The 72,089-nt window shown below is 44.9% G+C and overlaps 1 protein-coding gene across 1 annotated transcript; it reads left to right on the top strand.

Moving 5' to 3' along the window:
- The first annotated feature begins 30,481 nt into the window (after positions 1-30,481).
- Positions 30,482-55,707, top strand: LOC144694126 (claudin-16-like). Its single transcript, XM_078564482.1, has 5 exons — positions 30,482-30,595; positions 40,651-40,753; positions 51,579-51,743; positions 53,587-53,778; positions 55,622-55,707. Exons 1-5 carry the CDS (start codon positions 30,482-30,484, stop codon positions 55,705-55,707), a joined length of 660 nt encoding a protein of 219 aa, XP_078420608.1.
- The last annotated feature ends 16,382 nt before the right edge of the window (positions 55,708-72,089 follow it).

Below are 72,089 nucleotides of genomic sequence, written 5' to 3'. Positions count from 1 at the left end.
CAAATACTGAACACAATCCCCCAGACCCTCACTCAAATACTGAACACAATCCCCCAGACCCTCACTCAAATACTGAACACAATCCCCCAGACCCTCACTCAAATACTGAACACAATCCCCAAACCCCTCACTCAAATACTGAACACAATCCCCCAGCCCCTCACTCAAATACTGAACACAATCCCCCAGCCCCTCACTCAAATACTGAACACAATCCCCCAGCCCCTCACTCAAATACTGAACACAATCCCCCAGCCCCTCACTCAAATACTGAACACAATCCCCAGACCCTCACTCAAATACTGAACACAATCCCCAAACCCCTCACTCAAATACTGAACACACTCCCCCAGACCCTCACTCAAATACTGAACACAATCCCCCAGACCCTCACTCAAATACTGAACACAATCCCCAAACCCCTCACTCAAATACTGAACACAATCCCCCAGCCCCTCACTCAAATACTGAACACAATCCCCCAGCCCCTCACTCAAATACTGAACACAATCCCCAGCCCCTCACTCAAATACTGAACACAATCCCCCAGACCCTCAAATACTGAACACAGTCCCCCAGACCCTCAGACAGACACTGGTGGGATTGTACCTGACTCTGGCGGGATTTGCAATGTTGAATGTTCCGAGCGGGGAGCTGTGCCGCTGGTTTTTGGAGATGTACCTGTCTAGGTGAGGCGCACCTTGGTGTGAAGGAGGCGGATTCCGGCTCAGTTGCGCTTCTTGCGGTTGAAACTGAGCCACTCAGAGAGAAGCTGTGACCCTCTCTCTCTCTCTCTCTCTGCCTTTCAGTTCCACTCCCAGGCTGCGGGCGGCTTCTCAGGAAACTCAACTTCACAGGAACCAAACCCGAGAATAAAGCTACAGTTAACACACGGTGTGTGGCGGGTTTGTAACACCCCGATCAGGTGGGAAAAAAGGTGTGAACTCGAATGGAGCGTTTCTGGTTGTAAATGTGTGTTTCCAAACTACTGGTTATAGTAAGTGCTCATGTTACATAGACATGCCCTGGTGCTATAAGATCATCGACACAGGAATAATTATTCACACACACACACACACACACCTGAGAATTAGGAGCAGGAGTAGGCCATTCGGCCCCTCCAGCCTGTTCTATCACTCAATATAATCACGGCTGATCTGATTGTGGCCTTAACACCACTTTCCTGCCTGCCCCCCCCCATAACCGCTGATCTCCTTGTCAGCCACACACACACACACACACATATATATATATGTATTGCTTATCCCTACAACCACCCCACCCTTAACTTCTCTCTCCCCCCGCCCCCCACCTTAGACCAGCTTATATTTCACCTCTTTCCTAACTATACTTCAGTTCTGCCGAAGGGCCATGAAGGCTCGAAACGTTAACTGTTTTCTTCTCCACCGATGCTGCCAGACCTGCTGAGTTTTTCCAGGTAATTCTGTTTTTGTTTTGGATTTCCAGCATCCGCAGTAGCTTTTAGCTTCTTGTTTTTATATATGTATTCTATTTACTGAAAAAAAGAGGAGATGGTGGCATTGTCACTGCCCGGTAACCCAGAGTAATGCTCTGGGGATCTGGGTTCAAGTACAATACAAGTCTGGAATTAAAAGTCTAACGTTGACTGTGAAGCCATTGTCGATTGTCATAAAAACCCACCTGGCTCACTAATGCCCCTTTAGGGGAAGGAATCTGCTGTTCTTACCTGGTCCACAGTCATGTGGCTGATTCTTAAATGCCCCCTGAGCAATTAAGGATGGGCAATAAATGCCAACCTAGTCAGCAACACCACATCCAATCAATGAGTAAACTTTAAAAAGAATGTAATTGTTGCTAATTAAAGTTGTTTTCAGTCCTCTTTCTTACTCCTCCCCGAACCTGAATGTGCCAATAGTCCAAATGGCCGTTGATGGTTTAGTTTGTGTGCGAGTGGCAACTGGGATAACCAGAATCATTTTGACCCACAAAACGTGCAGTCCTGAATTACATTGGAATAGTTGGAATAAGAGGGGGGTGACTGGCTGCTTCACTCTGCTCTGCCATTCACCCACCTTCCCGTGTCATCCAATAACAACCACCAGCACCTCCCTCCTTCTAGATCCAGAGACACTGAGCCCCATTTCAGTACTCCACCCCCCCAACCTCCCTTTGCTCTATTTGGGATTAGCCAGCTGGGGATCACTGTCTCCTCACTGCACTGAGCAGTAGGTGGAACCAAGGAATTTCTTACTTCACATTCAGACTTAAAATTCTAATGAGGCTCATTTGTTAAAAAAAAACAACAGAAGGTCCTGAATGTATGCAAATGAGAGGAATGCAAACTGGCTCATTTGTAATTCAAAACAAAAACAGAAACAGAAATACCTGGAAAAACTTAGCAGGTCTGGCAGCATCGGCGGAGAAGAGCACAGTTGACGTTTCGAGTCCTCATGACCCTTCAACAGAACTAAGTAAAAATAGGAAAGGAGTGAAATATAAGCTGGTTTAAGGGGGGAGGTTGTTGGGACAAGAAGCCAGTGATAGGTGGAGATAACCTTATATTTCACCCCTTTCCTATTTTTACTTAGTTCTGTTGAAGGGTCATGAGGACTCGAAACGTCAACTGTGTTCTTCTCCGCCAATGCTGCCAAACCTGCTGAGTTTTTCCAGGTATTTCTGTTTCTCTTTTTGTTTTGGATTTCCAGCATCCGCAGTTCTTTGCTTTTATCATTTGTAATTCAGTTGGATTGTCATGTGATTCTCAGGCAATGGTCCCTTGCCAAACTAACATTGCATGGGTAAAGTAAAAACTGAAAATTCTGGAAATGCTCAGCAGGTCTGGCAGCATCTGTAGAGAGAGAAACAGAGTAAACGTTTTGAATGAATTATAACAGTTCTCCAGAACTTCAGAACATCTTCATCAGGTTCTGAAGAAGACCTATACTTGACTCGAAATGTTAACTCTGTTTCTCTCTCCACAGGTGCTGCAAATAATTTTCAGTTTTTATTTTATATTTGCAGCATCTGCAGTATTTTAGTTGGGTAAAGTGTTGACCAATACAGGGTGGAATGCTTAATAGGAGGATCAAGACTTACTTTCAGCTTCTCATCCTATATGTGACTTTCTCAACATGTACTTCTCTGGGGATTGTTTGTATTAGGTTAATTCTTGGGATCTGAGTAATACTGGCAAAGCCGACATTTATTGGTCATCCTCAGTTGCTCAATTTTGATACAATAGGTTAGTTTAGAGAGCAGTTAAAAACCATCCACATTCATATGGGAAAGGAGTGACTTTTTTTATTCTTTCACAGGATGTGGATGTTGCTATTTAGACCAGCATTTATTGCCCATCCCTATTTGCCCTTGAGAAGGTGGTGGTGAGCTGCCTTCTTGAACTGCTGCAGTCTATGTGATGTTAGGCAGAGAGTTCCTGGATTTTGACACATGTGTCTGTTGCCCTGTTCCTTCCAGGTGGTAAAGTCATGGGTTTGGAATATCGGAAAAGCAGGATAAGGGCAGCCAGGTGTTTCCCTTGTAGATCACTCTTCTTTTGTCTTTCCCAACCTAGGATGTCATCGCACCCTGGACTGAGAAACAAACTAAGCATAGACTGAAGGAGTGACCAGGGGTCCACTTCACCCATTTGGCCCAGTATCACATCTGGCAAGGAATTTAGCCATTGAGTGTCTCAGTCAGCCAGATGTTGTTTCTTACTGATGTGTTGGGATACACTTTTACAGCCTTAGCCAGTGGTACCTTCACAGAGACTGAGAGTGGCAGGTTAAAGATCGCAATAACTCCCCAGGAAAATCAGCTGATTTGTTATTGCGAGTTTCAGGTAAGATTTCTGTAAGTACTGATGAACAAAGAGAGTGTGGAAGGAATACAAACAACAGGAGGTCAAGACTGTCAATGCAATCATTAACATCAAAATCCTCCATATAATAAAATATTTTTTTAGTTAGATCCCCATTGTTTGACCCTTCCATTGATGTTTAACATTTATAGACAACTGCTGTCACCTCCTGACCTAATCTTTTGGCAGAGATGATTGTCAATGTTAGATAATGGAATACCACAGCAACAAGGGTTAGATCCAGAGTAAAGCTCCCTCTACACTGTCCCCATCAAACACTCCCAGGACAGGTACAGCACGGGGTTAGATACAGAGTAAAGCTCCCTCTGCACTGTCCCCATCAAACACTCCCAGGACAGGTACAGCACGGGGTTAGATACAGAGTAAAGCTCCCTCTACACTGTCCCCATCAAACACTCCCAGGACAGGTACAGCACGGGGTTAGGTACAGAGTAAAGCTCCCTCTACACTGTCCCCATCAAACACTCCCAGGACAGGTACAGCACAAGGTTAGATACAGAGTAAAGCTCCCTCTACACTATCCTCATCAAACACTCCCTGGACAGGTACAGCATGGGGTTAGATACAGAGTAAAACTCCCTCAACATTGTCCCATCAGAAAAGGTTTTCAAACAATAATATTGTGAGAGGGTAAGTTACGAAAGAATATTTTATGTTTAAATCAAGGGACCTTAACTGAGAAAAGTCTTAAGAGCTTAACAAAACTGTTTTCACACAAAGGAATGCTTTACCGCAAGGGGCCACTGGACCACCTTCTGTTAACCATTTAAAAGATTGTTGAATAAGGGTTAAGAGCAGAAGAATATAAGAACATAAGGAACAGGAGAAAGGGTGTTAGGTTAATTCCAGTTGAACAGCTAACCTGTAACTTGTCTATCTCTTTGTCATATCTATGATTCAGCACGCTCAGGACAGGAGAGGAAAGCGGTACATAATTAATTAATTCCTCTGTGTTTGTGACTTTGGGACTTTTCACCAAAGTCTTTGGGAGAGGTGCCAAGCTGTGGTCAGGGAGTAACTCAGCTCCGAGATGTTTCTGGCTTTCACTGACTGTAAAGAATGAGATCACTAAGCTGCAAACCTCACAGGACATTCTGGTGATCAGAGCATGGGAGTGGAAAACATGATCTGGGAAGGTGATTTGTTTGACAAACTTGGCAAACACGCAGCTGTGGAGAACATGGAGTGCACATGATTCATGGAAGCAGTAGGAAGAGAAATACCCACAGTCCATGCATCCAATGGCACAATTTGGCTACATTAAGTGAGATTGTTTGAGAGTTTTGATCTGTGACTTGTTCAAGTAAACAACAACAACTTAGATTAATATAGCACCTTTAACGTAATAAAAAGACCCAAGGCGATTCACTGAAGCGGCCGAAAGCAAAATTAGGCACTGAGCAACATAAGGGTATATTAGCACAGCTGGTCAAAAGCTTGGCTCAAGCGATAAGTTTTAAGGAGCCTCTTGAAGGAGTCAAGGGACAGAGAGGCTGAGAGATTTATAAGGTCAGGAGAAGTAGGAATAGGTTCAAGCCAACTGGCCCATCAACCCAGCTCTATCATCTGCAGTAAGATCATGGCTAATCTCACTGGGGCCTTAACTCCACTCTCCTGCCTGTTTCCCATAATTCTTGATTCCCTTGTCAGGTAGGTAGTGTTGCAGTGGCAACATCACTGACGTGGTACCCCACAAGCCCACGCTAATGCTCTGGGGATACAGGTTCAAATCTCACCACAACAGCTGGTGGAATCTAAATTCAAGGAATAACTCTGGACTAAAAAGCAAGCCTCAGTTGTGGTGCCCATGAATCAATTGCTGTAAAAATGCATCTGGTTCATTAATGCCTTTTAGGGAAGGAAATCTGTCGTCCTTACCTGGTCTGGCCCACATGTGACTTCGAACCCACAACAATATGTGACCTAGCAAGCCAGTCAGTTGTATCAAACAGCTAGGGAGTCTTAAAGGAATGAAACCAGGCGGACCACCCAACATCAACCTAGGCACAGAACAAACAACAGCAAACCCAGCCCTGTCGACCCTGCAAAGTCCTCCTTGTGTCAAAATTGGGCATCAGCCTGACATAGTCACACTCACGGAATCGTACCTTACAGATAATGTCTCAGACTCCACCACCACCATCCCTGGGTATGTCCTGTTCCACCGGCATGACAGACCCGGCAGAGATGGCGGCACAGTGGTATACACTCGGGAGAGAGTTGTCCTGGGAGTCCTCAACATCAACTCTGGACCCCATGAAGTCTCATGGCATCAGGTCAAACATGAGCAAGGAAACCTCCTGTTGATTACCATGTACCGCCCTCCCTCAGCTGATGAATCAGTGCTCCTCTATGTTGAACACCACTTGAAGGAAGCACTGAGGGTGGCAAGGGCGCAGAATGCACTCTGGGTGGGGGCTTCAATGTCCATCACCAAGAGTGGCTCGGTAGCACCACTACTGACCGAGCTGGCCGAGTCCTAAAGGACATAGCTGCTAGACTGGGTCTACGGCAGGTGGTGAGGGAACAAACAAGAGGGAAAAACATACTTGACCTCATCCTCACTAACCTGCCTGCCACAGATGCATCTGTCCATGACAGTATCGGTAGGAGTGACCACCGCACAGTCATTGTGGAGACGAAGTCCAGTCTTCACATTGAGGATACCCTCCATCATGTTGTGTGGCACTACCACCGTGCTAAATGGGATAGATTTTGAACAGATATATGAACTCAGATCTGGGTATTTGCGAGGTACTGTGGGCCATCAGCAGCAGCAGAATTGTACTCAACCAGAATCTGTAACCTCATGGCCCGGCATATCCCCCACTCTACCATTACCATCAAGCCAGGGGATCAACCCTGGTTCAATGAAGAGTGCAGGAGGGCATGCCAGGAGCAGCACCAGGCACACCTAAAAATGAGGTGTCAACCTGGTGAAGCTACAACATAGGACTACTTGCCTGCCAAACAGTGGGAGTGGCAAGTGATAGACAGAGCTAAGCGATCCCACAACCAATGGATCAGATCTACGCCCTGAAGCCCTGCCGCATCCAGTCATGAATGATGGTGGACAATTAAACAACTAACTGGAGGAGGCAGCTCTGCAAATATTCCCCAAATCAGGGTTACACTGCATGTGTGTGAATGCACAGAGTGTAGTTAATAAAACTGGGGAGTTACAGGCACAGATTGTCTTGTGGGATTATGATGTTGTGGCGATAACAGGGACCTGGCCTAAGGAAGGGCAGATCTGGGTGTTAAATATTCCTGGTTATAAGGTGTTCAGAAAAGATAGGAAAGGGAAAACAGCAGGAGGGGTGGCGTTTTTGGTTAAGGAGAGTATTTCAGTACTGGAGAAAAAGGATGTGTCAGAGGATTCAAGGACAGGATCGATTTGGCTAAAGCTAAGGAATAAAAAGGGTGAAATTACATTGCTCGGAGTAATATACAGACCACCAGCTGGTGGGAAGGATATAGAGGAACAAATCTGCAAGGAAATTACAGAGAGGTGTAAACATCGTAGAGTAGTTATAATGGAGACTTTAATTACCCGTATATAGACTGGGATAGTGGTAGTGTAAGGGGCAGTGAGGGACAAGCATTCCTAGATTGTGTTCAGGAGAATTTCCTACTGCAGTATGTGTCCAGTCCAACAAGAAAGGATGTGCTGCTAGACCTGGTGCTTGGGAATGAGGTGGGCCAAGTAGATCAAGTGACAGTGGGGGAAACATTTAGGGGACACTGATCATTGTATCATAAGGTTTAGAATGATGGTGGAAAAGGATATTGGTCAACCCAGAGTAAGAATAATCAACTGGCGGAGAGCGGCCTTCAATGGGGCAAGAACGGAGCTGGTCCGGACAGACTGGAACCACAGGTTGGCAGGAAAAACAGTAGCTAAACAATGGGCTACCTTCAAAAGAGGAGATGGTTTAGGCACAGTCAAGGTATGTTCCCTCAAAAGGGAAGGGTAGGACAAACAAATCCAGAGCTCCCTGGATGACAAAGGAGATGGAAATTAAGTTAGAGAAGAACAAGTGTGGTTACGACAGGTGTCAGGGAGCAAATACAATTGAGAACCAAACTGAATACAGAAGGTTCAGAAGGGTTGTGAAAAAGCAAATACGAGAAGCAAAGAGGGATTATGAGAAAAGACTGGCAGCTAACAGAAAAGGAAATCCCAAAGTATTCTATAAGCACATCAATAGTAAAAGGGTGGTAAAAGGAGGAGTAGGACCAATTAGGGACCAAAAAGGGGATTTACACATAGAGGCAAGAGGTATGGCTGAGGTGTTAAATGAATACTTTGCATCTGTCTTTACCAATGAGGTAGATGCTGCTCAGGCCATGGTGACAGAGGAGGAAACTCAGTCACTAGCAGGGTTTAAAATTGATAAGGAGGAGGTATTGGATAAGCTGTCGGTACTTAAAGTTGATAAGGCACCGGGACCAGATGAGATGAATATTGAAGGAAGTGACAGTGGAAATTGCAGAGGCACTGGCAATAATCTTTCAATGTTCCCTGGATTCGGGGGAGATGCCGGAGGACTGGAGAATTGCAAATGTTACGCATTTGTTCAAAAAAGGTTGTAAAGATCTGCCCTGCAATTACAGACCAGTTAGTTTAACTTCGGTGGTGGGGAAACTTCTAGAAACAATTATTCAGGATAGAATTAACAGTCACGTGGAAAGATTTGGATTGATTTGGAAGAGTCAACATGGATTTGTTAAAAGAAAATCCTGTCTAACTAATTTGTTGGAGTTTTTTGAAGAGGTAACAGAGATGGGTGATGAGGGTAAGGCCGTTGATGTGGTGTTTATGGACTTCCAAAGGCGTTCGATACAGTGCCACACAACAGACTTGTGAGGAAAGTTATAGGCCATGGAATAAAAGGGAAAGCAGGAATGTGAATTCAAAATTGGCTGAGGGATAGGAAACAGAGAGTAATGGTTAATGGGTATTTTTCAGGCTGGAGGAATGTTTGTAGTGGAGTTCCCCAGGGGTCGGTATTGGGACCCTTGCTTTTCCTGATATATATAAATGATCCAGATCTTGGTGTGCAGGGGATAATTTCAAATTTTGCAAATGACACAAAACTTGGGAGAATTGTAAACTGTGAGGAGAACAGTGTAGAACTTCAAAAGGACATTGACACATTGGTGGGGTGGGCAGATAGGGGGCAGATGACGTTCAATGTGGAGAAGTGTGAGGTGATGCATCTTGGTACAAAGAACATGGAGAGACAGAATAAAATAAAGGATACTATTCTAAAGGGTGTGAAGGAGCTGAAAGACCTTGGTGTATATGTATATAAGTCATCAAAGGTAGCAGGACAGGTAAAGAGAGCTGTTTCCAAATCATACAGTATTCTAGGCTTTATTAATAGGGGCATAGAGTACAAGAACAGGGAGGTTATGCTGAATTTATATAAGACACTGGTTCGACCTCAGCTGGAATATTGTGCACCGTTCTGGGTGTCACACTATAGGAAGGATGTGAACACATTGGAGAGAGTGCAGAAGAGGTTTACGAGAATGGTTCCAGGGATGAGACACTTCAGTTATGAGGAAAGATTGGAGAAGTTGGGACTGTTTTCCTTGGAAAGGAGAAGGCTAAGAGGAGACTTGATAGAAGTTTTCAAAATCATGAGGGGCCTGGACAGAGTAGAGAGGGAGAAACTGTTCCTGCTCATAAATGGATCGAGAACCAGAGGGCACAGATTTAAAGTGTTTTGCAAAAGAAGCAAATGTGAAGTGAGAAAAAAACTTTTTCACACAGCGAGTAGTTAGGGTTTGGAATGCACTGACTGGAAGTGTGGGGGAGGCAGGTTCAACTGAAACATTCAAGAGGACATTGGATGATTATTTAAATAGCAACAATGTGCAGGGTTACAGGGAAAAGACATGGCAATGGCACTAGGTCATAATGCTCATTTGAGAGCCAATGCAGACTAGATGGGCCAAATATCCTCCTTCTACGCCATAACAATTCTGTGCTTTTGTGATCTTCAATGATGGGGGAGCCCAGCACATCAGTGCAAAAGATAAGGCTGAAGCAATTGCTACAATCTTCAGTCAGATGTGCCAAGTGGATGATCCATCTCAGCCTCCTCAACAGGTCCCCAGCATCACAGATGCCAGACTTCAGCCAGTTCGATTCACTCCACGTGATATCAAGAAACGGCTGAATGCATTGGACACTGAAAAGGCTATGAGCCCTGGCAAAATCCCAGCAATAATAATGAGGACTTGTGCTCCAGAACTAGCCGCACCCCTCACCAAGCTGTTCCAATACAGCTCAGCTCCAACACTGGCATCTACCCGGCTATGTGGAAAATTGCCCAGCTATGTCCTGTCCACAAAAAGCAGGACAAATCCAACCCGGCCAATTATCGCCCCATCAGCCTACTCTCCAACATCAGTAAAGTAATGGAAGTGATCATCAACAGTGCTATCAAGCACCACTTGCTCAGCAATAACCTGCTCACTAACGCACAGTTTGGGTTCCGCCAGGGCCACTCAGCTCCTGACCTCATTACAGCCTTGGTTCAAACATGGACAAAAGAGCTGAACTCCCAAGGTGAGGTGAGAGTGACTGCCCTTGACATCAAGGCAGCATTTGACAAAGTGTGGCATCAAGGAGCCCGAACAAAACTGGAGTCAATGGGAATCAGGGGGAAAACTCTCCGCTGGTTGGAGTCATACCTAGCACAAAGGAAGATGGTTGTGGTTGTTGGAGGTCAGTCATCTCAGCTCCAGGACATCACTGCAGGAGTTCCTCAGGATAGTACCCTAAGACCAATCATATTCAGTTGCTTCTTCATTAACCTTCCTTCCATCATAAGGTCAGAAGTGGGGATGTTCGCTGACAATTACACAATGTTCAATGCCATTCACAACTTTTCAGATGCTGAAGCAGTTCATGTCCATATGCAGCAAGATCTGGACAAGTAGCCGGGCTTGGATTGACAAGTGACAAGTAACATTCACGCCAGGAAATTACCCTCTCCAACATGAGAGAATCTAACCCTTGCCCCTTGACATTCACTGGCATTACCTTCGCTGAATCCCCCACTATCAACATCCTGGGGGTTACCATTAACCAGAAACTGAACTGGACTAACCATATAAATACTGTGGTTACAGGAGCAGGTCAGAGGCTAGGACTGCTGCAGCGAGTAACTCACCTCCTAACTCCTCTAGGACTGTCCACCATCTACAAAGCACAAGTCAGGAGTGTGATGGAATACTCTCCAGTTGCCTGGATGAGTGCAGCTCCCACAACACTCAAGATGCTTGACACTGTCCAGGACAAAGCAGCACACTCAACTGGCACCTCATCCACCACCTTCAACATTCACTCCCTCCACCAGTGACGCACAGTAGCAGCAGTGTGTACCATCTACAAGATGCACTGCAGCAACTCACCAAGGCTCCATCAACAGCACCTTCCAAACCCAGGACCTCTACCACCTAGAAGGACAAGGGCAGCAGACAAATGGGAACACCGCTACCTGGAAGTTCTCCTCCAAGCCACTCACCATCCTGACTTGGAAATATATCGCCGTTCCTTCATTGTCGCTGGGCCAAAATCCTGGAACTCCCTCCCTAACAGCACTGTGTGTGTACCTACACCACATGGACTGCAGCAGTTCAAGTAGACAGCTCATCACCACCTTCTCAAGGGATTAGGGATGGGCAATAAATGCTGGCCCAGCCAACGATGCCACATCCCATGAATGAAAAAAAAAAAGGTCACGTGACTATGGTCAGTTTTTGGCTACATGCTAAAAGACACTCCTCCAAACACATAGTGTTACCATCAGGCCCAGGGTTTCACGTTGATAAACTTTCATCACACCTTTGTCAGAATGGATAACAAGATATCTATGAACAGAAAACAGAGCGTAGGGGTTAAGGACAGTCACTCGGACTTACGCCTGATGAGATATGGTTCCATAAATATCAGTGCAGGGGCCACTGTTATTCACTATTTACATTAAAGAATTTGGGCTCGGGAATCAGAGGTTGAATTTCAAAATTTTCCGATGACACCAAATTGTGCACATGGTTAATACAAAGGAAGACTAGATAAAGTACAGACATTAATAAATATTTTTTAATTCATTCTCAGGATGTAGGTTCACTGGAAACTCCAGCATTTATTGCCCATCTCTTATTGCCCTTGAGAATGTGGTGGTGAATTGCCTTATTAAATAGAACTGAGCGACTTACTACAGCAGTTAACAGTTAAAGACATTACCATGGGTCTGGAGTTATATATAGGCCAGACCAGGTAAAGACAGCAGACTTAGATTAGTATTAGATTAAAAGAAGAGTCTTGAATATTGATGAAAAGAGAGACATATTGTTGAAGCTTTTCGTCTTTCACTCATCAGGACAAAGGCAAGAATGCCAAATTTTAAACTCTCACAACAATTTATACTACAGGAGAAAAAGATGCTGATTCATTGGCAAGTCAACTCTGATTGGTTGAGCCCTTGCCATGGAGAAAACAATGGGGAACTATAGGCTCCCCAATTTCCTGGATAATTCAAAAAAGGTGCAAGGCTTGAACGTATTCCTTTTGTTTGCAGTGAACAGGTCACTGTATATGAATGTATGTCACTTCTAGCGAGCATAAATTTGGCCAAATTATGAGTTGAACTGATTATCTTAAATTAGATGTTAGTGTAGTTATTAGCGTACTCGGGATTGTTCAGTAAGTGCTGCTCAATTGTGGAATCACATCTGACAGTGGACGTTTTGTTTTGGGTTTTGCAAATGTGGGCTGGTTGAGTACAAACAAACAACTGAAGAAACACACATTAGGACATTAGGTCTGGGTACCTGGTGTTGCATCGACACTAAAACTCATACATGGCTGAAGTATAGACCTGAAAAGTGCCCAGTCCACCTCAAATTACCCTCAAAAATTTGAGCAACAGGTTAAGCAAGCTGTTTCACACTGCCTACCGCACAATTCAGCAGATTGTGTCTAAGTGACTCTATTACTAGCCGAGTAACATAACCACTATGTCACTATACTGGGAGTGTAATTGGCAAATTAAGTTCAATATAGGCAAGATGAGGTGGTACAATTTGGTAGGAAGAATAAGAAGGCCAGCTACTGCTTAAAGAATAAGTGTCTGAAGGGGGTAGAGGAGCAGAGGGATCTGGACTACAGCTACCCAAATCATTAAAGTATTGGCACAGGTTAAAGACCATAAAAAGCAAACCAAACTCTGGGGCTCATTTCTAGAGGGATAGAATTGAAAAGCAGAGAAGTTACGTTAAACTTTTATAGAACCTTAGTTAGGCCACACTTGGAGTTACTGTGTGAAGTTCTGCTCTTCATCTTGTAGAAACATGTTGATTCAGTGGAGAAGGTGCAAAAAAGATTTGTAGGAACAATACCAGAACTGAACAGGTACTGTTGTAATGTACCTTTAAGGGATAACAGCATGACATCACAAGAAGGGAAGTGCGTCATGTGATCCAGTCTTAGTTTCACTTTCATAGCTCTGCTACTGATGTCTTCAGGCTTTCCACCTTTGTATAAACATTCTCATGTGTCTAGTCTAAATAAATGAGCCCACAAGGTGTTTACCCAATCCCTTATGAGCGATTGGTGACTTTATATCACTATAACAGCACGAGATGGTGCTCAGCGGTGGCCAAGGAGCTTGGCAGCAAGATTAAGTACAGGTATGACATAGTGAACAGGCTTAGATTGGGCTACAAGGTATGAGGCAGCACCTCAGTGTTTTCACCAGCTCACAACGAAACCACAGCATCAGAGATTGTTGCAAATGCAGCGTGCTGACTGCTCAGAAAAGCCTGGGGGACACAGTGAGATCATGCTCAAATAAAGAGCTGGTAAGACGATGGATCACTTGTGGTGAGATTGCAGTGCGTAGCTGGTCAGTTCAGTGAGTGGGACAGGGCATCAAGAGGACCAGCGCTGGGTTAGCTCGGTTGGGAAAGGCGAGGATATGGGCTGGATCGATAGTGAGCCAGGGAGAGTCAAACAAAATCAAAAAAAAAGTCATAAAAGCTGACCAGAGAAGGTTGCAATTATCAGGGTGACTTCGGAAGTTCCTGCACAATAAATTGAATAAAACAAGGAGGAAGGTCAAAGGGATATTTGTTAGAATGTCCAGAAAACTCCCCATTTGAACTGGGATACAGCTGACCAAATTCAAAATGTTTAAACAGCAAACACAGCTGTGGTTTCTTGATTCAGGTGTGGCTGAACCAGACAAAACAAGCTGGAGAAACTCACCCAGCAATTGGGAGTGAAGGTCTACACAGGCTGAACATGGAAGGTCTACACAGGCTGAACATGGAAGGTCTACACAGGCTGAACATGTCAGGATTAAGAGCAGAAGAGCTAAAGGATCCTCAAAAGATCGGGATTACATTGGAAGACTGGTTCAGGATAAGGTTAAACATTCGTATTCATCGACTAGAGTTCATGTCACTTCAACAGCAGGTCTACAGAATCTGTAGAGCACTTTGTCAGCAGGTGCAGAGAAAAGGGTAGGTACTGTGATTCTTCAAATGCAGAGCAAGCAGACAGGATTGTTGAGTTGGTGATCGCACCAATTCCCATGGAAGCATTCCAGAAAGATCAAAAGGGAATCCCAAGATCCTCTATAAGCGTATAAATAATAAAAGGGAGGATAAAGAAAGAGTAGGGCCGATTAAGGATAAAAAGTGGGACTTGCATGTGGAGGCAGCAGAAATAGCGGAGGTACTAAATGAATTCTCTGCATCTAAGTTTACAAAGGAAGCAGATGCTACCCAGCCCCAGGTGAGAGAGGAGGTAACTGCTACACTGGAAGAATTTACAATTGAGAAGGAGAAGGTGTTAGAAAGGCTATCTTTACTTAAAATAGATAAGGCACCAGGACCAGATGAGATGTATCCAAGGGTACTGAGGGAAGTGAGAGTGGGAATTGCAGAGGCACGAGTGATAATCTTCCAGTCTTCCTTAGACTCAGGGGAGGTGCCAAAGGACTGGAGAATTGTGAATGTTACACCCTTGTTCAAAAAGGGGTGTAAGGATAAAGCCTATAACTACAGACCAGTCAGTTTGACCTCAGTGGTAGGGAAACTTGTGGAAACTATAGTATGGGATAAAATCGATAATCACTTAGACAAGTGCAGGATAAGTAAGGAAAGCCAGCATGGAATCATCTAGGGAAAATCATGTTTAACGAACTTGCTGGAGCTTTGTGAGGAGATAACAGAAAAGGTTGATATGGGAAATGCTGTTAATGTGGTGCATATGGATTTTCAAAAGGCCTCTGATACAGTACCACACAACAAACATGTGAGCAAAATTCTAGGTAATGGAATAAAAGAGAAAGTAGGCACTTGGATAAGAAATTGGTTGAGTGACAGGAAACAGAGAGTAACTCTTTCGAGTACATTCACAGTTCTTGACTTTTTTTTTCCGGGAGTAGGACATGAACCCACAACCTTCTGACTCAAAGGTGAGGGTGCTATGAACTGAGCCACAGCTAACACCTCTGGAAACAGAGAGTAGTTGTAGTAATTATGGTTTTATTTAGTGTGTAATGTACCTTTAAGAATAATACTTGTTAAGGAAGATCACATGATCTATAGTAACCAATAGGAGAGTCGCACAGGCTACCTCAGCAATCAGTGTAGTGATACAGTTGGAGTTGAAATCACACGCTTAGTTGCTGCTGAATATATTGTAAATAAAATGAATGTTTCTACCCAAGGAGTGTCTGCAGATCAACTCTATTATTAATAGCACAACTTGGCCACCCTACAACACTTTCTGACTAAGGGCATCGGCGTTTGCAATTTGATTGTCAGGCCTATGTACTAAAGTGTATTCGTTTGCTGCCAGAATTAAAGCTCATCGTTGTATTCTTGCTGAGGCTATGGATGGTTTGGCTTTGTCCTCACTAAACAATCCCACAAATGGTTTGTGGTCTGAAACGATTGTAAAATGGTGGCCGTGTATGTAGTGGTGAAATTTCTTGTCACCAAAGATGGTGGACAGGCCTTTTTCTATCTGCGAATATCCCTTTTCCGCTGTGGTGAGTGTTCTTGATACGTAATCTATTGGCCGTTCTGTGCCATCGTCCATCCGATGAGAGAGCACTGCTCCCACTCCATAGGGAGATGTGTCACATGTCAGCACCAATTCCTTTGTCTGGTTATAATGCGCTAATCGATTGGACGAGTGCAACAATTATTCCATCTTTATGAAAGCCTCTTTCTGGGGTGTCTCCCAAGACCAATGTTGGTTTTTTTTGAGTAGAGAATGCAGGGAGGGGGGTCAGCACTGTAGACAAATTGGGTAAGAACCGCCTGTAATAGTTGATCATTCCTAGGAATGATTTGAGCTCTGAGGAGTTCTTTAGCGCAGGTGCTTCTCTTATGGCTCTCACTTTCTCCTTAACCGGATGGAGGCCCTGTTAATCTCTCCGGTGACACAAATAGATTACCTCCCTCGCTTGGAACATGCACTTTTCTTTTTTTAAATGCACTCCAGCTGGGCAAACAGGTCTGCAATTTTTGGAATGGGTGCCTGTCTAGCTTGGCTACTTTATTAACTGTCAGTTTGTACTCTCCACAAATTCAGACGCTTTGGTCGGGTTTAAGGACGGGGACTATAGGTGCTGCCCATTCTGAGAACTGAGCAGGTTGTATAACGCCCAGTTTCTCTAGTCTGTTCATTTCAATGTCGGCTGTTTTTCACAGGGTGTATGGCACCGGTGGTCTCACCTTCATGAAGCGAGGGGTTGCTTCAGGATCCATATGAATCTTGGCCTGCAGGCCCTGGACTTTCCCCAGTTCCTTAAAGACAGTGGGGTACTTTCTAAGTAGCTCTGGGAGCCCACGTGCTCTCAACTGGAAAATTTCAGCCCATTCTAACTTAATCTCCTTTAACCAATTTTGCCCCAGGAGGCTTGACCCTTCACCTGCTACCACCATCAAGGGTAGATTTGCTGATTGGCTTCCACAATAGATAGTTACTCTGATTATGTCTTTCACTTGAATGTCTTCACCCATATATATGCTTTTAGCTTGGCATCTGTTTCTTCTAACTTCAACAATGGGTCCCTCGAGTGACTGCTGGATGCTGCGGGTCCTGCCAGGATGTGCTCTACCCCTGCTCTGGCTGTAGGATGGGCAGCAAGGTCACCAACCCGGCTCGGGAGGTGGGGGCAGCAGTGGTCAGTGTGAACGCCCTGCAGAGGAGGACAGCCACCCAGTGCCGCAAGACGATGAATGATCTCCTCCGTTCCCCAGGGTAAGTCACTCTACTCATCACCTCCAACTCACACAATCACAAACCCATCACACACCCACAGGGCCCTCACTCACTGCCAGTGCAAGGATATCACCATTCACTCTCTCACACTCACCGTCATTGTCCTCATCCCGTCCATGGGACCACTCACCACCCACACAGGCCAGGTATACTTATCATCTGGCCCGGCAGGAGTCCTGATACACTCTCTCCATCTCTATCCATGCAGGACAAACTGGCTCACAACAGGAGGGAAAGGTCACAGACAGGTGGAGGGATGCTGGAGATTAAAGTTCAGACAGAATTCAAAAACAGAGCCATCCAGCTGGCCGTCGATGACTGGGACCGGTCCTGTGCTGAAGGTGAGGTTGGCCCTGCTCTACCAAGGGAGGATCCAGCAGTGCAACATCCATCAGACAACCAGGCTGTGAGTGATGTGTCCTGTTTCACAGGCCACTGCCACGCATTCATTATCTCTCCTTGCATTCACAGGCACATCTGGGAAACAGCCGACAGAGTCCGTGACCCAGGGAATCAAGCCCTGAAGAAACCTCTGAAGAGGAATCTGAAGGCTCCCTCCCTGAAGTCCCGTCACAGCCTCACCCACACCCTCCACCAGCGCAGAGACACACCTCGGTGGGACCTAGCTTTAGAGTAGCCTCAGGATCACAATCCAGTGAGCACATCACACTGTCTGATCCACAGCAGGCGGCGGCAGGGACTTCCCAGGTCCCCGGCACTCGGAGGAGCTGCTGGAGGCCAGAACGTTGCTGAGTCCGAGTCAGATGATGACCCTCTGGACTCGGTCATGTCACAGTTGCTGGAGCTGCAAAGACAAGCTCGGGAACATCAGGAAGGGATGTCCGCTGCACTCCTCAGATTGCAAGGCACAATGGAGGAGTCCGTCCGCCTTCAGGCTGAGGTGATAGTGCCAGCATTGCCAACGCACCGAGGTCAACACTGGCAGGATGGTGGCCGCTATGGAGACCTTGTTCCAGAACGTCGCTCCTGCACTGCTGCGCGGGCTCAACTCCAGCACTGATGCCATAGTTGGCCTCTAACAGTGTGTACATGAGAGGGGTTCTGGGCAGCCTGATCTCACTCCAGCTACCCCTTCTGCTCACGGAGTCAGCCAGGGGCCCTCGGGCACCCATAGGGAGGAGGATCACCAGGTGCTCACTCCGGGCCCATCCACCCAGGTAACTCAGAGTGACCGGCCCATCTGACTTCCCTCTTCCTGTGATCTCAGCAGCTCCAGCTCCACAAGCCGAGGAGGGTGTCACTGCCACACAGCAGGACCCCGAAAGCAGGCCAGGGCCCTCCAGGTCTCAGCCCTCCAGAGGACGCCTGCCAAAGTCATCACAGAGCGTCGCATTCAGCAGGCTGCCTCCACTCTGCTGTGGATATCAGGGGAGCACCAAGACATAGCGGCAGGGTTAGGACAGTTAGGTAAAAGTAGTTGCATAGCCTGGGCACGGGTGTTAATCACTTGTACATAGTGTTCACTACTGTCAATAAACTCCCAAGAATGTCTCCCTGCCTGAGGCTCCTTGTTCTGATGAGCAGTGTTCTTGTCACTCAGATGTGGAACCTTTCTGCACAAGATAAAGGCAGGTGTCTCAGTCCAGAGCCTCTTCCCTGTGTCTGTGCAGCCTTCAGACCAAAGTGATGGTCCAGCCTCACACTCCCTGGACACATTACTGATGCCTGCACCTTGGCGGTGCTGGTCATTGCTGCCAGAATGTCGTGGGCAGGTGTCACAGAGTTCTCTCATTCTCTCTGTGTGCTCTCTGCACCTTTAAGGTGGGGCTGGTCCCCATCACACCAGCATCTGTGACCTGTGATGCTGTGCACCAGCTCCGATGGGCTGAGGTGCTGAAGGCAGACAAAGCATCAGATGCGTCTAAAGTTTCATGGCTGCGTCTCTGAAATGGCCCTGATCATGGAGCGCAAGCGAGATGCCCTCAGCCAGACAGGACTCAGACATTCTCAGAGGCTATGTGAAGATCTATGGAGTGTCCTCACTGCATGTTGTCATCATCCTCCCGTGACTGAATGACTATTAGGGCCTCCACAGCATCTCCATCACAGGAACATTCTCACAGTCAAACATTCACAACTGCGATGTGAGGATCTATGGGGTCTCCTCACTGCATATTATCATCATCCTCCACAAATCTGGCAGCTACGAGGGCCTCCCGAGTGTGCCTGCCTCATCTGGCCAGTGGGAGAGACTCATCCCTGGCGTCATCACCACCGAGGACCCCCTCACCCTCATCCCGGTCAGGGTCTTCCTCATCGGAGGACACATGCAGCTCCTCCATCTCCTCCTCAGCTGGCTCCTCTCCCCATTGCAGCGCCAGGTTGTAAAGGGTACAGCAGACGACGATGATGTGTGACACCCTCTGCGGACTGTATTGCAGGGCTCCACCAGACCGGTCCAGGCACCGGAACCACATCTTCAACATCCCGATGGTCTGCTCCACCAAGTTGTGAGTCTCATTATAGCGTCGCTCTGCTGCAGTCTGAGGCCGCCACAAGGGTGTCATCAGCCACGGCCTCTGCGGGTAGCCCTTGTCCCCAAGGAGCCAACCCTGCAGCCACTGTGGACCCTGGAAGGCTGCAGGGATCTGCGAGCGGCTCAGGATGTAGGCGTTGTGCACACTCCCTGGAAACCATGTGCATACCTGCAGGATGTGTTTCTGGTGGTCGCACACCAGCTGCATGTTCAGTGAGTGGAAGCCCTTGTGGTTTATGAAGTCCAATGAGTGTAGCGATGGAGACCTGAGCGCCACATGGGTGCAGTCAATCTCACCCTGTACCTGTGGGAATCCCGAGATCAGGGTGAATCCAATGGCCCTGGCATCCTGGCTGTCCCGGTCCCGGGCGAAATGCACAAAGTTGTTGCCATGGAGAAGATGGAATCTGTGACCTCATGGGTACATTTGTGGGTGGAGGCTTGTGAAATCCCGCAGAGGTCGCCTGTGGAGCCCTGAAAGGAGCAACTAGCATAGAAATTGAGCATCGCAGTCACTTTCACAGCCACTGGTAGTGGATGCCCTCCATGTGCCCTTGGCACCAAGTCCTGCAGTAAGTGGCAGATGTGAGCCATCAGGCCCCTGGACATGTGGAGTCATCGGCAACACTGGTTCTCAGTCATCTGCAGGAATGGCAGGCGGCATCTATAGACCCTGAGTGTCGCTAGACGCCGACCAGCCACAGCTCACTGTCGCTCCTGGGCAGAGTGTGAGGGAGCTCCTGCTGCTCCTTCTTCATGAGGTTGCTGCTCCTGCCTTTGTGCAGCCAGGAGCCTCAGTCACTCTCCCCTCCGACTTCTACGCTCTCTGTGGGCCATCAGGCACACAGCTAGGTCACCAGGACCCATGATCCTGACGTGGTCCTCCTGCAGCATGAAAGAGAGAGAGATGTGGTTTTCATGGCTGTACTCAGCACCATTCCTGACCCTGTGTGACTGCCCCTTAATGCTTCCCGGAGAGTGCTGGCCACCCCTAGAGATGAGTGCGCTGTATGGCTGCCCTGTCAGCCTGCGATGTCGGGGAGCAAGGTCCTAACCGGGATGCTGAGATTGGAAGGGGCTGTTCGCACCTCCAGCAGTGACTGCTACATGGCCAGCGTTGGTCAGGAGATTGTACAACGTGTGCAGCCCAACTGCTCCACGCTCCAGTAAAGTGGTGACAGACTCAAAGTCTGTGCCCGGGGGGTGGGGATGTGCAGTGGTGGGCAGTAAGGTACAGGGCGCTTGGTGGCCCTTTGGTGCCTCCATGTTGCTTACATGGCGGGTAGGCTAGGAGCCCGACCCCAGTCACGTCCCTGTGGCTGCGCCTCATCTGTCTCAGTTGCAGAGGCAGGGTCAGTTTATACAGTGTCCCTAAAGCACGGCCACCTACCTCCCTTACCCTGCCCCCCACCTCGACTGGCTGCATGTGGGATTCAGCGCCAGGGCAGCACTTGACCCCCCACCCCCTCAGCAGTCGCCTCTGGGGCCAGGCATCAGTTGCCCCCCTGCCCGGTGCCCCTGAGGCCTGTAAACAATGGGCGAGCTGTGGAGAAGCTGCTACTCACTCACCTCAGTTCCCCCAAAGTGAAGCCGCCAAGTGCACGTCTCCTGCTGTTGTGAAACATGTCGGCGTGCTTTCCCACCGGCGTGGACAGACCATGCGGTGGGGTTCCAAGAGCCTGGCGGGGGGATGGCCTTTTAATTATATGCTAATGTATTACAATTAGCTCCCCGCTGACCGATGGCGGGAATCCCGGCCCGCTGTCAGCCGGCTAAGTGGAAGATCACGACCTGCCTTCACGCTGTCGTGAACCGGGTCCCGCCATATTTTCCACGTATCGCCAGTGGTCTTGGAAAATTCTGCCCCTTATCTTTCTGAAATTAGCCCCCCTGAGTGAGAAGAAAATGGATATGTGGCCCCCCAACCCCCAAGTGAAAATGTTGGCCAAGCCTGCTTTAAGGGATAGGAACGTGACATCACTAGAAGGGAAGTATGTCATGCGATCCAGTTCTAGTTTTATTTTTTCCTTTGAGAAAAGCACAGCACACTCAGCTCTGCTGCTGATATCTTCAAGCTTTCTACCCAGGTATAAACGCTCTCAAGTGTCTTGTCTAAATAAAGGATTCCACAACATGTTTGCACAATCCCTTACGAGCAGCTGCTGCCTTTATATCATTGTAAAAACACGACAAGGTACAACTATCAGGGAAGATTGCACAAACTGGAAATCTTTCCTTTAGCACAGAGAAAGCTGAGGGGTGACCTGAGAGAGGTCTTTAAGAATCGATAGGATAAGTGTAGAGAAAAAGCTTCCATTTGTTGGTGGAGACCAGAATTAGGGGCCATCAATATAGGATAGTCCCTAATCAGTACAAAGGGAATTTAGGAGAAACCTCTTAATCCAGAGAGTTACAGAATCACACAATTGTTGCAGTGCAGAAGGAGGCCATTCAGCCCATTGTCTCTGCACCAGCTCTCCGAATGAATCATTCCCCTAATGCCATTCTCCTGCCTTCTCCCCACTATTTAAAAAGGGAGGTAGAGAGAAAACAGGGAATTATAGATCAGTCAGCCTGACGTTGGCAGGGGGGAGAATTCTAGAGTCCATTATAAAAGATTTAATAGCTGAGCACGTGGTAAACAGTGACAGAATCGGACAGAGTCAGCATGGATTTACAAAAGGGAAATCATGCTTGACAAATCTACTGGAATTTTTCGAGGATGTAACTAGTAAAGTTGATGAGGGGGAGCCAGTGGATGTGGTTTATTTGGACTTTCAGAAGGCTTTCGACAAAGTCCTACATAAGAGATTGGCGTGTAAAATTAAAGCGCATGGGATTGGGGGTAGTGTATTGGGATGGATAGAAAACTGGTTGGCAGACAGGAGACAAAGAGTAGGAATAAACGGGTCTTTTTCTGAATGGCAGGCAGTGACTAGTGGGGTACCGCAGGGATCGGTGCTGGGACCCCAGCTATTCACAATATATATTAATGATTTAGATGAGGGAACTAAATGTAATATTTTCAAATTTGCAGATGACACAAAGCTGGGTGGGAGGGTGAGCTGTGAGGAGGATGCAGAGATGCTTCAGTATGATTTGGACAAGCTGAGTGAGTGGGCAAATGCATGGCAGATGCAGTATAATGTGGATAAATGTGAGGTTATCCACTTTGGTAGCAAAAACAGGAAGGCAGATTGTTATCTGAATGGCTATAAAGTGAGAGAGGGGAATGTGCAACGAGACCTGGGTGTCCTTGTACACCAGTCGCTGAAGGTAAGCATGCAGGTGCAGCAGGCGGTAAAGAAGGCAAATGGTATGTTAGCCTTCATAGCGAGAGGATTCGAGTACAGGAACAGGGATATCTTGTTGCAATTATACAGGGCCTTGGTGAGACCACACCTGAAATATTGTGTGCAGTTTTGGTCTCCTTATCTGAGGAAGGATGTTCTTGCTATAGAGGGAGTGCAGCGAAGGTTTACCAGACTGATTCCTGGGATGGTGGGACTGACATATGAGGAGAGATTGAGCCGGTTAGGATTATATTCACTAGAGTTCAGAAGAATGAGGGGGGAATCTTACAGAAACCTATAAAATTCTATCAGGACTAGACAGGGTAGATGCAGGAAGGATGTTCCCGATGATGGGGGAGTCCAGAACCAGTCTGAGGATATGGGGTAGACCATTTAGGACTGAGATGAGGAGAAATTTCTTCACCCAGAGAGTGGTGAGCCTGTGGAATTCGCTACCACAGAAAGTAGTTGAGGCCAAAACATTGTATGTTTTCAAGAAGGAGTTAGATATAGCTCTTGGGACGAAAGGGATCAAAGGATATGGGGAGAAAGCGGGAGCAGGCTATTGAGTTGGATGATCAGCCATGATCATAATGAATGGCGGAGCAGGCTCGAAGGGCCGAATGTCCTACTCCTGCTCCTAGTTTCTATGTTTCTATGTTTCTATGTAGCCCTGCACATTCTTCCTTTGCAGATCAAAGTCTAATTCCCCCTTTTCTCATTGTTTTTGCTTCATTTGCCAATTATTTTAAATCTGTGCCCTCATTCGCAATCATTTCACATTTGGGAACAGTTCCTCCCTATCTGCTCTTCCAGACCCCTCATGATTTTGAATACCTCTCTTAAATCTCCTCTCAACCTTCTCTCCTTCAAGGAAAACAGTCCAAACTTCTCCAATCTATCTTCATAACTGAAGTTCCTCACCCATGAAACCATTCGTGTTAATCTTTGCTGCAATCTTTACCTCAACCTCATTTTTCCTCACTATCCCCATGTCCCCTGATGTTTTTACTATCTAGAAACCTCCCCATGTTCTTCCAACCAAAATGAATCACTTCACACTTCTCTGCATTGAACTTCATTTGCCATCTGTCCACCAACCTGTCTATGTCCGTTTGAAGTTCTACACTATCCTCCTCGCAGTTCACAATGCTTCCGAGTTTCGTATCATCCACAAATTTTGAAATTGTGCACTGTACAGCAATGTCTATGTCATTAATATATATCAGCAAGTGCAGCATTCCCAACACTGACCCCTGGAAAGCTCCCCTACAAACGTTCCTTCAGCACGAAAACCATCCATCAACCATTACTCTCTGTTTCCTGTCACGCAATCAATTTTGTTCATGTTGCTACTGTCCCTTCTATTCCATGAGCTATAACTTTGCTCACAAGTCTATTGTGCGGCACTATATCAAACGCCTTTTGGAAGTCCATGTACAGCACGTCAACAGGATTGCCCTCATCAACTCTCTCTATTACCTCTTCAAAAAACTCCAGCTAGTCAGTTAAACACAATTTACCCTTTAAAAACCTGTGCTCCGTGCTCAATCTGTGCTTAACAAATGATCTGTTTCTGTGCAGTTGATACCATGTCATTGGTTCACTGTGTTGGACTATTATACCGAAACTTGCTAAGTAACAGCACCTTCAACAACAGCAACTGGTATTTATATAGCACCTTTAACGTTATGAAATGTCCCACAGTACTTCACTGAAACGTTGAAAGTATGATATCAAGCCACATAAGGAGATATTAGGTCAGGTGACCAAAAGTTTGATCAAAGAGGCAGGTTTTAAAAGCCATCTTAAAGAAGGAAAGGGGGATCGAGAGGTGCAGGGATGTAATAAGGTTTTCCAAGAACTTAGGGTCAGACAAGTGAAGATATGGACACCAATGGTGGAGCCATTAAAATTGGGGAAGTTCGAGAGACCAGAATTGGAGGAATGCAGATATCTTGAAGGTTTGTGGGGCTGGAGGAGGTTACAGAGATAGGGAGGGCCAAGGCCATGGAGGGATTTGAAAACACCACCACACAGACTGCAATGGTTCTAGAAGAAGGTCCACTGGCATCTTTTCAAGGACAACTAGGAATGGGAGGGTAAAGTTCCAGCCTTGCAAGTGAGGCCTGTGACCTGAGAATGAATTGAAAAGAAGCACCATCTTCTGGACAATTGCCGTTTTGTCTATTGATGGGGAGGCTGTGGAATCCACTCAAATTATGGAATGTAAACAGACAGCAGAAACTATGGCAATGTGAGCAGTGCTGTGTGTTGTGGAACAATATTACTGCCCCTCAGGCTCTGCTCTGTACATTCGGGGAATGTGTGTGAAAGGTAAAGAGTTTCGAGAAGGAGACGGGTGCTGGCAGACAATAGGAATGCAAAATTAACAATTAGAAAACTTACAGCAACAAATGGAGGCATAAGAATTAAGGGCCCAGCAGGGGTGCTTAATCAGAGGAAGAATCAAAACCAAGTGAGGTCAACCTTCCCCACAAGTGGGGGAATCAATACTGAATACATACACTCCAATGCTCGCTGGTCATTAGCTCCCCATCCAGAAATGCCTTGACTTTAAAATTCTCATCCTTGCTTTCAAATCTCTCCATCGTCTCACCCCCTCCCTAAATCTGTAACCTCCTCCAGGCCGACAGCTCTCTGAGATCTCTGTGCTCCTCCAATTCTAGCCTCTTCAGGATCTCAAATTTTCATCACTCCATCCTCGGCAGCCGCTCCTTCAGCTCCTTGCACCTTAACACCTGGAATTCCCTCCTTAAACCTCCCTGCCTCTCTACCTCTCTCTCCTCCTTTCAGATGCAAAGCCGAACTCTTGGTCCAAGTGTTTGGTTATCCATTTTAATATCTCCTTATGTAACTTGGTGCCACATTTTGTTTGAAAATGTTCCTGTGAAGCACCTTGGGATGTTTTACTACGTTAAAGGCTCTATATGAAAGCAATTTGTTATTAGATTTTCAGTCATGAGTCTATGCAATTGAAAAACAGACTTGCCTCAAAACCTCAAATTTTACATCAACATGTTAATTTTTGTGCTGAGTGTGTTTGGAGAAATGCCTTTGTACAATGTTGCATGTTGTGTACAGTGGATCACCATAGTCATGAGGCATCTGATATCCCATTCCTTTAAGTAAATGATTCCAGCAGAAGCCATTTTTACCCATCACATGGAACATGGTGTCAGGAGAGTGCGGCTGAATGTAAGTGGATTTTGATAGCTGTAAGAGAGCAAGCCACTGTAGGAAACAGCAGAGGATAGTTAAAATGTCAGCTTGTAACATTGTATAGGACATTGACTGTTGGGTTAGTCAGTATGGCTTTGAATATTCCAGCACTGGCTCCTATGGCGGTGAAGCTAGGTTTGAGAATGAATTGGAAATTCTTCCAGTCTCAATGGCAGAGCTATGAAATTGCCGTGGAGTTAAACAGGAAATCTGAATGAATGCGAATAGCATCTCAGTTATCAGTGCCGGGGAAAGAGTGCTAAAAGCTGGACTGCACCCTAGACCTCACTGTGGAGCAGAAAAGCCAGCCTTGTGAAATTTTGAGGGTCTTGAAGACCCACTTTGAAATTGGCAGTCTGTGGATATTGTAACATTTAAGGTACAGGATGTTCCAATGTTTGTTACATTGATTCTTGCCTATTAACAAGGTGGGACCCTCTGAGAGTGTTTTTATAGGTCCCCACATCAGTTCAAGGGTCGGTGAACATCTCTTCTTGAGGCAGACAGTTTTGAGTGAATCAGGAGCAGACGGAAGGAGCTCCCATGCAGCTAGAGTGCTGCCGTTAGCTCTGAGGAGCTGAGAAGAGGGCTCAGGGGAAGCCCCAGTAATCGAAGAGGGCTCAGGGGAAGCCCCAGTAATCGAAGAGGGCTCAGGGGAAGCCATGGGTGTCATATCTAGCTGGATACAGCGGGAGTGAGAGGTTGGGAGAAACTCAGGGGTAGTCAGGGTCAGTGAAGCTAGCTGTCTGGTAAAGAGCTGCAATTACGCCAGTAAGTAGAGGCGGAAGGTCAGGCTCAGGAATCCAGGGAGCAGGAATCTCGGAAGGTGAGATTGAAATGCTGTGAGGTGGGCTATTGTTAAAGCCATCCGAATGGGAGCGACATTAGGAGAGGATTCTGAGGAGAGATCTTCAAAGGTGAAGCTGGGAATCCCTCGTGAGACAGAGTTTCGATGAGATTGTCTGACAATGTTTACTGATGTCTGGGTGGGTTCTTGAGAAATCCATGGGCATCTGGCAATTTGACCACAGTTCATCTGGTATTTCACATGTACCTCATGTTACCCTGAATATTATAGTATAAGATACATATTGTAAATTGTTTCATCTTTCTGAACATATGAAGTAAAGTTTGTTTTTGCTTGTTCAAAATTCATCAAAACTTGTGTCTCATTCCATAAACAGGTGTCTTAAATCTCAACCTTTATTCACTTTAAACAAGATGTTATTGGTCCCAAACCAGATCTCCCCATGTGTCCCAGGGTCTGTAAAGGACCTTAACACTGTCCTGTCCCAAAGGTGCTGATTCTCACTGGGGGGCAGTTCCTGAAGGTGCTGACTCTCACTGGGGGAGAGTACCTGAAGGTGCTGACTCTCACTGGGGGACAGTTCCTGAAGGTGCTGACTCTCACTGGGGGAGAGTACCTGAAGGTGCTGACTCTCACTGGGGGGCAGTTCCTGAAGGTGCTGACTCTCACTGGGGGAGAGTACCTGAAGGTGCTGACTCTCACTGGGGGACAGTTCCTGAAGGTGCTGACTCTCACTGGGGGACAGTTCCTGAAGGTGCTGACTCTCACTGGGGGACAGTTCCTGAAGGTGCTGACTCTCACTGGGAGACAGTTCCTGAAGGTGCTGACCCTCACTGGGGGGCAGTTCCTGAAGGTGCTGACTCTCACGGGGGGACAGTTCCTGAAGGTGCCGACTCTCACTGGGGGACAGTTGCCTTTGCTGTACCTATTCCAGTGGTGGGAATGTACGCTCTGATCTCTGGCAGGGGTTCTGACCTTGAAGGAGTCACTGTGGGCTCCACTGTTGTCCACACTCTGCTCCCACACACTCACAGTTCCTGTCAGGAGTTACATGGCAAAACCTCAGGACCGGGAATAAAAACAGGAAATGCTTCAAGTACTCAAACCTCTGATGAATGGACCTGAATCATTTACTGTTTCTCTCTCCACAGACACAGCCAGACCTGCTGGATATTTCAGCATTTTCTGTTTTTATTTCAGAATTCTAGCACCTGCAATGGTGTTCGGGACCTGTTAGCTGCTTGTTCATTCCCCCTCACTAATCCAGGCTCTGGGGGGGACTCCCTTTCCCAGTTTCCCTACCGTCACTGCCATTGCACTAACCTGCTTCAGAATTGAGCCAAACTTTCTGGTCTGTGTGGATCTGCCACCCTCTGGAACCTGGATACCCTGTTCAGGAACTTGAAGAGTATTTTTGGAAGGAGATGGTCCGAGATACCAACTGGACTTTCTGTCTCGTCTTGTTCTTTTTCTGAACGTCCTTCCAGTGCTGGGATAGAATTGTTGTATTTCCCACAAATACTCCCGTATCCTGAATGGATCCAACATGATTCGGATGTGCTGTGATCTTGGAAGCCACTGTATTGGAGGGGAGGGGGTTAAATCTTGAATCTGCTCGGAAAGACCACATCAGTGCAGGGAACAGCAGCTTCAGCTCTGAGTGTTTAACAACTTCCCCTGTGGAGGGAAAATTCAGCAATTTCACACTCCCCTCAGGCCCAATGGGAGGGCGGTCTGGGGTTTCGAAGAATCCTGGGAAATCCCTCCACTGGTTTCTCTAGCTAATTAATAACAATTAATTTTTAAACTATAACTGACTGTGCACTTTTTAACATTCATTGCTACACTGAATCTTACACTGAACTATATTTTTAATCCTGTTTGTAACACATTCTGGATAAAAGAGGCCGAACTGAAGGGGAATTTACCTTTGAAGTGATTGGTATGTGTCAGGCCTTAATACTCGGTGATAGGTAACCATTGTCATCAGTGAGGATTATCACTTCTGGTCATCTTGGAATTTGAGGATGAGGGATTAAAGGGTTAATTGACTTTGATACCCCCCCAATTCCAACAAGTTGGGGGAATTGGGACTGTCTTGTTGTAACTCCATCGAACAGGAATGATGTGTCAGGTGTCTGAGAATTCCCTAAAATACGTCTAAATTCCCAGTACAATAGCTGAACTGCAATGATGGAGTCCAAAATATCCATTTCACCGCCCGTCCAGGACTAGCCTGGCTGCTTCCGCTGTCTGTGTCCATTTCTGCGACAAGTCACTCTTGAGCTTGTCTCTCCAGCCCTTCCTTGATCTTCCTTGGCCTCTTAGCTCCATCTCCCTCTGTACACACAGGCATGAATTATAGAATCAGCATATAGTACAGTGTAGAAGCAGCCAATTGGCCCATCGAGTCTGTGCTGACTCTTTTGAAGAGCGATCCACTTATTCCCAGCTCCCTGCTCTTTCCCCAGTATCCCTGCAATTTCATCCTTCAAACATTTAACCAATAGCCTTTTGAAGGATTCTATTGGATCTGTGATCGCCACCTTATCAGGCCTCTCACTGTATTAAAAATACTTCTCCTCATGTCCCCTCTGCTTCTTTTGGCAATCACTTTAAATCTCTGCCCTCTGGTTAACAAGCTTTCAGCTACTGGAAACCGTTTCTCTTTATTTATACTTTCTAAATCCATAGGATTAAACAGCTGTATCAAATGAGAGGTAATCTCGCCCATTCCACTATTATAGTTTGATCAAACCATCCCAGTTGCTTTTTTTGGACATTCTGTACAGATGTTGCTTCTTGATTGTAATATGTTCATATTGTAACATGCACGGCCTGGGAGGGTGGTGGAGATGGGTTGCCTCACATCCTTTAAAAAGTACCTGGTTGAGCACTTGGCACGTCATAACATTCAAGGCTATGGGCCGGGTGCTGGTAAATGGGATTAGGTGGGTAGGTCAGGTGTTTCTCACGTGTCCGTGCAGACTCGATGGGCTGAAGGGCCTCTTCTGCTCTGTGTGATTCTGTGACTCCTGATTCTTTTTTCTGACAAGTATTCCTGTCAACAGACTCATCTCTGCAGTTCATATATTTTGTTCGTCAACTTTTCTCATGTTACAACATTCAGGTTTGTAAATTAATTCACTAATTATAACCTTTGACTTCCTCCCAGCTTCTCTCCAGTTGTCCTGTACAATGTCCTTGAGCTTACAGACGACTTCCTGAGTTCTTAAAAAAAAAGTATGATTTGTGCCATTCGGGCAACCTGATTGGCCAGAGTCTCCGTTCAGGTGATGCAGTCACCTGATATCCAGCTGACATTTTGGTCATAGTCAGTTGGTACAGGAATGTGCAGTGAGCAGAGACCTGGGAGCTGAGACAGTGAAGCCAACCCTCAGAGGATCAGGTTGACCGGCAAAGTCTTGACTGCACCTTAAGAGCCCAGGCTGCGATGAGGGAGGTGCTCCAGTTCGTAGCTTTCTTCATCTCCCTCGTTTCTGTTGGCTTCCTTATTGTGGCCACGTGGACAGACTGCTGGATGGTGAATGCAGATGATAGTTTAGAGGTGAGTACGGAATGTGGGGGGTGGGATTGGGGGTGGGATTGGGGGAAGAGAGGAAATCTGAGATGAGACTTTTAAGACCCAAAATGTAGATCTTCTTTGTAGATCATTCTCTGACAAGATCTCACCCTGATCAGAGTTCTGTCCAATCGGATCATTGATTAATCAGGGTGGTCATTGATTGGATGATTCTCTGAAAACGCGTTGCCTTTTGGTGACCCAGAGTCTGTGTTTGAAGAAGTTTAAAGAAGGATATGAACAAGGGACAGTGTTAATCATACAGAAAGGCTGGGGTCAGTGTGTAAAGGGCAGGTTTGGAACAGACACCTGGAGGTATTTCTTTACACAGAGAGTGATCAGCAGCCCATTGTCAAAGAGGGTGTCTGAGGCTGTGACATTGGTTTCATTTAAGGAATAACAAGATTCTGTCATGGGGTGACAGTTTAGATTCTGGAAGAATGAGATTGTATTGGCTAATGACCCTTCTTCACCTAAACGTACCTTTAGACCTCACCTGTGCCTCTGTAGATAGCAACCTCACTTCTGAGCCAGAAGGTCAAGGGTTTAAACCCCACTTGGAGACTTGAACACATAATCTAGGCTGGCACACCCAGTGCAAAGAGCGCTGCACTGCTGGAGGAGCCAGTGCAAGGAGTGCTGCACTGCTGGAGGAGCCAGTGCAAGGAGTGCTGCACTGCTGGAGGAGCCAGTGCAAGGAGTGCTGCACTGCTAGAGGAGCCAGTGCAAGGAGTGCTGCACTGCTGGAGGAGCCAGTGCAAGGAGTGCTGCACTGCTGGAGGAGCCAGTGCAAGGAGTGCTGCACTGCTAGAGGAGCCAGTGCAAGGAGTGCTGCACTGCTAGAGGAGCCAGTGCAAGGAGTGCTGCACTGCTGGAGGAGCTGTCTTTTGGATAGACATTAAACAGAGGCCTTACCTCAGGAATGGATGTAAAAGATCCCATTATTTCAAAGAAGAGCAGGGCATTTCCAATATTTATCCTTCAACCAATGCCACTCAAAGCCGATCTGGGTTGTGTTTGTGGGGTCTTTCACTGCATTTCCTACCTCACAACATCAACTACACTTTGTCTGTAAAAACCTTCACAATATTCTGATATTGTGAAAAGGGCTTTAGAAACATAGGCCTGTTTTTCTTTGTGGTTTTGTTAGTAAAGATCTATCAGCGATAACAGCTACTTAAAATCTTTGGGGTATAGAATCATAACGAGCTCTTGAACCTCCTTCTGGACCAACATTTGTGAAAAGGACAAAATATCTGGAAATTTTCCATAAACAGAAGGAGTTACAGAAACCACCAGAACCCTCGATTCTGAACCTTGTGGTTTCAGGTTAAGCTCTGGGTTTTAGAGTTACTGTCACTGTGACCAATGCCAGTTCAGGCCAGTGGGCTGAATGGCCTGTCTCTATGCTGCAACTTCTACATAAGATATAATTCTACACACACATGAAGTAGTTAATTGTGTGTGTAATACAGATGAATGTTGAATCTCAGAGTTTGGTAATATTCAGACTGCGGTAATCTGGTAGAGCTATGTGTTATACCAACTGTGTTACAATAAGCTGCTCACCCATTCTGAAAGATGCAGTGAATTCAAGGCAATGATTAACTTCATTTAACACACATTAACTTTAGTAATTTCAGCCTGATTGGGGCTATTACCTCCCTCAGTGAATCAGACGTGCTTGAGAATCCCCTTCTACTTTTGAACTCGGTCATCCCCAGTTCACTGCATCTCCAGTGTTTGGCGGTGACCTTTTCACTGGGCTGACGCTGGTATCGGGACAGAACTTTACATCAAAGTCACTGCTCAGAAACAGGCCATTTGGCCCAGCCAGTCTGTGCTGCTTCTTACCCTCCACATAAGCAAATCCTTATAATTACCTTTACCCACCCCCGTCCCCATATCTCTTCAGCTCCTTTCCCATCATTCCCGTACACCTCCCCACCCTCCACACCTCCAATCCAATCGGCAATGCTGACATAGTTTTTTTGCCTCCAACGCTAACTCTGGAAGTGAAACCCACAGCCTCAAAACTCTGTGTGTGGAGAGGTGTCCCCTGCTCTCAGTTCCAAATCTCTTCAATGTAATCTTCCAAATCATGGCTCTACCTTCAGGACCCCTCGACTGGAAACTGTCTCCTTCTATCGACCTGTTTCATTGTGTGGTCGGGGGTTTTGGGAATTGTCTGTTCTCCCAAAGTGTGTTGCTCGAGTCTGCAGTTTCCCAAATCATTACTGTTGAATTACAGCCAAAATTGGGAGAGCTGTCACACAGAAGAGGTGGTGGCACAGTGGTATACAATCGGGAGAATTGCCCTGGAGTCTTCAACATCAACTTTAGACCCCATGAAGTCTCATGGCATCAGGTCAAACATGGGTAAGGAAACCTCCTGCTGATTACCATGTACCGCCCTCCCTCAGCTGATGAATCAGTGCTCCTCCATGTTGAACACCACATTGAGGAAGCACTGAGGGTGGCAAGGGGGCAGAATGTTCTCTGGGTGGGAGACTTCAATGTCTATCACCAAGAGTGGCTCGGTAGCACCACTACTGACCGAGCTGGCCGAGTCCTAAATGACATAGCTGCTAGACTGGGTCTGCAGCAGGTGGTGAGGGAACCAACAAGAGGGAAAAACATACTTGACCTCATCCTCACCAACCTGCCTGCCGCAGATGCATCTGTCCATGACAGTATCGGTAGGAGTGACCTCCGCACGGTCATTGTGGAGATGAATTCCTGCCTTCACATTGAGGATACCCTCCATCGTGTTGTGTGGCGCTACCACCGTGCTAAATGGGATAGATTTCTAACAGATGTAGCAACTCAAGACTGGGCATCCATGAGGTGCTGTGGGCCATCAGCAGCAGCAGAATTGTACTCAAACACAAACTGTAACCTCATGGCCCGGCATATCCCCCACTCTACCATTACCACCAAGCCAGGGGATCAACCCTGGTTCAATGAAGAGTGCAGGAGGGCATGCCAGGAGCAGCACCAGGCACATCGAAAAATGAGGTGTCAGCCTGGTGAAGCTATAACACAGGAATACTTACATGCCAAACAGCATAAGCAGCAAATGATGGACAGAGCTAAGTGATCCCACAACCAATGGATCAAGTCTAAGCTTTGCAGTCCTGCCACAACCAGTCATGAATGGTGGACAATTAAACAACTCACTGGAGGGGGAGGCTTCACAAATATCCCCATCCTCAATGATGGAGGAGCCCAGCACATCAGTGCAAAAGATAAGGCTGAATCATTTGCTACAATCTTCAGCCAAAGTGGATGATCCATCTCAGCCTCCTCCGGAGGTCCCCAGCATCACAGATGCCAGTCTTCAGCCAATTCGATTCACTCCACGTGATACCAAGAAACAGCTGAAGGCACTGGATATTGCAAAGGCTATGGGACTTGACAATATTCCGGCAATAATCCTGAAGACTTGTGCTCCAGAACTTGCCACACCCCTAGCCAAGCTGTTTCAGTACAGCTACAACACTGGCATCTACCCGGCTATGTGGAAAATTGCCCATGTATGTCCTGTACACAAAAAGCAGGACAAATCAGTCTACTCTCGATCATCAGTAAAGTAATGGAAGGGGTCATCAACAGTGCTATCAAGTGGCACTTGCTCAGCAAAAACCTGCTCATTGATGCCCAGTTTGGGTTCCGCCAGGGCCACTCAGCTCCTGACCTCATTACAGCCTTGGTTCAAACATGGACAAAAGAGCTGAACTCCCCAGGTGAGAGTGACTGCCCTTGACATCAAGGCCATACCTGACCGAGTGTGGCATCAAGGAGCCCTACCAAAACTGGAGTCAATGGGAATCAGGGGAAAACTCTCCGCTGGCTGGAGTCATACCTAGCACAAAGGAAGATGGTTGTGGTTGTTGGAGGTCAGTCATCTCAGCTCCAGGACATCACTGCAGGAGTTCCTCAGGGCCTAGGCCCAGCCATCTTCAGCTGCTTCATCAATGATCTTCCTTCCATCATAAGGTCAGAAGTGGGGATGTTTGCTGGTGATTGCACAATGTTCAGCACCACTCACGACTCCTCAGATACTAAAGCAGTCCATGTCCAAATGCAGCAAGACCTGGACAATATCCAGGCTTGGGCTGACAAGTGGCAAGTAACATTCACACCACACAAGTGTCAGGCAATGATCATCTCTAACAAGAGAGAATCCAACCATCGCCCCTTGATGTTCCATGGCATTACCATCACTGAATCCCCCACTATCAACATCCTGGGGAATACCATTGACCAGAAACTGAACTGTTCTAGCCATATAAATACTGTGGCTACAAGAGCAGGTCAGAGGCTAGGAATTGTGTGATGATTCCCCAAAACCTGTCCACCATCAACAAGGCACAAGTCAGGAGTATGATGGAATACTCCCCACTTGCCTGGATGAGTGCAGCTCCCACAACACTGAAGAAGCTCGACACCATCCAGGACAAACAGCCCACTTGATTGGCACCCAATCCACAAACATTCACTTCCTCCACCACTGACGCATAGTAGCAGCAGTGTGTACCATCTACGAGATGTACTGCAGGAATTCATCAAGGCTCCTGAGACAGCATCTTCCAAATCCACAACCACGACCATCTTGAAGGACAAGGGCAGCAGGTAGATGGGAACACCACCACCTGGAAGTTCCCCTCCAAGTCACTTACCAGACTTGGAAACATATCGCCGTTCCAACCTTTTACTCTATATCTCCCCCCCAAGTCTTTATCCCCATTATATTTACATGCTCCTATATCTTCCCCCAAAGTCTCAGACTTCACCGGGTTGGTCACTGAGGTGCCTTGATAATCTCCCTGGTCTCGTTCTGATCTCCTGTTGAAGTCGAGGATATTCATACTCTCCCTTCTGTTGGTGTGAGTGATCTTCCCCTGGGTGTCTGTTGAGCTTGTAGTAAATCTTTTTCTCCATCAAGATGTGAGTAGTAAACCCAAGTTTCATTTGCTCTCTTCCCAAGGATATTAAGGCGCTGGTGGTCGAGGCAGAAGCTATGTCAGCTCTGGTACCTTATGATCCCTTAGTCTGCCTCAATCCTGTACGGTCTTGATTGTTGAGTTCTTTCGATGATTCTGCCTTCTCCCAGTTGGTCTCAGACCCATACTCTCTCCCAGGCTTCAGCACTGGTAACTCACCTGCTCTGTGCCTATGATTAAATTCCCAGCCTGGCTGTTTCTCTGTTCTTCCTCCCACTCTTTTACTCTCTCGTGGTCGTTTATGGGGATATTTGGTTTGAGTTTTTGTTTTAGAGGTGAAAGCTGTGTTCTCAACCTCCTTCCCATTTGCAACTCTGATGGTAAGAAAGCATTTTGTAGCAGTGAGGTTCGATAACTCAGAGCTGGATTAAGGTCTTCATTTTTCCTGAATAAATCTTTGACAGTTCATACCCATCTTTCAGCTCCTCCATTCCCTTGAGGATAGCAAGGGGAACTGGTTACATGAATGAAGTCATATTCATTTGTGAAATTGTGGAATAGCTCATTAGCAAATAGCAGCCCAATGTCGGGCACTATGATGTCTGGGATGCTATATATTGCATAAATTCTCTTGAGGGATTGGATGACTGTTTCTGCTGTGATACTACTCAACCTGTTTACTTCAATCCAACATAAGTACTGATCAATGACAATAAGGAAGGTTTTCCCCAGAATTCAAATCAGTCCATTCCCAGGTACTCCCATGGCCTTGCCGGAAAAGTTGAAGGGAATAGTGGCTCTTTTCGTTCTTGGCTGTTTACAGCACAAGTAAGACAGTTAGAAATCATTTCTTCTATAGAGTGAGTAACTCCTGGCCACCAGACTGATTGCTGTGCTCTCGCATGACATTTTGCTGTTCCTGGATGACCTTGGTGAAGTCTTTGAGGAATATCAAACCAATGTGTTCTCGGTATGACTATTCTTTTATTGAAGACTAGTAAGTAGTCAATGACTGTAAGGTGCTTGCATTGTTCAAAGTACTGCCATAGTATCAGATTAGTGGGGACATAGTCTCGCCATCCTTCCGGACAACATCCTCAGATTTCATCTCGTTGATGGGCTCATTTTATTTCCTGCAACTTTTTTGCAGTAGCTGGGAAGTGCTGAGTGATTACGGATATATGTGGTTCAACCTCCTCGATGATGTGTAAATCCCCTTGTTTGGTCCCTTCTGATAGTATTTGTGGCAGTGTATCTGCCTTGTTTGATACTCCCCTTGCACATACTCTGTGATAGAGTCATAGCTCATCAATCTTAATTTGAACCGCTGGATTCTGAGCAGCATCTTCACAATTTCTTTCATGTTCAGAAGGGTGAATAAAGGTTTGTGGTCTGTTTCAATTTTGAAATACAATCCAATAATAGTCTGAAAATTTTTCACATGCCCATGTTGCTGCCAAAGCTTTTTTTCCTATCGTGGCATATGGTTGTTTTGTTTCTGTTAGTGAAATAGAGACATAATACTCTGGTCTCCTTTTGCCATCTCTCTGCACTTGAAATAAAGCAGCCCCCAGACCTGTAGACGATGCATGTGGTGCTCCTATGGTGGGTCGTTCTCGGTCATAATGTGCCAAAATTTCAGAAGAGATTATAAGTTGTTTAATCTTTTCAAAAGCGTTTTGCTGGGGGAAACATGAGGGGGTTCCATGTTCCAGTTTCACTATTGACCCTGTCTCAACAGCTGTCTCTGCTAAATTTAGTCGGAACTTGTCTACTTGGATGATGATTCTGAGGAATCGCTGAAGTTCAGTTATGTTTCTGGGTTGTGGAAATTCTCCGATTACTTTCGTTTTGTTGTGGATTAACCATGATTCCAGCGGCTTGTACCATGTGACCCAGAAACTTGATCATAGGTTTGGTGAACTACACATTTTTCATTCAATGTTAGGTCTGCATCCTGTAAGATTCTCAGGACTGCTCTACCTCTGTGATCATGCTCTTCTCTCATGGAGCCATGTGTAAGTATGTCATCCATATGGCATTTACTCCTTCCCTGCCTCCTAGGGTGGGAGACATTGCTCTCCAGAAAATTTCTGAAGTGGTCACTATTCTAATAATGACCCGAATGGTGTTATAAATGTCGTTAGAAATCTGGATTCTTTGTCCAGAGGCAACTGTCAAAATCCACTGTTCACATCCAATTTGGTGAATAAAGGATTCTTGGCTAGTTTGGGAAGACTCTCATCCACTGAGGCCATTGGGTGGATCTCACATCCCACTGATTTGTTTTGTTGAGTTAAATCCACGCAGATTCTTATAGAACCGTTTGACTTTGGGACTGTAACCATTCCTGAACAGCATTTTGTTGGCATGGTGACCGCTGAGATAACCCTTTGTCAAAGCATCTTTTCAATTTGATCTTTGTCTTCATCCAAGAGTGGGTGAGGGACTTTCCCTCGGTGTGAAGAGGCGAATTGGTCTAGCATCGATTTGTGGGGTGATATGGTACTCGGTCTTTAACCCCCCCTAGTACTGTAAACAACTTTGGGAATTCATTTTGAAATGTACCATTGTAGTCCTCATCAGTAACTTCATCCACTTTGTAGATTAGTTTCAGTTTTAGGTATGTCTTTCTGCTCAGTAGAAGGCACTCTTGATTTTGCGTGACAGAGAGAGGTTCAGGGATTTCTCAGTCTTTGTATTTCAGGTTTGCCATGAACTGGCCTTTAACTGTTAAAGTTGTCCCTGCTGGACCCTGTGATTTGATAGATGATGGTTGCAATGTAATCTGTTTGAGCCATTTGACTTCATCTGATAAAACAGAAACCCCTGCTCCTGTATCTAGTTTAAGATCTATGAGGTCCACTTTGAGTTTAATACTCCAATACTTGTTACTTCCCCAGGAAGGTTAATTCCTTTGCTTGTGGTTCTTCCACTTCCTGTACTTGGCTCTGTTTTAAAATGTTCTCCCTCTGAGCGACAGAGAGTTTTGAAATGGCCGATTTTTCCACAGCTGTGGAACCCTGGCCCCGTTGGACATTCTTCTCGCTTGTGCAGTTTGTTCCCACCACACCGAAAATATTTCAACATGGCGGTTGGCGCACTTTCTCTGTTTTGGTGGGCTTAGGCTTTGACACACTTTCTTTTTGTGGCCTGTAAACTTGCCTCACTCGATATTCTACACGGAACCAACACCTGAAAAATGTTATCATTTAAAAAAATATTTATTATTTCACAAGGCATCGCTGGCTAGGCCAGCATTTGTTGCCCATCCCTAATTGCCCTTGAGAAGGTGGTACTGAGCTGCCTTCTTGAGCTGCTGCAGTCCATGTGATGTAGGTACACCCACAGTGCTGTTAGGGAGGGAGTTCCAGGTTTTTGACCCAGCAACAGTGAAGGAACGGCGATATATTTCCAAGTCAGGATGGTGAGTGACTTGGAGTGGAACTTCCAGGTGGTGGTGTTCCCATCTATCTGCCGCCCTTGTCCTTCTAGATGGTAGCAATTGCGGGTTTGGAAGGTGCTGTTGAAGGAGCCTTGGTGAAGTCCTGCAGTGCATCTTGTAGATGGTACACACTGCTGCTACTGTGCGTTGGTGGTGGAGTGGGTGAATGGTTAAGGTGATAGATGTGGTGCCAATCAAGCGAGCTGCTTTGTCCTGGATGGTGTTGAACTTCTTGAGTGCTGTTGAAGCAGCACTCATCCAGGCAAGTGGGGAGTATTTCATTGCACTCCTGACTTGTGTCTTGTAGATGGTGGACAGGCTTTGGGGTGTCAGGAGGTGAGTTACTCGTTACAGAAATTCCTAGCCTCTGACCTGCTCTTGTAGCCACAGTATTTATATGGCTCGTCCAGTTCAGTTTCTGGTCAATGGTAACCCCCAGGATGTCAATAGGAGGGATTCAGCAATGGTAATACCATTGAACGTCAAGGGGAGATGGTTGGATTCTCAATATGTAGGAATGTTCATTGCCTGACACTTGTGAGGTGTGAATGTTACTTGCCACTTGTCAGCCCAAGCCCAGATATTGTCCAGGTCTTGCTGCATTTGAACATGCTTCAGTATCCGAGGAATCGTTGTGCAATCATCAGCGAACATCCCCACTTCTGACCTTATGATGGAAGGAATGTCATTGACGAAGCAGTGGAAGATGGTTGGGCCTAAGACACTACCCTGAGGAACTCTTGCAGTGATGTCCTGGAGCTGAGATGACTGACCTCCAACAACCACAACCATCGTCCGTTGTACTAGGTATGCATAGTCATTGTCATATTGCTGCTAATTTGGAGTTAGTTATACACAAACTGGCTGTTGTACTTTCCTGTCTCACTCACCTGCTATTACTATTATTGCAACATTTTAGTTTTTAAGTATTTATAAATTCTCTTTTTAAAGTCATTATTGAATCTGCTTCCACTGCTCTTTCAGGCAGCACGTTCCAGACCACAACTCACTGAATAAAAGCATTTCATCTCTCTCCTGGTTGCTTTTCCAGTTATCATCAATCTACGTCCCTCTGGTTACTGATCTTCCTTCTTCACTCTATCCAAATTCTTTATGATTTTGAACATCTATTAAATCTCACAACTTCTTCTGCTCTAAGGAGAACAGCCCCAGCTTCTCCTGCCTCTCCACATTAGTCCCTCAGCCCTTGTACAGTTCTGCACCCTAAGACCTTGACATCCTTCCTAAAGTGCACTGCCAAGAATTGTTCACATTACTCCAGATGTTTTATAAACAGTGTTTTATAAAAAATGCAGTTGGGAGACATCTCTAGTCCAATAAGATCACTGCATCCAGCAGACCACGTGCAGACTCCATGCAAAATATTTCGGAACCTGGCCTCGGGATCAAAAATGATGATCATGAAAAATCCGTCTGCCCACTCACCCATCCCTCAAAAACAAATGATCAAACTCTGGCCAACATTTGAATCCCTATTCCTGAACCTTCAAATCCTGTGGCCTTGTAAAGATAGGAGGCCCAATATTTCCCAGGTTGATGACCATCCTCATCCCACTTCAGATGATTTGGTTTCTCTTTGATTCATATAGTTCTCAGCTCTTCCTCTTTGTTTCTGCACTTTTCCCCAGGTAAGTCAGAAGTGCCGTGGTCTCTGGTGGGAATGTGTAACAAGTACAGTTGACGGGATTCGAACATGCGATGACTATGATTCAATCCTGTCTGACCTTCCCTGTGAGTATTGGCTGTTCGGTTTTGTGCCTTAACTTTGTGATGTGATAAAATAAATTCAATTTCTATCTATTTCAATCCAATAACACTTTCCAGTCACCTCTCTAAAGGGAATTCCACAGCCCGAGAATGGTTCTACACTCAAAAGGAGCACTGGTGGCAATCGTACGAATCCTCCAAACTAGGCACCGCTCAAACCTGACAGCCATATGGAATGTGGAGTTTCCCCTTCAACTCATGTAGGCATGAGCACCATATTCCCATCAAGTCAAGATTGTTCCCTTCTTAATTTTTCAGTGTCGGTGCTGTGAAACCGCTTGTCATTCCAAAGGAAAGTAATATGAAAACCACTCAACAGATTGTGACAATATCATAAACATTACCAAGACAAGTTTCTTTTTATTCTTTATTAATTGATGGGATGTGGGCATCACTGGCAAGGTTAGCATTTATTGCCCACCCCTAATTGCCCTTGGTGTAGAGAAGGGGGTGGTGAGCTGCCTTCTTGAACCACTGCAGTCCATGTGGTGTAGGTACACCCACAGTGCTGTTAGGGAGGGAGTTCCAGGTTTTTGACCCAGTGACAGAGAAGGAATGGGGAAAGTATTCCAAGTCAGGATGGTGAGTGACTTGGAGGGGAGCTTCCCATGTGTCTGCTGCCCTTGAACTTGTAGGTGATAGAGTTTGCATGTTTGGAAGGTGCTGTTGAAAGAACCTTGGCAAGTTGCTGCACTGCATCTTGTAGATGATACACACTGTGCGTCAATGGTGGAGGGGGTGAATGCTTAATGTGGTGGATGGGGTGTCAGTAAAGCGGGTGGCTCTGACCTAGATGGTGTTGAGATTCTTGAGTGCTGTTGGCGTCACACTCATCCAGGCAAGGGGACAATATTCCACCACACTCCTGGCTTGTGCCTTGTAGAGGGGGAAAGAATTTGGGAAGACAGGCAGTAAGTTACACACTGCAGAATTCCCAGCCTTTGAGCTACAATATTTATTTGTCTAGTTCAGTTCCATTTCTAGTCAATGGTAATGTCCTCCTGGCTGTTGATAGTGTGGGATTTGGCAATGGTAATGCCATTGAATGTCAAGAGGAGATGGTTAGATTTCTCTCTTGTTAGAGATGGTCATTGCCTGGCACTTGTGTGGTGTGAATGTTACTTGCCACTTATCAGCCCAAGCCTGATTGTTGTCCAGGTCTTGGTATATATGGACATGGACAGCATCAGTATTTGAGGAGCTGTGAATGGTGCTGAACATTGTGCAATCATTCGCAAACATCCCAATTTCTGACCTTATAATGGAAGGAAGGTCATTGATGAAGCAGCTGAAGATGGTTGGGCCTAGGACACTACCCTGAGGAACTCCTGCAGTGATGTCCTGTGATTGAAATGATTGACCTCCAACAACCACAACCATCTTCCTTTGTTAGGTATGACTCCAACCAGTGTAGTGTTGCCCTCTGATTCCCTTGAATCCATTTTTGCTAGGGCTCCTTAATGTCACATTAGGTCAAATGCTATCTTGATGCCAAGGGCAGTCACTCTCATCTCATTTCATGATCATGAAAGGCCATTTGGCCCATCTAGCTCACCCTTCCATTATGGTCCTTCCAGTCTTCTATCACAGCACCAGAAAGATGCAGGGAGTAAAAGGGCATAAAGATGGGGCTTCTATTCTATTGAGTTTAGAAAATTCTGGAGTAATTTAATTGAAGTGTTTTGGTGATTAAAGGATTTGAAAGGGTATATAGATGGTGACAAAGTCCAGAACAAGGTGAGATATTGGAGCCAGGCCGATCAGGGTGATGTCAGGAAGCACTTCTTCACACAAAGAGAATTGTAAATCTGGAACTCCCTCTCTCCAAAAAGCTGTTGAGGCTGGGGGTCAATTGAAAATGTCAAAACTGAGATAGAGATTTTTGTTGGGTAAGGGGTTAAAGGTTATGGAATAAAGATAGGTAAGTGGAGTTAAGATAGCTGAATTATCTAATTGATAATAGAACAGACTTGATGGGCTGAATAGTGTCCTCATGTTCTTGTTGAAGTGATTGGGAAAGGATTGTACTGGGGCAGTCGCTCTGCAGAAAACCATTACCCCCACCGTGACAAAAATTAAAACCAACCCTTGAGAGGGTTCTCTGTGTGAGCTGAACATTGCAGAGAATATAAACAGAATCACAGAATCTTTACAGTGCAGAAGGAGGCCATTCAGCCCATCGAGTCTGCGCTGGCTCACTGAATGAGCATAATCCACTCCCCTGCCTTATCCCCGTAACCTTACACATTCTTTCTTTTCAAGTAACAACCCAATTCCCTTTTGAGCACCTCGATCGATCCCGCCTCCACCACCCTCTCAGGAAGTTCGTTCCAGATTCCAATCACCCTCTGGGTGAAAGAATTTTTCCTCACATCACTTCTACACCTTTTTCCCATTAATCTGAATCTGTGCCTTCTGCTTCTTGATGTACTCTTGAGTGGGAACAGTTTCTCACTATTTACCCTGTCCATACCCCTCAGGATCTTGTCCTTTTGAAGTTCGATGGCCATCCTCATCACAGTTGACAATGCTTCCAATCTTCGTTTCATCCGCAAATCTTGATATCATGCCCTGCACTTCACAGCTTAGATCATTAATATATATCAAGAAGAGCAAGGTTCCCAACACTGACCCCTGGGGAACTCCACTACAGACCTTCCTCCAATCTGAAAAATAACCATTTATCACTACTCTCTCTTTCTTGTCACTCAGCCAATTTCTTATTCAAGTGCCTACTTTGCCTTTTATTCCATGAGCTAGAAATTTGCTCACAAGTCTACTGTATGGCACTGTATCAAATGCCTTTTGAAAATCTATATACACCACATCAACAGCATTGCCCTTATCAACCTCTTCTGTTACTGTCAGGAAGATATAATACTGTTATTGGAATTTATTGTAAAATACTGATATTTGTGTATATATGTGTGTGTGTGTGTTAATTGAATTAAAGACAGCTGGTTTGAAGGCTTTGATGTATTAGAAGAGAAGCTAGGTTTGAAATGTTAAGTAGATAAACATGGGGGAAGTTTAGAATGGAAGGTGTAGAAGAACATTTGCATTTCTAAATAAACCAGACTAGTTTCAAAGGAGGGGTGAAATGTGTCACCTAGCCAGGTGAAGTTCAGAAACAATGTGTTTACTTTTCCCAAAGATTAATGGTAAAATTGGTACTACGATAAATGTTTATGATCAGGGAGTTAAAGTCCAAATACATAGCAAAACAATGGGAATTTGCATTCAAAGGGGAAAATATGTATAAAGGAGAGCAGGCTGTGTGTAAAGACAAGCATTTTTAAGATCTAACAAGTGTGAAAAGCCTTCAGCATCTATGTCTCAAGGTGCTGCCGACAACAAACTGAAGTTAAGAAAACTCACTTTGAATTGGATTGTTCAGGATATCATGTTTCTTTACCTGAGTCTTTTAAAATCTATGTATCTTAGTGTTGCCTTAACGGGGGTGTAACTGGGAGTCAGATTAATTGGGGGATTTAGAAGTTAAAATAATAGTAATTTGTAGACATATATATGTGCTTAAAACCATTTCTCTTATTAATAAATGTTTAATCTAGTTTTGTAAAAAAAAAACACCTATAAGGCTCAGTGGTCTTATTACTACTGAATTGAAAGCCTGCATCTCCAAACATGCAAATTGAAAAATAGTTGTCTCAAGTTTCCCTCTAGGATTTGAACAACTCAGCATTTACCATCGGCTTTGCCATAACTGTTACCTCCTCAAAAAACTCCAGCAAGTTAGTTAAACATAATTTTTCTCTAATAGATCCATGCTAGCTTTCCTTAATTATCCTGCACTTGTCCAAGTGATTATTGATTTTATCCTGAACTATAGTTTCCAGAAGTTTCCCTGCCACTGAGGTCAAACTGACTGGTCTGTAGTTGCCGGCTTTATCATTGCACCCCTTTTTGAACAAGGGTGTAACGTTCGCAATTCTCCAGTCCTCTGGCACTTTCCCTGTGTCTAAGGAAGACTGGAAGATTATCATCAGTGCCATTGAATTTCCACTCCCCACCTCCCTCAGTATCCTTAGATGCATTTCATTCAGTCCAGATATCTTATCAATTTTAAGTAAAGATAGTCTTACTAATACCTCCTCCTTCTCAATTGTAAATTCCTCGAGTGTGCCAATTACTTCCTCTCTCATCTCAGCCTGGGTAGCGTCCTATTCCTTTGTAAAGATAGATGCAAAGTATTCATTTTATACCTCTGCTACTTTTCCAGCCTCCACAGGCAAGTCTCCTTTTTTTATCCCTAATTGGCCCTATCCTTTCATTTATCACCCTTTTATTATTTACATACCTATAGAAGACCTTGGGATTCCCTTTTATTTTAACTGCCAGTCTCTTTTCATGCTCCCTTCTTGCTTTTCTGATTAGTTTTTTCACTTTCTCTTTGGTCCTTCTATATTCAGCCTGATTCTCCATTGTATTTTCTACATAAGATCTGTTATACATGTACTTCTTCCTTTTCATCTGCACTTCTATCTCTTTTGTCATCCAGGGTGTTCTAGAATTACTTGTCCTACCTTTCCCTTTCAATGGAATATACCTTGACATTGCCTGCAATACTATCTCTTTGAAGATAGCCCATTGTTCAGCCAACATTCTTTTCCGCCAACATTTGATTCCAACTCAAAACAGAATTACCTGGAAAAACTCAGCAGGTCTGGCAGCATCGGCGGAGAAGAAAAGAGTTCGGAACAGTTCTGCTGAAGGGTCATGGGGACTCAAAACGTCAACTCTTTTCTTCTCCGCCGATGCTGCCAGACCTGCTGAGTTTTTCCAGGTAATTCTGTTTTTGTTTTGGATTTCCAGCATCCGCAGTAGTTTTTTGTTTTGATTCCAACTCATTCAGATGCATTCCCATCTCATCAAAGTTGGCTTTCCCCCTGTTCTGGATTGTTCCCTGTCCTTCTCCACGGCCAACCTAAACCTTATAATACAACGGTCACTGCCGCCTAAATGCTGTCCCACTGTTACCTGATCCGCTTGGACAAACTCATTCCCCAGAACCAGGTCCAACAATGCCTGCCCTCTCGTTGGACCGGAATCATACTGCTGCAGAAAATTATCTTGAATGTGTTCCAGGAACTCTCGCCCCTCTTGTCCCTTTATAATATTCCTATCCCAGTCTATATTTGGATAATTGAAGTTCCCCATTATAATTGTTCTGTAATTCTTGCACCTCTCTGTAACTTCTTTGAAAATTTGTTCCTCTACATCCCTTCCAGGTGGTCTTTATACTACACCAGTCAATGTTATTGCACCGTTCCCATTTCCTTCTCTCTAGTCAGCGAGATTCCGTCTTTGACCCCTCTGGAACATCCTCTCTGTCCAGTGCTGTAATACCATCCTTAATCAATACTGCCAATCCCCCCAACTTTACTTCCTTTCCTGACTCTGCTAAATACTTTGTACCCAGGAATATTTAACGCCCAGTCCTGCCCTTCTGTGAGCCAGGTCTCTGTTATTGCAATAATTCTATTTGTCAACCTGTGCCTGCAGTTCCCTGATCTTATTAACCACACTCCGTGCATTCACATACATGCAGATTAATCCTGATTTAAGCTTTTTAACTTCCCCCTTACTCTGACCCCATCTAATGACTTACTCTAACCTACTCTAGTTCTATCAGACTCTCCAGGTATTCTATTTACCTTGATACTACTCTCCGATATATCCTCCTTATCAGTTAATACTTCTCAGAACTTCTCATACTGCCTCAGAAATCTAAAGCCCTCCCTCCTGCTCCATTTCTCCAGCCACATATTGAACTGCTCAATCTTCCTATTCTTATATTCACTAGCACGTGGCACTGGGAGTAATCCTGAGATTACTGCTCTTGAGGTTCTGCTTTTAAATTTCCTTCCTAACTCTCTCAAATCTGCTTTCAGGACTTTGTCCATTTTCCTGCCCATGTCATTGGGCCCAATGTGGACCATGACCTCTGTCTGTTCACCCTCCCCCAAAAGAATGTCCTGTAGCCGCTCTGTGACATCCTTGACCCTGGCATCAGGGAGGCAACATACCATCCTGGAGTCACACCTATGGCCTCAGATGTTATTGTAGCAGAGATTAGGAAGTTGTACGTGAAAGGGCATTTCTTTCCATGTCAAAATGATGGATGTCAGTGCTTGTTCATGGAACATCCATCGTTCCAGAGCTTAGAGTGTGAACATCAAACACTCCCAGGACAGGTACAGCATGGGGTTAGATACAGAGTAAAGCTCCCTCTACACTGTCCCCATCAAACACTCCCAGGACAGGTACAGCACGGGGTTAGATACAGAGTAAAGCTCCCTCTACACTGTCCCCATCAAACACTCCTAGGACAGGTACAGCATGGGGCTAGATAAAGAGTAAAGCTCCCTCTGCATTGTCCCAAGAGATTACATTCCCATCTGCTAGCTTTACCTCTTTCTCAGGCCTTGTAATTCACTGATTTTCAAACTGTGAGAATTTGAAACTCTCTGATTGAATTAACAGATGAGACAAAGGGAAAGGATCTGAGGCATCACTCAGGAGACCAGGAGTCAGATTGGGAATTGAGAAATATCAGAACCTCTTCTCATTAATTTGATTAGAAAGGTAATTGGAAAAAAATAAAGCTTCCTTAAGGGATATAAAAATGTAGTTTTTATGATCAGATCAGTTTTGTGCCAAACAGATGAAAAGGGACAAATGTCTAAGATGTAGAGATTGGAAAGGTGACTAACCCTGCTGTGACCTGCATCAACTGTCCTAGCTGAAGATTCAAGTTTGAGTTTTCTTCAGTTGCCGCCTGGTTTAACATTACTCCTGCAGCACATAGACTTCCCAGGGTAATTATCCAATAAAATTTGACACCCATGCACCTTGTAGTGATTGTTGGTATAACCTTTCCTACTGCCTTCAGGGGTCATGTGATTGTTCTGACAAATGAGCCGTAAGCGTGGGTAATCCAGGGGGCGGAGCTTTCTAGTCGTGGACCTGGTTCAAGCATGGAGCTTCTAAAGAGCTCTGTAATAAAGTTATCTGTTTCAATAAGAAGCCTGTCCGGTACCTCAAGTCATTGATTTGGCGACGAGGATAAGCAGCTGTGACTCTGCACCTCGCCTTGTGAATGTAAGTACGTCAGTTCTTAAGGAAAGAAAGAAAAGTACACTGACCAGTCATGCCACTGCTCGGCAGAATTGACCCTTATGATGCGTCTATGGAAGGCTGGAGCCAGGATGTTCAGCGCTTAGGCTTTTATTTCATGGTGAATGAAATTACCGCGGAGGAGAAGCAGAAAGCAATTCTTTTAAGTGTCTGCTGCAGCAAGACAAACAATCTCATCTGTAGTCTGACAGCCCTGAACATGCCCAATTCGAAATCTTTTAATGAAATGGTAGACCTCGTGAAGACACATTTTCAGCCGAAGCTATCGGCAATAGTGTGGGGGTTTAGCTCCAGAGTAAGAGCCCCGGGAGAGTCCATCGCAGCTTATACAGCGAAGCTGAAACAGTTGACTGAGCGCAGCGACTTCGGAGACACACTCAATGACATGTCGCGGGACCAGTTAGTTTGTGGCGTTTACGATGGCGTCATTCAGCACCGTTTACTCGCAGGAGTTAACGTTGATTTGAAGAGTGCCATAGAAATAGTGCTGGCCATGGAGAGTGCTGCGAGGGACTCACAGGCTTTACAGAATGTGCAGCATGGCACCATTCTTCAGTTGGGGCAGGAACCTACCATTGGGCATGGCACGAAAATCAGGGAGGCAGCGGTGAAGCGAGAGACAGTCCCTGCTGCTCGAGAAACAAAAAGGCTGAGTGGAAGCATTTTATCAGTGACTCTGAAGTTAATCTGTTACAGGTGTGGGCGGGACCATGTACCCGCACCTGCAGATTTAAAGAGGCAAAATGCCATCACTGCCACGATAAAGGACATGTAATAAAGCAATGCAGGACAAAATCGAGACAGCCAATCAGGCAGCAGACCAAGGTGATTGAAATGCACAATATAACAGAACCGGAAGCTGCTGATACTGATATCTATTCCCAATACAATGTCAAAGCAGTAAAAACTGAACCAATAACTGTCACCTTTCAGGTGATTGGGAAGCCTCCAGTCATGGAGGTAGACACGGGACCCTCGACCACAGTGGTGGGAGAGCACACATTTAAATACCTAAGCAAAGGTACCCAGCCACTGAATCTGGAGCAAACCACGGCTCAGCTGAAGATATACACTGGAGAGTCAATACTGGTAAAAGGCATCGCCACACTACCTGTGACCTACAGGCAACAGACAGCCCAGCTTCCGGTGATCATAGCAACAGGTGAAAGACCTGGACTTCTGAACCGCGGCTAGTTGCAAAAAATTAAGCTCAACTGGGCAGAAATATTTCAAGTGAGAACAGGAGGAATTCCTGAGCAGTTAAAGGAATCCAACAGTGTATCTTGTGATGAATTAGGTTCAAGTATGTCGTTTCTAAAAGAGCTGTGTAATAAAGTTATCTGTTTCCAGTAAGAAACCTGTCCAGTATATAAAGTTCATTACAACATGAGTAAATATTAGGACAGGTGCCCAAAAGCTTAGTCAAAGAGTTAGGTTTTAAGGAGCTTCTTAAATCGGGAAAGAGAGGAGATTAGAATAGTCCAGGGAGGGAATTCCAAAGCTTAATCACAAGAAAGCTGAAATCACAGCTGGCAATGATGTAGCGACTGAAATCGGAGATGTTCAAAAGGACAGAATTGGAGGAGTGCAGAGATCTTGGGGAGTTGTAGGGCTGGAGGAGGTTACGGAGATGGGGAGGGGGTGAGACTAGGGTCATACTACACGGTTCATGTTTCCTTTTGGTCTCTTTCTGTTTTGTTGCAGTTCCCCTTCAATGAGCCTCTTTCAAAGGGAATATTGTGCAGTGCCCAACATAGTGGAGCCGAATTGCCAGTTCACTGTGGGTGGCCCTTCAAAGCCCCATCAAACTGGTCCAAAACACTGGAAACTTCATCAAGTGAAAGATCCTTTTGACTATATTTCTGCCTCACAAACGTGTTTTTTTTTATTCATTCATGGGACATGGGCATCGCTGGTTAGTCAGCATTTATTGCCCATCCCTAATTGCAGATGTGTCTGATGGTTTTACAGAATAACAGATATATCTCAAGTGAGAAACCATGTTTCCCAGGATTTGAGTTTTCTCTCTAAACAGTTAGGAATCTCCAAGATGTTATATCAAAAGAAATAGGAGCAGGAGTAGGCCATTCGGCCCCTTGAGCCTGCTTTGCCATTCAGTACGATCATGGCTGAACTGATTGTGGCCTTAACTCTGCTTTCCTGTCTGCTGCCCATAACCTTTGCCTCCCTTGTCAATCAAAAATCTGTCTAATTCAACCTTGAATATATTCAGTGACCCAGCATCCACTGCTCTCTGGGAAAACGACACTCTGAGAGAAGAAATTCTTCCTCACCTCTGTCTTGAATGAAAGACCCCTTATTTTTAAACTACGTCCTCTAGTTCTAGATTCCCTCACAAGGAGAAACATCCTCTCAGCGTCTACCCTTGTCAAGTCCCCTCAGGATCTTACATGTTTCAATAAGATCACCTCTCATTCTTCTAAACTCCAATGGGTATAGGCCCAGCCTGCTCAATGTTTCCTCAGTGAGTTGTTGTGATCTGGAACACGCAGCCTGAAAGGGCAGTGGATGCAGATTCAATAGGAACTAGAGTACTGTGTACAGTATTGGTCTCTTTATGTAAGGAAGGATGTAAATGCATTGGAAGCAGCTCAGAGAAGGTTTACTAGACTAATACCAGGAATGGGTGGGTTGTCTTATGAGGAAAGGCTAGACAGGTTAGGCTTGTATCCACTGGAATTTAGAAGAGTAAGAGGCGACTTGATTGAAACATATAAGATCCTGAGGGGTCTTGACAGGGTGGATGTGGAGAGGATGTTTCCTCTTTTAAGACAGAGATGAGGAGAATTTTTTTCAGAGGGTCGTGAGCCTTTGGAACTCTCTCCCTCAAAAAGCAGTGGAAACACTGCTTCTGCTATCCAAGTCTTTGGATATTTTTAAGGCAGAGGTAGATTCTTGATTAGCAAGGGGTGAAAGGTTATCAGGGGTAGGCGGGAATGTGGAGTTGAGGTTACAATCAGATCAGCCATGATTGTATTAAATGGCGGAGCAGGCTCGAGGGGCCGAGTGGCCTACTCCTGCCCCTAGTTCACATGTTTGTATACAGAGAGGCAGGGAAATGGCATCAGCCTTGGGTGGACTGAATTTGACAGACCATCATGTTCACTAGGAAGGCAGACCCTGAGTCATACGGACTCAAAAGGTTAACTGTGTTCCTCTCCACAGATGCTGTCAGACCTGCTGAGTTTTTCCAGGTATTTTTGTTTTTGTCCCTGTAAAGAGTTGGTTCCCTTTATCTTCATCACAGGTGTAAAATACAATGACTCTGACATCACAGAGGCAAAGTTACAGAGAGAAGCGATGATAGCTGGTGGAACTTTCCATTGACTGTAACGGAGAGGAGAATCAGGCAGGGTGTAAATCAGACAATTGATTGAAGCTACCGATTTACAGCCCTGAGTACTGTTTAAATGTCTGCCCTATATCCCCAAACTCCAGGCAAAATGCTCAGAGCTTTCTGGGCACCCCAATCAAATCGATACTTACTGGAACTTGGATTGATTATCCAGGGTACTTGTGGATGCTGGTGAGACAAGGGCATGGAGTAAGGATTGAGCCTATGCCAGAGCATCCCTTTGCTCCACTAACTCCTCTGCTTTACTTCTGACAGTGAAGTTGGTGATGACACGAGCTCTGATGATCACTGCGGATATTCTGGCTGGATTTGCCTTCATCATCCTCATCCTCGGCCTGGACTGCATCAAGTTCCTCAAGGACAACCCGGCCATCAAACTGCGCATTTGTTTAGTGGCGGGTGTGACCCTGCTGATCGGAGGTGATTGGCTGGCCGGCTGCCTAGAGACCTGAAGCCCAATTGACTTCCAGCTCCAGAAAGAAAAGAAAATGTTGCATTTCTATTGTCCAATCAGAATGTCCAAAGAGCTTTCCAGCCAATAACATATTCTTGAGGTGTAGGCACTGATATAATGTAAAAAGTCAAGTTGCGCACAGCAAGCTCCCACAAGCAGCAATATGACAAAGGCCAGGTCATCTGTTTCAGTGATGTTGACTGAGGGGCAAATATTGACCCCAGGATACCAGGGAGAACTACTCTCCAAAGTAATATCATGGGATCTCTTACATCCACCTGAGAGGACAGATGAGGCCTCGGTTTAATGTCTTTAATGACAGCACTCTGATAGTGCAGCACTCCCCCAGTACTGCTCTGCAGTGACAGAACAGAAGAACATTAGAGATAGAAGCAGAAGTAGACCAATCGGACTGTTGAGCTTGCTCTATCATTCAGTGTGACCATGGTTGGTGACAGCCTTGATGATGTGCTCAAGTATCTGGACTGACTTAAACCCACAACCTTCTGACTCAAGAGGCAAAATGGTGACCCACTAAACCACAGCTGACACACGGAAGGCTTCCCGAGCAAGTTTCACCTGCTCTGCATTGCCCATTTAAACTCCAAAGAAACCAGCCTCACAAATATCTTCCCCCGTACACTTTGCTCTCCTAAAGAGTGCGAGTCATTTGTCAATTCATCCTTGGGGTGTAGGTATTGCTGGCTGGGCCAGCATTTACTGACCATCCCTAATTGCCCTTGAGGAGGTGGGGGTGAGCCACCTCTTAAACTGCTACAGTCCATTTCACTTTTCTGTGGTGGTTTGACACAACTGAATGGTTTGCCAGGCCATTTCAGAGAGCAGTTAAACATCAGAACCATTGCCGTGGGCCTGGGGTCACATGTAGGCCAGTCCAGGTAAGGACGGCAGATTTCCTCCCCTCACATTAGTGAACCAGATAGGTTTTTTCCAACAATCGGTGATAGTTTCATGGTCACCATTACTGAGATTAGCTTTGTATTCCAGATTTTATTAATTGAATTTAAATTCCACCAGTTACCATGGTGTCTCTGGACTGTGAGTCTTGATCTCTGGATTACCCGCCCAGTAATATTATCACTATGTTACCACCCCACAAGTGCCAAGCCAGGGGCTCTTGTGCATCAATCAGTCTTGTAGCTCACCCCAAGAGATGATGTGGTTGAAAAGCACTCACAACGCTGAGAATGGGAGTTCAAACCCACCATGGTTGTTGCATGAAACGGTCAGATTGTCAGCTGGTTCACTGATGCCCTTTAGGGAAGGAAACCTGCTGTCTTTACCCAGTATGGGTGATATGTGGCTCCACACCCACACAATGTGACTAATTCTGAATTGCCCTCTGACATGGATGCTCAGTTGTATCAAACCCACTGCCAGTGGTTCAACAAGGCTGCCCATCACCACATCCACAGGGCAACTAGGGATACAACAACAACTTGCATTTATACAACATCTTTCACATAGTAAAATATCCCAAGGAGCTCCACAGGAATGATTATCAAATAAAATTTGACACCGAGGCATAGACGAGATATTAGGCCAAGTGACCAAAAGCTTGGTCACAGAGGTCAATTTAAAGACGTGAAAGAGGGTTTAGGGGAAGAATTGGGACCAAAGCATCTGAAGCACGGACACCAGTTGTAAAGCAATTGAAATAACAGTAAATAAATGGCAGCCTTATCAGTGAGGCCCACATCAGAGAAAAATTAAGGTTGGATATGGTGTCGGTCTGCGTGGTGCTGATGTGAGCAGATAATAATATTAATGTTGTATTAAACCCAACAGGGATTCCAGGGATGATTGGTTCGGTTTGGTATGCTGTTGATGTGTATGTGGAAAGGTCCACCTTGGTCATTCAGAATGTCTTCCTCGGTATCCAGTATCAGTGGGGCTGGTCTTGCTGGCTGGGTATGGCTGGATCAATGGGCTGTTTCCTCTCGGGTGCTGTCCTCGCCTGCTGCCTCTATCCTTTTGAAGGTAGGACAATTTCCATTGTATTTGTCACTACAGTGTTGCTCTGTCCTCTGGTGAAGTTGCTGAGACTTGTGGCGCCTCTTTTCTGCCCATTCTCTAGGAGCTATTTAGCCATTGGGGAAATCCAAGCTGAGCCCAGTGTTGGAGAGTGATCATTCTAATAGTCACATGGTCACATTCCAATAAGAGCCACTTGATAATGATCATGAGAAGCTGTCTCTTTGTTGAAGCTGAGGAGAGTTCCCAGATTAGAGACTTGACAATGTTTTGTCTCTGGTTCTGGCCTCTAAGCCAGAGGACGTCTCTCCAAGAAGGCAGCTCTCCACCACCTTCTCAAGGGCAATTAGGGATGGGGCAATAAATGCTGGGCCCAGCCAGCGAAGCCCACATCCCATGAACCAATTTTTAAAAAAATCTCATTTGGGCAAGTTGTGGAACTGAATCTATTACACCCAGTGCAGGAGGAAACCTGAGCCATGAACAAAACCAGCTGCACTGCTGTAAAAACACCAAGTGGCTCCTGTCAGGGAAGGAATTCTGCCCTCAGTCCGGGCAACACCTCCCTCGCTGCACGATTGGCTCTTGTTGCTTCTCAGGGCAAATGGAGATGGGCAATAAATGTCAGCTTGGCCTGTGGTGCCCACAGCCTGAGAATGAATTTTAAAATGCAGGCAAAAAGGAGTCAGAGAACTGCAGGCACAGGGTGAAAAAAGGATGCGACTGGCATTAAGAGATAGAGAATAAAAAAGATTGAAATACATTAAAACATTATTATGCAGCATGTGCGGGGGATGGGTGGTGCCGGTTAATCAGGAATGCCGGTTAACAGAGAGTTCCATTTACCAATGCGATACCTGCAGCATAAACTAATGTACGAGTATTCCAGAAGCAAAGAACAGTTTTCTTTTTACTAATCTTCAAAAGTACATCATCACTTTACCAACCGCAAGCAATTAAGAATGAATCTGGGACTTGTAGCTGTATATGTTATTATTTTATACTATCATTTATGTTTTAAAGTAATGATTCGTATTAGGGGACATCAGAGATTCTGCTTAGTAAAGGATTTCAGGTTGTAGCACACTGGATAATACAAAGTTTGCGGTATGGAGGCTGATAGAGAGAGATTGGGAAAGAAGTAGGAAATTGTTTGCATGCCAAACTGTCTTGAAAAACTTCACACAATCAGTTATTGTTGAAGTGCAGTCACTGGGATTCAACTAATTAATTTCCAGGAAACTCCCAAAACAGTGAGATAACGACCGATATAACATTTTTCGGTGATGCTTGCTTGGTGGCCATGACAGCAGGAGAACTCCCTGCTCTTTCTCAAATAGCACCAAGGGACAGTCAACAGTCAGTTGAACCATTGGAGCAGGAAAAGGACGCCCTCAGTTTAACTGTTTAACCAGAGGACGGTGCAGCAGACCAGGTGATCCTCCCTAAGTACTGCACTAGAAGCTAGCTCAAGGAAGACCGGTGGGAGGGACAGAGGGAGAGACTGGGAATTAGAGAGAGAGAAAAAGGGAGTGAAGGAGACAGACAGAAAGTGAGACAAACTCAAGAGAGAGAGAGATAGAGAGAGAGATGGAGCACAGGGAGAGGCGGGGAGACAGACACAGAGAGAGAGACAGACAGACAGGGAGAGAGTGATTTCTAGGTTAACTGCTTGTGAAACTGTTGAATAAAAATGAGTTTGCAATGATTTCTGAGCAGCTGTTAATGAAATGGCTGATGTGGTCACCCAGATTGCTCTGAAAAATGCTGACCTCACCCTTAACCATAACGTTTCTGATAGTCATTACAACAAAGTATTTCGACAGAATTATACTCTTTATCTCTACAGACACAGGTGCCAGGAGGAATCACGCCCTGTATCAGACTGGCAGGAGTGCTATAGGAAAGATGTACGCCATCGACTCCCGGGTGTAGAGAAGACAGGCAGCAGGATCCGCTATCAGGATCTACAGGATTCCACACCACACTCCTGACCGAGGCCTGGGAGAGTGAAAAGCCCAGTGGGGCATTACGGAACATTTAAGACAATATTACAAACTAGAGCAAAGGAAGGGGCCATTGAGCCTGTGAACCTTGTACCGATGTATATCCTTCACACCAGCCTCCTCCCATCAAATTCCATTTTGGAATAAAGGAAAAATTCTCTGCAAGTTGTTCCACCGCAGCATTTTGAATGAAATATTGTGCTCAGCAAAAAGGATGTGCTTTAGCAATAAACACTCCCAGGACAGGTACAGCACGGGGTTAGATACAGAGTAAAGCTCCATCTACACTGTCCCCATCAAACACTCCCAGGGCAGGTACAGCATGGGGTTAGATACAGAATAAAGCTCCCTCTATACTGTCCCCATCAAACACTCCCAGGGCAGGTACAGCACGGGGTTAGATACAGAGTAAAGCTCCCTCTACCCTGTCCCCATTAAACACTCCCAGGAAAAGTACAACATGGGGTTAGATATAGAGTAAAGCTCCCTCCACACCACACCGTCCCCATCAAACACTCCCAGGACAGGTAAAGCAGGGTGTTAGATACAGAGTAAAGCTCCCTCTACACCGTCCCCATCAAACACTCCCAGGACAGGTAAAGCAGGGTGTTAGATATAGAGTAAAGCTCCCTCTACACTGTCCCCATCAAACACTCCCAGGGCAGGTACAGTTCTGGGTTAGATACAAAGTAAAGCTCCCTCTACACTGTCCCCATCAAACACTCCCAGGGCAGGTACAGCACAGGGTTAGATACAGAGTAAAGCTCCCTCGACACTGTCCCCATCAAACACTCCCAGGGCAGGTTACAGCACGGGGTTAGATACAGAGTAAAGCTCCCTCTACACTATCCCCATCAAACACTCCCAGGGCAGGTACAGCACGGGGTTAGATACAGAGTAAAGCTCCCTCTACACTATCCCCATCAAACAGTCCCAGGGCAGGTACAGCATGGGGTTAGATACAGAGTAAAGCTCCCTCTACACTGTCCCCATCAAACACTCCCAGGACAGGTACAGCACGGGGTTAGATACAGAGTAAAGCTCCCTCTACACTGTCCCCATCAAACACTCCCAGGACAGGTACAGCACGGGGTTAGATACAGGGTAAGCCTATTCCTTTAATTTGTAAATTGGGTTACCTTTTGTGAGGTTGTCCCAGATAAAACAGGGTACTTGCTAAATGGTGGAAACATACAAACAGTGAACGTGTAAAGAGGCTGATGAGTCCAGGAAGTCAGGAGATTAAAATGTCACAAACAGGTACAAAAATAATCAAAATGCTTAGGGAATGCTGGCCTTTATATTGAAGGGGCAGAATAGGATGAGGTGGAAGTCATGCCTTAATTATACGAAGCCCAGGTTAGAGCACAGCTGTAGTCACACTTTAGGCGGATTTACTAGAATTAAACCTGGTCTCCAAAAGTTATATTATGAAGATTGACTATACAAACTCTGGTTAAAGCCCTTGGAAATTAGAGAGGTGATTTGCTTGAATGATAGGGTCCATAGAGAGAAACTGTTTCTGTTGGCAGCAGAGTCTAGGACAAGGGGTCAGAATCTAAAAATTAGAGCCAGATCTTCAGGATTAAAGTTAGGAAACACTTTTCTGCACAAAAGATGCCGGGAGTTTGGAACTCTCTTCCACTAATGTCAATGGATGCAAGATTAATTGTTAATTTGAAAATTGAGATTTTTGGATTTGTGTTAACCAAAGGTATTAAAGGATATGGGGCAAAGGTGAGTCTGCAATGGCTCAAGAAGACAGTAGACTACCACCTTCTCAAGGGCAATTAGGCATGGGCAACAAATGCTGGGCTAGGCAGTGGCACCCACACCCCATGAATGAATAAAAACAGCCTGGAGGAATGTCACTGAATGGCAAAGGAGGCTCGAAAGGCTTAATGGAATCCTCTGGTTCCTAATTTCACTGTCCCCTTGGTGTAGTCTAACCAGGGCTTTGTGTAGCTGAAGTATAACTTCAACACCCTTGTATTCTAGTTCTCTAGGTATTAAAGCCAGCATTTTGTTTGCATTTTTGGTTATTTTCTGTAACTATTCATGACATTTTCAGGATAAGTGAATCTGGTCCCGCAAGTCTCTTTAGACCTCCAACTGTTTCTAATTATTCATCAGTTAGAATGTACTCTGAGAAGCAGAGAGGTGGACCTGCAGGAGGTACACATGGAATGGGGAGAGGATAACTATAGCCTGGGGAGTGGGGCCTACATCACTCATCTTCAGATAGAACAGGTCCCTGTATATTAATCCATGCAGCTTCCAAATGTGTCACACTGTGAGCCCAAATGACAATCTTAAATTGGTTGTCAGTGTAACAATTTACCTTTGAAATGGAGTAGTCAACATTGTGCCTGTTTCAGCTAATCTAAATAAGTGAGAACCATTTGCTAGTTTATTCCTCAGGGCAATGCCTTGACCAATCAGAGTCAAGCTGCCTGGTTTAAATTTCAACCAATGCTTGGCAGTTAACTGTCAGTCACCATCAACTGGTGCATTCTGCATGACAATGCCTGTACCAATCAGAGTCCACTTGCCTCTCCTCATACATTATAAACTGTTGTTCCCTTTATATTTAGCATTCTTGCGAATTGTCCTGATGAGTCCCAGACAAAAATCTTCGACAAAAAAAGTCCCTTTCTTTCAGGGATACTCAAGTTCTGTACAACCAAACAATTATTTCTTGAATGGTGAGAAGTTGGGAAGTGTGGGTGTCCAAAAGGACCTGGGTGTCCTTGTTCATGAGTCACTAAAAGCTGATATGTAGGTACAGCAAGCAATTAGGAAGGCAAATGGTATGTTGGCTTTCATCGCGAGGGGATATGAGTACAGGAGTTATATACAGTCCTTGAAATGACGACCGGGTTATATGGTTAGTCCCTCAGTGCTGGTCTGGGAAACAATCGATGACTCTTGCACTGCTTTTCAGGCGGACTCAGGGAACACCCGAGGGTACTCAATCCCAGCACGTAGAGCAACTTATATTCACTTCTGGCTGTGGGCTGCTCTGGACTGCAAAAAGGCTGCTGTCTTCCTTCACAAGCAGTTGGTCCTTCTTCTTCTCAAAGCAAAACCAAAACCAACTTTTTAACACAGTTTTTCCAGATCTGGCTTTTTCCTTCCCAAAGTCATAAACGATCATGTGACCCCTCTTTGTACGCAGTCCACCAGGGTCAGGGGGTTTCCAGCTATTATACAACGGCTTAATTACCTTTTCCTGTGAATGGATCTCTCTACCAAGAAAAGCATTAACCCTTTAAGAGGGACAGTGTATTTTAAAACACAAATTCTTCCAGAATGTTCTTAGTCCTTGAAGATGAATCATTTTCTGTGATTAAAGTGATCCCAACATAGTGACAGAGACATCTCCACTATTAGACCTGGGATTGTAGAGTAACCCAGTCAAAGGGGTGCAGGGCAGTGGGCACAGGTCAGGCTGAACAGAATATTTCGGACAGTTCTGTCTATCACTTGAGCACGGGAAGGCTATTCACAAATGTATTGTTGGGGTTACAATCTATCTCCATAAACTAATTTGAAACTGGTGGGCTGGAAGTAGAGAGGGGGAACACAAAATAAGCAATAAGTTCCCCGAGAGATTGGGAGATGGGCCACATAGTGATAGTCTCACACGCTTCTGAATAATTACAGAAACCGTCAAATACGTACAGGCACAGGTTACTCTTTTCCGGTGTATTTAAACAAAAGGAACGCCCTGTATTTCTATAGCACCTTTCACCACCTCAGAACGTCCCAAAGTGTTTTACAGCCAATGAAGTACTTTTGAAGTCGAGTCACTTTTGTAATGTAGAAAACCCTATTTACATACAAACTAGGAGCAGGAGTGGGTCACTCAACCCCTGGAGCCTGTCCCACCATTCAGTAAGGTCAAGTCCGAACGGATTGTAACCTCAACCCCACATTCCTGCCTACCCCAATAACCCTTCACCCCCTTGTTAATCAAGAATCTATCTAGCTCTGCCTTAAAAATATTCAAAGACTCTGCTTCCCCCGCCTTTTGAGGAAGAGAGTTCCAAAGACTCTCAATCCACTGACAGAACAAAATTCCTCCTCATCTCTGTCTTAAACGAGTGACCCCTTATTTTTACATTTGCTTAGTTCTAGATTCTCCCACAAGAGGAAACATCCTCTCCACATCCACCCTGTCAAGAGCCCTCAGGATCTTGAAGGCTTCAATTAAACTCCAGTGGATATGAGCCTAACCTGTCCAGCCTTTCCTCATAAGACAACTCATTCCTGGTATTAGTCTAGTAAACCTTCTCTGAACTGCATCTAACACATTTACATCTTTCTTTAAATAAGGAGACCAGTACTATACACAGTATTCCAGATGTGGTCTCAGCAATGCCCTGTGCAACTGAAGCATAACCTCCCTACTTTTGCAATCAATTCCCCTCACAATAAACGATAACATTCTATTAGCTTTCCTAATTACCTGCTGTACCTGCATACTAACCTTTTGTGATTCATGCACTAGGACACCCAGATCCCTCTGAATCTCAGACAGAATAAAGACTGGGAATATTGTTACAACCAGGATGGGAAGAGTGTGCAAATTATCAAACCCCACTAGTCCACAGGCCGTATCATTAACTTAAATGTTTAATTTTCTCACCGAAATGGCCAGTTGTGTACCTATACTTCTAGTACCCAGGAGAAAAGAGACTCTGACCAGGCTCTTTTCAAAAAACCCCGAATGGTTAATTTATTTTAAAACAAAACCTCTTTAACAAGTTGCAAGTACTGTTTAACACACAATTGTAATTGGGAAGCATCACTATCTATCTCTCCCTAAAGAATTCCCACAGCATACACACAAACACACACACACACACACACAGACAAACACACACTGACAAACAAAGGTCTGTTACAGGTTGGCAGATGGTAATTATCAGGCTGACCAAAGCCCAAAGGGAAACTTGGCCAAGCAATCACAACGATTTTGCAATTTATATTTATTATGAGAAGTTACGACAACAGAAGTCAGAAGTAAAAGGTCCACTACTATCTTTGGAGATTTTAAAGATTAAATTAAAACATTAATTAACAAAAGAAAAAAAAAATAAACACACACAAGATTACAGTTACACAGTTAAACTTTGTCTTATAAGGTGTCCCAAAAGATTCCTACTTAACTACACTCCGAATTATACACCCCTTTTCAGGCAACAGTCCAAATAAATTCTTAATCTATAAAACATCCAGCAATATTACCACAAACACCTACTATTGCTGTAAGGGAGGTACTTCAAGCTTCTCTCTCCCTCTCACTCGACAATGGAATTCTAAGGCCTTTAACAAAATCTTGCACCCTGGACCAAACCAACACTTCTCTGGGGTGGCGAGAGGCTGATTTTTCACTGGTCTATTTCACACAGTCCACCTCTCAAGATCTCGCAGGGCCACCCACCATACATCTTTCCATCTTGCTTTAAATATATTTTCTCACTTTTGATCTGTAAATACCATTGTTTCACCCTTTCTTTGGAAGTTACTTTTCCCAGAATATACAAATCTTTCATGTTGTCCATATGGCCAGCACTTTCAGGAAAAATAAACTTAATAACTTTGCCTTATTTATCTTGACAGTTGTAAAACACCTTATCTGTCCCTTTGAAAATCAAACAACCTCTCAACTTATTTACAAATGCAAATTCCATTCACACTGTATCTGCTGAGACCTCATCTTAACCTACCCATCTCCATTTCAAAATGCCTGTTTTACACTTAATCCCTTTGAGGATTCAAACCTTGCAGTCTGACTGTCTTTCGTTTAATTAAATTAGCCTCACACACACACACACACACAAACATATACACACAAGCCTGCTTCAGTATCCCACAGTAATATTAGGGAAAAAAATGATATTTCCTTTACAGGACAAACAGATAGAGTCTCTCTGCAGAGATGGGCTTTGGAGGACGGGTGTGATAGAATAAAGGATAAAGTCCACAAGGTCTCGATGCTGCCGACCTAGAGTTCCCTTGTGTGAAGACAGGTCACTGGTCCTGATGGATGTCCGGAAGTTCTCACCAGCTGGTCTCAGCTCTGCAGGTCCAAATGCAGACTAGTTACACTCAGATGAGGGTTCTCTGGCTACAGGTTGATATCCACACACAATTTTAGGCAAAGTAGAGAGGGGGTAGAGTAGCCTTCATTGCTGAACTTGTTCCCCAACAAGACTGAAAGCAAAACCACGGGTTCAAACTTAAGGTTTGCCTCTGCCATGTAATTGCCTTTCTGTCTCCCAGCCTTTCACTAATTAAAGTGTTTTGCGGTTCAAAATGAACAAACGACTCCTTCTCAAGTAGCACACAGCTCAGGTGGTTTCTTGGGAAGAGGCTGCTTGTTGACAGTTCCCAGGTGAACTTTTCACCTTTTAAAAAAAAATCCCAGGTTAGCGTCCAAATGTACAGATCATGCCAAGGCCTCCCATTTTATAAAAGAGAAATTTAGCCTCGAGAGATATGATTCCGACAATATGACAGAGCTCCTGGGGTGTGAGGCAGGCCTCCTACACCCAGGAAATGTCACTACACCACCCGCCCAGGTACAGCTGCCATTCTGAGTGACTACCTGCAGAGGCCGGAGATTTCAAACATTGATCAGTCTTCCGTCGCCCTCTCCTGTTCATTTACAATATCTCACTTACAAACCGGCCTTGGGAAAGCTTCTGGCCCGTTTTGCAGTGATCCCACGTTTTTATTGGGCAGCATCGATTCTGAAAATCTCTTTCCATCGCTGTCAGGACTTTAACAGGAAGTTTTATTATTATCTAACTTTCACTGATTCTTCTGCTCACCAAGTATATGACAGTGTTTACAATAAAAACTTCTGAACACTCCCAGTACAGCACGGGGTTAGACACAGAGTAAAGCTCCCTCTACGCTGTCCCCATCAAACACTCCCAGGACAGGTACAGCACGGGGTTAGATACAGAGTAAAGCTCCCTCTACACTGTCCCCATCAAACACTCCCAGGGCAGGTACAGCACGGGGTTAGATACAGAGTAAAGCTCCCTCTACACTGTCCCCATCAAACAGTCCCAGGACAGGTACAGCACGGTGTTAGATACAGAGTAAAGCTCCCTCTACACTGTTCCCATTAAACACTCCCAGGACAGGTACAGCACGGGGTTAGATACAGAGTAAAGCTCCCTCTACACTGTCCCCATTAAACACTCCCAGGACAGGTACAGCACGGGGTTAGATACAGAGTAAAGCTCCCTCTACACTGTCCCCATCAAACACTCCCAGGCTGATCAGTCTTGGGCAGTCCCAGTGGATCGAGGAATGCTCGCTTCCAATCCGGTTCAGTGGGTTCTGAGGTGGTTGATTAGCCCAATGCATGATCTGCAGACTCTGCCACATGTGGGGCAGGTGGTGCTTGAAGGGTTGGGTAAATGGATTGTTTGGAGGTTTGTGCGCTCTCTCCAATGTCTCGACTTTGTCTCTGCACATTTCCAACAAAGACTCACAATGTGTTCAGTCACAAGCCGGGGACTCCCACAAATGGCAGGGACATTTGATCTCTTCAGGGATTCTTTGAATACATCTCTAAAGCGTTTCCGCTGTGCTCCTGGAAGTCTCCTACGCTGACTGAGTGCCGAGTAGAGCAGTTCCTCCAGGAAACTGGTGTCAGGCAAACAAATGGCATGGCCCTCCCTGCGGAGCTGCTTTTGAATGATTAATATCTCGATGCTGGGCATGTTGGTTTGGGGGAGGACGCTGCTGTTAGTCTTCCTTGTCACTGGATTTTGAGGACCTTGCGAAGACATCGCTGGTGCTTTAAGGTGTCTGCTGTAGGTTACACACGTCTCCGAAGCAGAGAGGAGCATGGGGATCACTGCTGTCCGGGAAACCAGGGCCTCAGTCTTCGGTTTGAGATCCTGGTCCTCGAATACTCTTTTCCTCAGTCCGCTTGGCAGCTGAGCTGACACATTGGATCACACCATTGATCTTAATCGCCAGGGGGAAGCGTTTTGCTATGGGAGCTGATTTGAAGATGTCCTTCATTTTCTGGGTGTTTAGTGAAAGGCCCACTTTCTCAATGCTTCAGAGAAGGAGCTGACAATGACATAGAGCTCAGTTTCTGAGTGAGAGCACACACACAAGCATCATCTGTAGAATGAAGCTCTATGACTCTATGGAGTGGTTTGGTTTTGGATTGAGGAGAGAGTAGGTTGAAATATTTCCCGTCTATTTTGTAGATTATCTCCATGCCTGTGTGTAATTAGCTGAAGCTGAATTGCAGTTTGCTGCTGTTTGAAGTCATAACTAGTGAAAGGGAAGATGGTTGTAGTTGTTGGAGGTCAGTCATCTTAGCCCCAGGACATCACTGCAGGAGTTCCTCAGGATAGTGTCCTCGGCCCAACCATCTTCAGCTGCTTCATCAATGACCTTCCTTCCATCATAAGGTCAGAAATGAACATATGAACATACGAAATAGGAGCAGGAGTAGGCCATTCGGCCCCTTAAGCCTGCTCTGCCATTCAATAAGATCATGGCTGATCTGACTGTAACCTCCCATCTACCCCTAACAACCTATCACCCCATTGTTTATCAAGAATCTATCTAGCTCTGCCTTGAAAATATTCAAAGATTCTGCTTCCACTGCCTTTTGAGGAAAAGAGTTCCAAAGACTCATGGCCATCTAGGAGAAAGCTTTTTTTCTGATCTCTGTCTTATATGGGCAACCCCTTATTTTGAAGCCATGACCCCTGGTTCTAGATTCTCCCACAAGAGGAAACATTATCTCCACATCCACCCTGTCAAGACCCCTGAGGATCTTATATGTTTCAATTAAGTCACCTCTTACTCTCCTAAACTCCAGTGGATACAAGCCTAATCTGTCCAATCTTTCCCCATAAGATAACCTGCCCATTCCTGGTATTAGATTAGTAAACCTTTTCTCAACTGCCTCGAATGCATTTACATCCTTCCTTAAATAAGGAGACCAATACTAAACGCAGTACTCCAGATGCAAAATACCTGTTCAGTTCATCTGCCATCTCCTTATTTTCCCTTATTAATTTCCCAGGCTCACTTTCTACAGGAAAAATGCTTGCTTTGTTAACCCTTTTCTTACTTAAGTACCTATAGAAACTCTTACTATCCTTCTTTATATTTCTAGCCAGCTTTCTCTCGTACTTTAATTTTTCCCTCTTTATTAATTGTTTTGTCATTCTTTGCAGTTCTTTATATTCTTTCCAATCTTCTGACCTGCCACCTGTCTTTGTGCAATTATACGCTTTTTCTTGAAGTTTGATAATGTCTTTTACCTTTTTAGTTAACCATGGATGGTGGGCCCTCCCCTTGGAATGTTTCTTTCTTGTTGCAACGTATCAATTCTGTGTCTTCTGAAATATCCCTTTAAATGTTTGCCACTGCATCTCTATTGACCTATCCCTTAACCTCATTTCCCAGTTCACTTTAGCCAGCTCTGCTTTCATTCCTACATAAATGCCCTTATATAAGTTTAAAATACTTGGACCCACTCTTCTCTCCCTCAAACTGAATGTAAAATTCAATCATATCATGATCACTGCTACCTAGGGACACCTTCACTATGAGGTTATCAATTAATCCTACCTCGTTGCACAACACCAGGTCTAGTATAGCCTGCACTCTAGTTGGCTCCAGAATGTGTTGTTCTAAGAAACTATCCCAAAAACATGCTATGAACTCTTCGTCTATGCTACCTTTACCCATCTGATTTTTCCAGTCTATATGTAGATTAAAATCCCCATGATTGTTGCCCTACCTTTCTGACACGCTCCTATTATTTCTTCCTTCATACTCTGTCCTATCATTGTTACAACCACATCTGATGTCATTTGCTGAGCAAGCCAGATTGCAGAGGGAAACCTATTTTACTGATCAAAAACCTTTTTTTTGTATTTTGAAAACGAGGAGGAAAAGCTACTGACCCCAAAAGCATATAACTCAAGTAACGCATTTAGGGGTTTTAAACATTAAAAAGTTTATTAAAAAGAAAGAGAAAGTTAAGCACTTAAAATTACAGTTACAAAGTTAAAACAATCTTACAGAACAACCCCCCCAAAAAACCCACTTGGCCAAAACACGCAAGTTAACTATCTTGGCAGCAATTCTCTCATAGATTTTAACTATAAAAATCCAGTAATGTTACCCAAGACAAAGAATTGTTGTCGTTTTAATAAAGGTATACCACATGATTGCTCAAACACCTCCGCTCAGGTGTGGAAATCCAAAGAAAGTTTCAGAAACAGGCTGATTTCCAAAAACAAAGATTTTTCTGGCTTGAAACTGGATGGATACTTCAAATTCACAATTTCACACCTCCTCAGCACACATTTCCCGGTCTCAGGAAATTTCCCCACACAGCTACCCCAACTCGGCGACACATCTTTCCTTGAATATCTTTTTTCCCTTTCATCTCAAATTCCATTGTCCTCAAACACCCCTTTGAAATTCAATAGCTGAAAAATCAAGTCTCCACTTATCTCATAATGAAAATTTTAAATCCAACCTATTTACTCATAAATCCAACCTCACCATAACCTCTCATTACAAATGCATGAACCTAACTCCTTTCTCCTTCTACCTCTCAGTTCTCACAGACAAGCTGTCTTTATTAACCTCCCTCAGTTTAATTAATCATGGACACACACAACCTTCTTTACAGAATACCACCATAAAAATGTTTTTTTTTAAAAATCACAACATGTAGTTACAATTAGGGGCCTATACTTCACTCCCACAAGTGGCTTCTTGCCTTTTTCATTTCTCATGTCAATCCAAACCACTTCTACATCCTGGTTGCCTGAACTTAGTACACCCCTCTCTAGTGTGCTGATACCACCGTGAATTAGCAGAGCCACCCCTCCACCTTTTCCTAACTCCCTGTCTTTCCTAAAAGTCATGTACCTTCGACATTCAGCTCCCAATCTATGTCATTCTGCAACAATATCTCTTTAGTGGCTATCAGGTTTTTTTTAACCAGAAAAATATGCTTTATTAGTACAGCAGCAGACCAATAGATTCCATCAGCTTCAAGTTGCAAATAGAATAGTAGAAACAGCCAGTCAGACATCAGCATCTGTGGGAGTCAACATTCCAGGGTGACACTGCTTCCAAGGTTCAAAGCACTGCATGGTTTTCCATTGTGGTCATCACTGCACCATTTTGGATGCATCCAAACTAACCATCTTGTTAGAAATCTCCCATTCAACTTCTGCATGCATCACCTACAACAGGAACACGACATCAGAAATGACCAATCTGGAAGGCTCACCATCATCTTTGAAGCTTTACCTGGAAGAGTTAATGCTGCATATTGTACATATTTACTTCTTTTTGCATTATCAGTTCATCTGTTTTGTTTTGAATGCTGCGTGCATTCCAATACAGAACCTTTAGTTTTGTATTTTTTACTACTTTTGTAACCTCTAGCTGTGACTACTGCTTTACTCTTAGATGTGTACTCTCTATCCCTTCCTGTCATGCTCTGTTTATCATTTCCCATAATAATACCTGTCTCTTTTGCCTTGTGTCTACTCTTTGGTTTACCACATCTTCCCAAATTTGATCCCTTGCCCCCAATATTTAGTTTAAAACCCTCCCAACTTCACTTGTTATGCGACTCACTAGAATATCAGTCCCAGCAAAGTTCGGGTGTAGACCGTCTCAACGGTACAGATCCCACTTTCCCCAGTACTGGTGCCAGTGCCCCATGAACCAGAACCCACTTCTCATTTCTCTAATCTTATTTGCCCTATGCCAATTTGTATGTAGCTCATGTAATGACCCAGAAATTATTACCTTTCAGGTTCTGCTTTTTAATTTGGTGCCTAGCTCATCATACTGTCTATGCAGAACCCCTTCCCTAGTTATACCTATGTTGTTGGTACCTACATGGATCACAGCAGCTAGATCCACCCCCTCCCACTGCAAGTTCCTCTCAAGCCCTGAGCAGATGTCATGGCCCCTGGCACCAGGGAGGCAACACAGCCGTCTGGACATTCACTCTTTCCTGCAGAGAACAGTGTCAATCCTCCTCACTATAATGTCCCCTACTGCAACTACATTCCTTTTTGGTTCCCCCACCTGAATGACTTCCTGTAACACAGTGCCATGGTCAGTTGGCTCATCCATCCTGCAGCCCCCATTCTCATCCAAACAAGCTGAAAGAATCTCAGACCTGTTGGACAATTGCAAAGGCTGAGGCTCCTCCACTCCTGCCCTCTGGATTCCCTCGCCTGCCTCACTCACAGTCACACCCTCCTGTCCCTGACCACTGACCCAATCACAAGACCCTGTCCTAAGTGGTGTGACTGCCTCCTGGTACAAAGCATCCAGGTAACTTTCCCCCTCCCTGATGTGTCGCAGTGTCTGCAGCTCAGCCTCCAGCTCAATGACTCTGAGCTGAAGTTCCTCGAGTCTCAAACACTTACTGCAGATGTGTTTGCCCTGGGTCACACTGGCACCAGGAGCTCCCACAGACTTGACACATCACCTGTCCTGCCATCCTGAATGTGTTTTAATTAATTACTTAATTATGTTATTCATTTCTTTATTTTCTCTTTTTTAGTATGTTTTATTAACCTTACTACCAATTTGAATTCTTTTTAAACCTTAGTAATAGAAGACACCATAATCACTTACCAGATGCTCACCATCAGTTGGCTTCTTCCCCTGTTGTTGAACAAGAACCAATCCCCTATAGAACAAAGGAAGAGCTATAGTGTTCGGGGATTCATTGGTTAGGGGAACAGGCAGGTGTTTCTGTGGCCATAGACATGACTCCAGGATGGTATGTTGCCTCCCTGGTGCCAGGGTTAAGGATGTCACAGAGCGGCTGCAGGACATTCTTCTGGGGGAGGGTGAACAGCCTGAGGTCGTGGTCCACATTGGTACCAATGACTTAGGTAGGAAGTGGGATGTGGTCCTGCAATCAGAATTTGGGGAGTTAGGTAGAAAATTAGTGAGCAGGGTCTCAAATGTAGTAACCTCCGAATTACTCCCAGTACCACATGCCAGAGAGTACAGAAATAGGAGGATAAGGCAGATGAATGCGTGGTTGGAAAGGTGGTGCAGGAGGGAGGGCTTTAGATTCCTGGGACACTGGGGCTGGCTCTGGGGGAGATGGCACCTGTACAATCCAGACAGGTTGCTCCTGAACAGAGCTGGGTTGAGTGCCTTGTGGGCCATTTTGCTAGTGCTGTTGGGAGGGCTTTAAACTAACTCAGCAGGGGTGTGGGAACCAAGAGAAACTATTAGAGAGGAATACCAGGGTGCACAAAATAATTGGAGGGACAGATAGCACTAATATAGAGAATAGTAAGTTAATACGTGAAGTTGAGTTAGGGAGAAAGTAACAAAATCTAAATCAGGGTTACTGTGCATGTGTGTGAATGCACGGAGTATAGTAAATAAGATTGGGGAGTTACAGGTACAGATTGCCATGTGGAAATATGATGTTGTGGTGATAACAGAGACCTGGCTCAAGGAAGCAGAACTGGGTGTTAAATATTCCCGGGTACAAGGTGTTCAGAAAAGATGTGAAATGAAGGAAAGGAGGAGGGGTGGTGGTATTGGTTAAGGAGAGCATTGCAGTGCTGGAGAAAGGGGATGTCCCAGAGGGTTCAAGGGCAGAATCAATTTGGCCAGAGCTAAGGAACAAAAAGGGAGCAATTACATTGCTCAGTGTAGTCTATAGACCGCCAAATAGTGAGAAGGATATAGAGGAACAAATCTGCAGGGAAATTACAGAGATGCAGGCAATATAGAGTAGTTATAATGGGGGACTTTAATTATCCGGATGTAGACTGGGACAGTGGTAGTGTAAAGGGTGGAGAGGGGCAAAAGTTCCTATATTGTGTTAAGGAGAATTTTCTACAGCAGTATGTGTCCAATCCAACAAGAAAAGAGACACTGTTGGACCTGGTTCTTGGAAATGAGGTGGGCCAAGTAGATCTAGTGTCAGTGGGGAAACATTTAGCAGACACTGATCGTTGGATTGTACGTTTTAGGATGATGATAGGAAAGGACGATAGGCAATCCAGAGTAAAAATAATTAACTGGACAAGAGCCGACTTCGATGGGGCAGGAACGGAGCTGGGCCAGATAGACTGGAACGAAAGATTGGCAGGAAAAACTGTAGCTGAACAATGGGCTACCTTCAAAAAAGAATTGGTTCTGGCACAGTCCAGGTATATTCCATCGAAAGGGGAAGGCAGGGCAAACAAATCCAGAGACCCCTGGATGAAAAAGGAGATAGAAATTAAGATAAAGAAGAAAAAGTGAGCTTATGACAAGTGTCAGGTCGAAAATACAATTGAAAACCAAGAGGAATACAGAAGGTTCAGATGGGAGGTGAAAAAGCACATTAGTGAAGTGAAGAGGAATTCTGAGAAAAGTCTGGCAGCCAACAAAGTCTTCTATAGGCATATAAATAGGAAAAGGTGGTTAAAGGAGGAGTAGGGCCGATTAGGGAGCTAAAAGGGAACTTACACACGGACAAAGGGGCCATGGCTGAATATTAAATGAACGCTTTGGATCTGTCTTTACCAAGGAGGCAGATCTACCCAGGCCACAGTGACAGACAAGGAAACTCTGCCACTAGAAGTGTTGAAAATTGTGTTGATAAGGAGGAAGCGTTGAATAGACTGTCAGTACTTAAAGTTGACAAGGCACCGGGACTGGACGAGATTCACCCAAGGATATTGATGGAAGTGAGAGTAGAAATTGCAGGGGCACTGGCCATAATTTTTCAGTCATCCCTAGACTCGGGGGAGGTGCCAGAGGACTAGAGAATTGCAAATATTATGCCCTTGTTCAAAAAAGGTTGTAAGGATTGTTATGGCACAGCAGTTAGTAAACGCTGAGTTGTTTAAATCCCAGAGGGAAACTTGAATAACTGTCATAACCTATATTTTCAATTGGTATGTTTGAGACGCCACTCTGAATTCAGACGAAACCACCAAGCCTCAAGAGGTTATTTATATAAAATAAATTAAACATTTATTAATTTAAGAAGAAATTAAACACATACACATACCTACAAATTACTACCATAATAACTTTTAAACAAATCCCCAAATTAATCAATCCTGGGTAAACCTTCACCAAGGCAACAATAATCCATAAATTTAAATAGACACCAGGCAAAGCACATTTGACCTTATGATTTCAAAATTAGGCCCCTCGCAATTTATTCCTTTGCAGACACGGTTGTAGGGCTTACAGGCTGCTTCGATCTTACATGCCTCTGACCTGCACAAACAAAACTCCTTTCTGTGATACCTAACCTTCCCTCTGAATGTAACTCCTCATTGTATCACTAGGTCTTTGAACTCCACATATTCTAACAATAAAACCCCTTTCATAACACTAATTTTATTAGTAATATAAATGCTTTACTTAGTGTCTCCTAGCTAGGTGCAAGATTTTACTCCCTTCTTTTGAATGGTTTATTAAACAAATACAAATATACTCTTTACCTTTTAGTCTTATGTTTATCTAATTAACATCTCAAACTACTATACATCAAAGCACTCAGACTAGCTGGCTTTAATCCAATTAAGCCACACACACGCACCCACAGACACAGACCTTACTACAAGTCCAATTTAAAAATATTTTCCAATAATATTATATACATTAATATCTTCATGACATCCCCCTCCCTATCAAAAAATGAACCATCATAATTTTAAAAGACGGCTTCATTTTAATAACCCATCTCACACTATCTCCTATACTTATTACACTATTACATTACCAGATGCATGTATTAACATAACAATATATACACACAAGTTCTTGGAATCAACAGAAATCACTCCAGTTCAGTGTTCAAGTTTTTTGTAAAATGTCCAATTTTCCTTTAAGCTTCAAACTCTTGATAACGAATCTGCGAACAGATTTTCTCTACCAGCAACATGTATAATACGTAGATTAAATGGTTGTAATAATAAACTCCACCTGAACTTTTGCACTTTTGACTCAAAATTTGTCCAAAAACTTCAAAGGATTGTAGTCTGTATAAACAATTATTTCTGATGAATTGTTTGCAACATAAATTTCAAAACGCTGCAATGCTGACACTAAACTCAAAGTCTCTTTTCCGATCGTTGAATATCTTCTCTGTTGTACATTCAGCTTCTGTGAAAAATACCCTATCGGTTTTTCAATTCCAGTGTCATCTTCTTATAACAGTACAGCCCCAATGCCTATATCGCTTGCACCAACGGACAACTTGAATTGTTTGGCATAATTGGGTATGGCCAA

The sequence above is a fragment of the Cetorhinus maximus genome, chromosome 19 (assembly GCF_964194155.1).
Source record: "Cetorhinus maximus chromosome 19, sCetMax3.hap1.1, whole genome shotgun sequence".
Lineage (NCBI taxonomy): Eukaryota > Metazoa > Chordata > Chondrichthyes > Lamniformes > Cetorhinidae > Cetorhinus > Cetorhinus maximus.
The sequence above is the reverse complement of the archived record's forward strand: the minus strand, read 5'-3'. Positions and strand labels throughout refer to the sequence as shown.

What these genes read in the sequence shown, in the direction of transcription:
- LOC144694126 (XM_078564482.1), top strand. Translation starts at nt 30,482, where the DNA reads ATGAGGGAGGTGCTCCAGTTCGTAGCTTTCTTCATCTCCCTCGTTTCT. An exon ending in AATCCTGTCTGACCTTCCCT is followed by an intron (nt 40,754 to 51,578) that starts GTGAGTATTGGC and finishes TACTTCTGACAG; the next exon opens with TGAAGTTGGTGATGACACGA. An exon ending in CTGCCTCTATCCTTTTGAAG is followed by an intron (nt 53,779 to 55,621) that starts GTAGGACAATTT and finishes TTATCTCTACAG; the next exon opens with ACACAGGTGCCAGGAGGAAT.